Raw genomic sequence first — 72,089 nt, 5'->3', positions numbered from 1 at the left:
CCTATCTCTGCAGGATCATGTCCTGATCACTAATCAATGTGGCTCCATCAGGACTGAGTAGTTGAGATGCACCATGGGTCTTTGGCCCATAAATAGCCTTTAGGGCATCATAAAAGCATTTTGGATTGTTGCTATCAGTGTCAAACTGAATTTCATCTGCCTTCATATTGAGCCAAGAATCCTGCATCTCTCTAAGTAAGCTTGCTGTAGTAAACAGGCCAGGGTTGGGTAAGCAGACAATATTTAGGGTACTTTTTCTAGTCCCTTACTCACACCAGGAGGTAAGCTGTGCAGTCCTTAAAAAGCCTGCTCACAGGGCAGCTAGGTGGTGCAGTGGATAGAGCACTGGCCCTGGAGTCAGGAGGACCTGAGTTCAAATATTACCTCAGACACATAGCTGTGTGACTCTGGGCAAGTCACAACCCCAATTGCCTCACCAAAAAGAAAAAAAAAAGCCTGCTCAGACACCTAGGAGACTGCCAACTCCCATTGCTGCTTCCAATGAGAAGACCTTATGGCCTGGGCCACCTGTGTGCAGAGTTGACAGCTCCACTGTTTCTGCACCTGCTGTTTTGTCACCTGCCTGTCACCACAGGACTTTGAAATAGGTAAAAATGTTAAAATGGTATGGATGATGTCTTTTGATTCACGCATAAATCAGATTTAAATGAGGCAGAGTTGCATGAAGTCATCAGCCTCACTCTCTCTTCCAAAATCATCACAGTCCGGCAGCAGGACAGAGTCAAGATGACTGGTGCTGGCTCAAGATGCGGTGGATGACCTTGGCGTCTTCAGTGTCTAGGTTCCCAGCACTCCACAGCACCTGCTTCAACCGCTTTCATGGCCATTAGAACAAACTGCTCTCATCTGCCCATTCCTCCAGGGGGAGTCTTCATATGCTTGGAGTAGACACCCCCTAACTCATTGAAGGGTTCGAGACCTCCCGGTTACCCTCAAGCTAGTTTAGCCTGTCTGCTGAAATGGTTTACTGGGGCGACTGCTGTGCATACTATAGCTTGTTGGAGCCACAGGTGAGACTTGGTAGATCACATAGACACCCACGGTGGAAGGAAGCCCTCATACCAAAGGTCCTAGTCTTCCCTAAACATACCCTACACACACTTTGGCAGCAATATGGAAGATGGACTGAAATGGATAGACTTGAAGCAGAGAAATTAGTCACAAGGGTGGTTGGTATAATCAAGGCCAGAAGGAGATGAAGGCCTGGACTCATGTAGTAGTTGTGTGAAAAGCCTTCACAATTGTGTCACCTCCAGCATAGACCTCAGTGTATACTTGGGCTACTCCAGCTGCTTTTCTCATTGTTTCTTCAAAACCATTTCTTCCTTTTTAAATAATCTAGGACTATGATTCCACTGTCTGATGAAGACAAGCGTACATTATAAAAACAATTGTAGCTCTTTTCCACATTTCATCTGTTTGTAGTCTTCCTTCTGTTTTTAAAATTCTATTTTTAGGTGTCCTTAGGATATTTTGGGGGTAGTTGAATCTTGACAAGATTTATTTCATTTCCCCTCCATTGCTTTTCACTGATTTATGAAGTGCTTATAATCTTCTATCATCCTCCATAAAATTTTACAAATGACTCTATAACCTATACCAATGTCTTCTTTGGATGCCATTTTTTTCTGCTTAGCCAATAAATCATTTCCTGACTAAAGCAATTTAAAAACACAAGAAAAAACCTCTTTGGTCTCCTCTTTATGGCAATTGATTTATTTTTTTTTCCTGGGGGCATGCTGGTTTAATGAAATATAGGCATATACCACACAATATTGCTCAAGCATCAGCATTTTGCAGCATTATTGTCATTAACATATTATAATCAAGGCTTTTGAATTTTTTAATATATATTTTACTTTCCCCCCTATGGCAATTGATTTATGTGCTCATAGTTTACTAGTGGTTGAGGAAAGTGATAGTCTTCTCCTTGACCCAAAAAAAAAGAAAAACTTCCTAGATGAGGTGAGATTTTGCTGTGAGTTTTGAATAACAGGAAGAAGATAACAGTAGAAAGTAGGATGTTAGTGTGTACATATTCGATTATCAAGAATGGGGAAAATAAAACCCACTTATTCAGATAGTCATATCCATTCCAGGCCTCCAGATGAAGAGTACGTAGAGAAACAAAATAAAATTTCAGTAATTGTGTTTATTTTTCAACTTTAGAAAATATGACTCATGGCTGACATGGATGAAATCATATTATGACATGTATAATATCAAAGAATCAGATAACTGTAGAGGTTTTCTAATCCAGACTCCTTGTTGCAAGGATGCCCTTACAGATCCTCAATTAGCTTCTATTTAAACACTTCCAGTGAATGGGGAACATTTTAAGAGAAGAGTTCTGCAGGAATGTAAATCCTATTTCTAGAGATAATAGGCTTATTAGGGGGACACCTATTTACTTTGAGCACTTGATCACTCATTTACATATGTGGCTAATTATAAGTCAGAAGGAATTTTTAAAGAATTAATAGATATGAGCAAAGACTGAAAGAAGTGGGGCATGATTTCTAAATTCAAGCTAGGAAATCACCTTTCTGCTCATGTCTTGCAACACATTAGTATTCTGTTATATTCATATACCACAACTTATTCCCCAATTGTTGGCCATCTGTAGTTTCCAGCTTTTTTGCCACCACGAAAAGAACTGCAGTAAATATTATGGATAGACATATAAACTGATGCCAAGTGAAGTGGGCAGAACCAGGAGAACAATTTATATGATACAATTAAAATTATACAAATAATTTTTTATAATTGGAGAATGAAATGAGCATAACTAAGAGAACAAATCATGAAATGATAACATTGTAGAAATAACTTTGAAAGCTGTAAATGTATCATCAATACAATGACCATTCATGATTCCAGAGGACTCATGATGAAACATGATATCTTTCTATCTCTGAAAAGTATGTTATATTTCATTATCAGTAAATTTTGGATACAGAATGAGACACATGTGTGTATCTATGTTTATATATAGATATTAAAGGACTTCTTTTGACTTAGCATATTTGTTGCAAGAATTTTTTCTTTTCTTTTTTTCCCCAATGGGAAGTAAAAGGGGGAACATAGATTTCTGTCCATTTTTTTAAAAATGAAAGGAGGGAGTGCAACAGATATGTTACATGCACTTTCAGAGGAATTCATTATTATTAGTTTTACTTAACTGTTTTTCTCTGTTACAGAAGCCCTCTCATGAGGCTGGAGTAATTTGTAAATGTTTGCAATATAAAAATGAAACATATCAATGAAACTGAAAGGAAACAACACCAAAAAAAACCCACCCAATCCCAAACTCCGCCCAGCCCCTGCCCCCGGCCACCAGCACTTAGGTTTGCCTGTAACAGGGAGGATGGCCCTCAGACCTGGATTTGGGGGAGGAGAACGATGTAGTTGAAAGGCTGGTCCAGGAGGGTAGTTTTATCCAAAACTTTGAAACGGCCATTGCGGAGTTTACTGTAGTCCAGACATGAAATAACCAAAGCCTGAATCAGGGATTCAACTCAGAGAATGGAAAGGAAAGGCTGGTGTAATTTCAAATGTGGGGAGAAAACCATAGATGACTGAGATTCCATTCCTGGGAGATCAGACGTATTGTGGTGTTTGAGGTGAAGTGAGAACATTAGACAGACATTTTTAGGAAATTTAGATCTCTATAAAGACAAAGCTCAGTGCTGGGAAGGCAAGGACTGTATGTGGCAGTTTTTCCCTAATGTTTCTAAACAGCCTAGCATGCTATCATGGACCCTACGGAAACATGGCTAATATTAATTATAATTACAACTATAAGAATGGATGAAATCTCACAATATGAATACAGAAAGAAAAGAAGGTTTGGAATAGCTACTATGGTGAATGGGATAGCTAATCAATTATTTTTTTAAAAAGGGACTGTTATGCTACAGAGAGGGCCCATTTGAGATAACATAACATAACATAAATTTATAGCGGACTTCGTCGCATAGTTGGAAGACATCTTCCAACTCCAACCTGCCATACTTGAGTAGGATCTAAAAAGGCAGATGGGGAGTAACCAAAGAAGTCAGAGGAGGGGCCTGGAAATTCATGAGTGCCGATAATATAAAGGAGCAGAGGATATGAGAGTAGAAGATGGTACAAAACTGAACTGGTTCATTCCAGTCAAGAGCTGGAAGGGAGGTGACAAACGGTTGAAAGACTGAATACCTCGGAAAGTACTGATGGATGGGGGGATAAGAGATCTGGGTGAAGATGAAGAATAGTGTTGGGAGGTATAAAGCAAAGAGAAAGATGGAATGAGAGATGATCATCAATCATCAATCCATGTAGAAGGCAAGGTTTGAGCTCAGTCTTGAAAGCAATTAGAGATTCAAAGAGACAGAGGTGAAGAGGTATGGGGAATCAACAATCAAAAGCATGGAAATAAGAAATAGAATGGCGTGTTTAAGCAACAGTAAGAAGTCCAATTTGACCAAACAGTGGAGTGCATCAAGGAGAAATGTGTAGAACAGTTGATGCGAATTGTGAAAGGAAGCAATAGTGAGCCACTGGAAGGGAGTGACATGATCATACGCTCATATGTTTAGAGATAAGGGAACTTCGAGGTGATCTGGTTCAACCTTCTTATATTACAGTTAAGGAAACTGAAGTTCAATGAGGTATAATAGTCACTTGCCCAAAGTAACAGAGGCAGAAATGGTAGTACCTGCATTTGAATCTAGACACGCTCACTTCAAATCTGGTCCACATATGTAAATATATCCTTTGGTTCATCCACCAAGGATGAATTACAAATAGTTCATCTTTTGCATTCTAATTTATCCAGTAGGATGTATGCCCTTTGAGGTCAGGGACTATTTTTTATTTGTCCTTGTATCCCCAGTACCTCACAAAGTATCTTGTATATAATGGATACTTAACAAATGCTTGTTGGATTATACCACTTATTCTACCATTTCATGATTTTGAAGTATCCCTAGCATTCTTGGAATGTCAAATATCACAGGTTAGAACTACTTTACATTGGGAATTGTGTTTGAAATCTAAAAATTAATAAAAATTAAAGTGTTTGTTAGCACCTTAAAATTTTGTAATTAAAGTTGTGAAGCATCTTTATTAATTCTTGAAATGGTTGAAGGATGGGAAGAAGCACCCTGGGATTAAGTATTCATTACACAAATTTCACCCGAAGTATGGTTAAAGCAAAATAATCTAAGGGGCTCAATTTTATAAATTTCATGTATAAACCTCTTCTTTGTACGTGGAAAACGATACAACCATTTCATTCCACTGTCACGTATGAATAACAAAAAAAAAAGAAAGAAAAGTAAAATCCTGGAAAAAAGAATAAGAAAGAATTATTTTTCTCACAGTAAAAAATCCAACTATGCCTAAGATAAATGATAGTTAACCGAACATATTATAAACTCATAACATAAGACAGCACAGTGGTTTACTCAGTAAGAGTTTCATTCTATCCTAATGAAGATAGCAACAATAACTGCCATAGATAAAGATTGTGAAAAACGGGTTTGTACTATGCCCACATCTACTCATTTCTACCAGCCTATGTTTCTATGAGCAGAGAAAATGAACTATATTTTTCATAAATTTTTACCTTCAAGAGGATCTGCAAATACTTTCCTTTTTCTAATTCCTTCAATCTGAGTAAATAAATTGTAGCCATTATTAAAGGCTTTAATAATCCAGAATAATCTGAAATAGCCCCAAATAATAAGGTGCTTATTAAAATCTATAAAACTACTAAATCCAGTCAACAAAGATGCTTCTGATGTAATAATCCCAGTGGTAGAGAACCATGGAATGTGTCAAGAAGGCAAGTGTCTGCTATGTCAAGGTACTATATAAATACTAAGGATACAAAAAAAGATCAAAAACAAAACAAAAAATAATTCCTGTTCTCATGGAGTTTATAATTTAATTAGGGGTACAACATGTAAACTACTATGTATAAACAAGGCATAAGTATGACAAACTGAAAATAATAAGCAGAGGGAAGGCACTAGCACTACAGGGGATTGGGAAAGGCTTCTTGTAAAAGGTAGGATTTTAGCTATATCTAGAAGGAAGCCAGGAAGTGGAGATGAAGGAGGAGACAATTGCAGGCATGGGAGATGGCCAGTGAAAATGACCAGAGTTGGGAGATGAAATATCTTGTGGGAGGAACAACAAGGAGGCCATGGTCATTGGGGCACGTGGAAGGCAGCAATTTAAAAGACTGGAAAGGTAGTAAGAAGCTAGGTTTTTAAGGGCTTTAAAAATCAAATAGAGTGGCAGCTAGGTGGTGCAGTGGATAGAGCTGTGGCCTTGAAGTCAGAAGGACATGAGTTCAAATCCAGTCTCAGACACATGAAACTTACTAGCCGTGTGACCCTGGGCAAGTCACTTAACCCCGATTGTCTCACCAAAAACAAACAAACAAATAAATAAAATCAAACAGAGGATTTCACTGGAGGTAATAGGGAGCCATTGGAGTCTATTGAATGAGAGTGTGACGTGGTCAGACCTGTACTTTGAGAAGGTCACTTTGGCAGTTACCGTATCTCACCACATAATCATTGCCACTGCATAATTGTTTTCGTCAGTCCAAAAACTGGCTTATAACCTTTCTTCACATAAGCGTCTAATGGTATAATTCTGTTCATCATGCAGCTTCAAAGGTAAACAGAGCAGCAATGTATTCACCAGTGGCATATGGATACACATTTCTCTCTCCCATGTTGCCAGCCGAGAGCCTAGAATTCTCAGCTCATGCACATTGTCATTTCTGAAAGCTGACTTGTGTGGTTTGTTTAGAGTGCTGCAGTACTAACTGTATTATCACTCAACCCAATAAAGAACCCTAGGCACAAGGGGAGTGGGCAGACAGGGGAAGCTACCATGAGTAAGGTGATATGGTAAGACTTGCATCTTCCCAATCTTAATGTATATTCACAAGTATTCTGTGCATCCTAATCCTGCAACAAAGATAGTTTAGTAATAAATGATTTTTAAGTAATACCAGCACAATTTTTTTAAAAAAGCTCCATGTAATGGTCACACCCCACTTTTTTGCAAAAAAATTTGGCATAAAATCTGTGATAAATATGCGGTGAAATATGGTAGAGTGAAATGAGGAGAGACTTGAGGCAGGGTGACCAACCAGAAGGCTGTCGTAATAGTATAGGGGGCAGCTAGGTGGCATAGCGAATAAAGGTACCAGCCCTAGAGTCAGGAAGACCTGAGTTCAAAGCTGACCTCAGACACTAGCTGTGTGACCCTGGCAAGTCACTTAACCCCACTTCCCTCCCACCCCTACCCCGCCACAGCCAAAGTAATAGTCCAGGCCTGAAGTGATGAAGGCAGTGTCACCAATAACATATTTTTCTGTACACTTATTCTTCATGGAAGATCTCTAAGGCCTATGAACTTGATTAAAAAATATTTGCATAATTGGTTTCCTTTTTAATAGTCATATTTCATGCACTTAGACATGTCACCAGACTACCAAAGTTATTCATGACACAGAAAAAGGTTCAGAACCCCCACTGCTCAAGACTGAGGAGAAAGAAAAAGAAATAAAAGCAAATATGCTTCTGATGTAATAATCCCAGTGGGAGCAGAACCATCAAATGTGTCAAGAAGGCAAGAAAGGTTGGGCATTAACACATAAGAAAGGAGGGAAGAAATCTGGCCAAGAAGTAAGATCAGGGAAGTGTACTATGGTGCAGGAAAGAGGTACAGAGAGTTATGCTGGAACCAGTTAATCAAGAATGAAGTGGTTTTTGAGCCCTGGAGGGCTTGTAAATGTGTTTACTATCTGGAAACCCCAGGCTCCAGGAGGTTCTATGCGTTGGGCCAGGCTATTCAGCTAAGAACCACCAAGATTTGAATCCAATTGTTTTAAGATCAAATCTAGTGTTCTTTCTGCTTCCTCTACCAGACTGGCTGTTGGCCATATTAATAATAACTGACATTTATATAACACTTTAATTAGCTAATATTTACACAATCCTAATTAGCTCATAATAGCTAACATTTCTATAATACTTCAGTTGGCTAATAATTATAGCTTACATTTTTATAACACTTTAAAGTTTGCAAAACACTTTACATATACTATCTCATCTGATCTTCACAACAACCTTGGCAGGTAGGTACTTAAATCCCCATTTTATAGATGGGAAAATGGAGGCTGACAAAAAAAGCGTTAAGTAACTTGTCCAGGGCCACTCAGCTAGTAAAGTGCCTGTGGCAGAATTTGTACTCAGGTCTTCAGGGCTCCAAGCCCATCACTGTATAGTACCACCTCACAATCTGTCCACAGCACTACTATAAACCTGTGTTACAGATTATAAAATGTTTATACCCAGGAAAAAAATATATAACCCAATGAAATATGAGCATATAAATATAAATACAAAATGTGACGCATAGACGGCATGAATGATAAAGGCTTACTGCCATCTGGTGGTTCTGACAAAATTATTTAAAGATGAAAATTTTGTTTATAGGATCTCAGACACCATCTAGTCCAGAGGTGTTAAACTCAAATAGAAGTGGAAGTCACTAAATATATAAGAACCCTATGGGGGCACATATTGACTTAGAAAACCACACCTTAACATTACCTGTTTTGTTATATTTTTATTTACTTTGTTAAACATTTCTCAATTACATTTTAATCTGATTCAGGCTGCAATTAGGAGTGTTGTGGGCCTCATGGGGCCTGAAATAGTACAGTCTCCTCATTTTGCAGATGAGGAGGCTGAGGCCCAGGTAGGCTAAAATGATTTGCTGAAGGCTAAGGTAATAAGCGTCAGGGTAGAATTTGAACCCAGGTCATCTGACTCTAGGGTCAGTGCTCTTTCCACTGTACTACACTGTTCTTTTATTCAGCTATCTTCAACACTGCCAAGAAGATGCCAGGAAAGTACTCTCTGAGACTATAAATTTCAGAGAAAGTGTCTATATGCATTTCTTCACCAGGAGTTCCTCCTAACGATTAAATCGTAGCTCTGATAAAAAAAAAATCTTGACCACCAGTTTTTTGAAAGGAAAGATGGAAGGAATGACAATAAAGAGATCACAAGATTTGCATTGAGGTGAGAATTTTGCTTTTGTGGTTTCTGCCACTGTCATCTTGGGCAAACGACTGAATCTTTTGGGGTCTCAGATTATTCATTTGTAAGGGTAGAGCTGGATTAGGAAACCTGAGGTTCTGCTCAGTTTGAGACCTAGGATCCTCCTAGGGAAAAATGAGATTAATGATTATGCATTTGATCATGCATTCCTTTCAGTAAGACCTTTTCATTAAGATTTCTATAAGAAATGGGGGTGGGGGTGGGAAGACAGAGTTCATTAACTTTTTGTCAACAGCAGATGGGGCCATTGTCATGCATTTAATTGTAAATGCGGTCCTTCCAAGATAGTTTGGAGTTGTTCGTGTATATTTACCTGAAGAAGAAAAGGACATTCCCTCTCCGAATCAATTTAACTAGGCAGCACTAAACTCCGGGAATTAGCTAATAGCAATTATTGAGAGCATGTTAATATGATTTTATCCTCATGTTGTCACAAAACTAACTCGAGCCCATCCCTTCCCTATAATAACAAAAATAGCAATAACTAGTATTTTTATAGCACTTTAAGGTTTGCAAAGCACTTCACATTTATCTCATTTGATTCTCACAATAGGATCCCATTTTACAGATTAGGAAAATGAGATTAAGTGATTTGCCCAGGATCATATAGCTAGTAAACATCTGAGGAAGGTTTTAAAGTAAGGTTTTCTTGAATTCAACCTATGACACCACCTTAACTGTTTTTAGGAACTTAATTCTTTTGCTGAAGACATTCAGGAAAAGATGAAAAAGGTAAGGGGAATGGGTAGAGGAAGGAAGAAGTAAAATAGCACTTTTAATGAAGTCCAGGATTTTTAATAGAGTAAGGCCTAGCTGCCACTGAAGGAGGGTCCTTTACCTCTTTGACTTTTGGGGGGTAGGATTTGCATGCTAGTGGTTTTACTAGGGCAAAGAATATACACATTTTAGTGACTTCTGGGGTATAGAGCTAAAGTACTTTTCAGTATGGTTGGAACAATTCACAATTCCACCAACAGTGCATCAGTGTGCCCACAGTCCCTCCAACAACTTTCACTTTTGTGGCTTCATTTCCCAGAACCAGACAAGGACTAGCACAGATGGATGATCAAGTCATAGAATCATAGATTTGTTAGCTGGAAATCCTGTAGAGGTCATCTGATCCAACATCCTCACTTTACAGATGAGGCAACTGAGGCCAACAGGGTCAAGGAACTTGGTCAAGGTCACACAGGGCATAGGCGGCAGAGCTGGGACTCAAACTTAGTATTCAAACTCTCACCCCAAATTCACAACTTTTTCCCACGCATCATGCTTCTTCAGTCAGAATTACATGACTCCTGGTCTCTTTTTGGTGAGTGTTTCTTCAGGGGTCTGGTTTTAATAAACCACACAGTTAAATTAAAGGCTGGTGTGGTTTTGTTTCTGAGTAAAAAAAGATATGAAGCCAAAGAAACAACAGCCAGTAGGCTACTAAAATCTATTGTAATTTTTAACATAATGCTTTCTATTTGAGCGAGAATAAACACTCTACAGAACTGTATATTCTAATTTTACATTCCGATTTTATATTTTCCTTTCCCAATTATAGAAATGTATATATTTTTTTAGCGAGAGCAAACTCAATTCTACTCAGTTTTCATAACAAAAACTGACAAGAAACATTTCTATCAATAGAGTTTTATTATTTAATTCTCAGCTGCTTCAGATCATGTTCTATCATTTCTGGACTGTCATGGACTCAGAATCAAAGTGTGGAGGATTTCTAATGGTCATTTATTTATCTTGGCTGATCTACTGCCATTCATTTCAAATACTGGAAACTTTTGAAATGAATTCAGATCTAGGTACTCAGTGGCTCACCGTGCAAACAGACCCAACAAGGAACAACCTTTGAAATAGTAAAACATTTAATTGTGATGGAAACACTGATGATGATGATGATGATGATGATGATGATGATGATGATGATGATGATGATGATGAAAGTACCAAGCTTACTCCCACAAAATGATGCTCACGTCATCATACTCTCAGCAATTATTAATCTAGAAAAATATTCAGTAAGACAAAAGATAAAATTTTTTTATATAGTACAGAAAGTTTAAAACCAAAATTAGAGCTTATAGCTAGGGAAGCAGACAATTTAAAACTCAACCCGAACAAGAAGTACTAAAAGTACATGTATACACTAACAAAGGTACCCAAACATTTCTTCAGGTCATTGAATATACCTTCACTTCTAGTATCTACTGGAGAGTCTCAGAAGACTTCAGTAAAATGAGAGGTATTGCCAGGATAGAAAACCTGGTTTATCGCCACAAAGATGAAAAATTGTTACAGGTCTTTCATCAAAACAAGAGTCCTCTAGTACAGAAGGGTCTCTACTTTGCAAGGATCCATATGGACTTTCTGCAGGCCTATTGTACCCCAAGTTCACCTCAGATTTCCATTTCTCCAATTTGGCAAAGAGTTGATACTAGCACAAGTTCCAGAGAGTGGCTCAGACCAAACAGTACACATCTGGAAATAGAAGAGGATCTCATTGAGAAAGACCGTCATTCAAGGGGGAAAAAATCCCCCCAAACTACAGGTATTTAATATACATAATAAATATGAAAAATAGATCTCACTGCTATATACTATGCTATGCTATAGCTGCAAATCAATTGGGTACTTGCAAATACTGATGTAGATATGGAATTAAACTTCATAATATTTAGGCAGATATTTTGATATAGAGCACTATGTATGGATCAGAAGACCTAGGTGGAAATGCTAGTTCTGTCATTGACTGTGACCTTGGAAAAGTCATCTAACTTCTCTGGGCCTTGACCTCATTTGTTAAATGAGAAGTTGGAAGGGAACTGGATGGCCTCACTAGGTTCTTTCTAGCTATATATGTAGGAACCTACATGTTTTATAATGATTACATATAGAACGTATTGTATAGGGTGAAATCCATTAGGTTGATAGGGTTATCTTATTTTGATTTTGGGATTATACACTGGATGATGACACCTAATAAATATAATTTCTGAATTAGGAGGCCAAATGGATGAAGTGCTTATTGATGTGATAAGCTTGTTGATCAATCAATAACCCATCAATAAGGGGAACTATCAGCAGACTACTTTCAGAGAAACTCATAAGAGATCTATCAAAGTCAAAATAAAGGGTCTGTGAGGCACATTTAACTAACAAATCTTTCCTAGTAGATCTGTAGGAGAAGCAGAAAGGATTGGATAAGTGGTCTCACAAAGGTAGCATCAGTACTTTTCTGATGACTTCATTATTGTCCTACGCTAATGGACCCATGCTAGTGGACCACAAGCCTGATTATTATAGATAGTATGAAAATATATTGGATGAGCTGATGATTTAGGAGACAAACTTTATCCAGGACCAAAGTAGGATTAAGAGAAATTAGGCCCAGAAAACCTATGAAATGTCAAAGCAAAACTTAGCAGAATACAAGTTAAAATAAAAATCACCACACACGTCCTCTGAAAGTACAGTTCATTTTTTAGTTTTTGAAGAAAAGTACTCATTTGTTGTATAATGATCATTTGTGGATGTAATTTGTGTATTTAGGGAAGAAGCAAAGGTTTGTAAGTCCAGGCAGACTGACAATAGAAGAGCTAGAGCAAAAACAAAAACAAAAAGACCACTCCTCAGATACCCCTACCATGGGAATCCATACTAATGGGAATAAGGGATAGAGATAAAGGGTGGACTTTTTTTTTTTGCAATTGGGGTTAAGTGACTTGGCCAGGGTCATACTACTAGTAAGGATCAAGAGGCCGAATTTGAACTCAGGTCCTCCTGACTTCAGGGCCTGTGCTCTATACACTTCACTGTCCCTAAGGGTAGACTTTGGAAAGCAGTACAACAACCTTCATAGCCACCAGTATGTCAGGCATATACTGACTAACCATCCTAAGCTTTAACAGTTCCACAAATTTCCATAAATATTTTTCTCTTGTTCGCAAAGCTCTTTTGTTCACAGAACTTTTTCTCATAACCACTGAGAGAGTTTCCCAAGGGAAAGAACATTCCAATTACCCTGAACATAAAAATTACTCTTTCCCACATATATCTTCAGCCTAATTTTTGACATTATCCAATACATAGCCATGGTACCATGTCACCTTGTCCACAAATAAAGCTATAATTAGTGGTACAGCCCAATTAATGCTGTGGATTCTTGTGGTGGTCATTATCCTAGCCTCCAGCTTCCTACTATTTTAATCACCATACCAATAACCTCCATTGTACTGGCAACAGAAAACACTAGTTTAACTCCCTACTCCAGGCCCTTTATTTAGTTGCCTTGCAATAGGCCAAAGGAAGACTTCACCTCGAGGTGGTAATTCCCTTTAGCACCTTGAAACAGTGCTAACAAAGTCAGACGATTGTTTCTGTTCATTCCACAAGAATCAGAACCAATGAGATAGTCCCACCTTATCAGTCCTCTTCCACCTAGGGCCAAGGATGATGGCTGCAGTCATCAGAGCACTGTACTCACTAACTATAGGAAATCTGATTTTCACCTGTTTATGTCTATCCTTGCAATAAATCTTCCACAACTATCTCATGTAATTATTTCCTGCACTATGTGATTTCAGCCCAAACACTGATTGGATCACCCAAAGGCTAATATACGGAGGTGTGAGAAAACTTGGTGTAGCAGCTTTAGATAAATACTCCTTAGGCTAATGGGGAAAAGAAAGACTATGACAAAGGGAAATGTCAGGTAATTAACAGAAATACCATAAATTAATGAAAATTTAGAATGCTTAGCATTTTTAAAACTACCTAGAAAAATATGAATGATCAAAAAAAAGCACTAAGTGCTTTGCATATGCTAAGTGCAAGGGACATGGCAGCTAGGTGATGCAATGGATAAAGGGTCAGGCCTAGAGTCAGGAAAACTTTCTGAGAAAATCTTCTGAGTTCAAATCTGGCCTCAGACACTGACTAGCTGCATGACCCTGGGCAAGTCACTTAATCCCTGTTTACCTCAGTTCCCTCATCTGCAAAATGAGCTGGAAAAGGAAATGGCAAACCACTCCAGTATCCTTGCTGAAAAAACCCCAAATGGGGTCACAAAGAGTCAGACATGACTGAAACAAATGAACAACAATAAAAACAAGGGACATAAATGCAGGCCAGGGAGAAGTGTTTTAGTTTAGATTCTAGGGATTTGCTCTGTGAAGTTTGGATTTGAAGGGCCGCACTTGAGGACCTAGAGGGCCACAAGCTCCCCACCCCTGGTTTAGAAAATAACAGGGATAGTGATCGAAGAGTAGATTGATATACCCTAAGTAGCAATTACAGTATTATTTGATGTTTCAGAGCTGGAAAGATGTGGGTTGGGAATGGAGGAAAGAAACATGTGGAAGCAAGAAAGATAACTAGAAGATGGTTATGGTTGGATAGTGGACTATGTGAAGCACTAACCAATTAGGCCTGTACAAAGGGTAATGTCCTTTAGGATACGCTTTCTGGTATGGCAGGGCACATGTTGGTTGAAAAGATGACTGGGTTGCAAAGCTATAATCAGTTCTGTAAATATTAATTTAAAAACAAATTTATTTGCATTGTTCAGTGTATTGATTTATAAAGGCAATAATAAACATAATTGGGCAAAACAAATAGTGGAAAGCCATTTATTAAATAATTCTAAGGACATTTAGTCTCATCACTGTCACTGCTTGAACTATTACTATCATCATAAATAGAAGTGTTTCTAATGGAAGATGCCATCATGTCTACAATCTCTTTTTTAGGATTTTCTTCCAAGTCTGTTTGTATGGCTCCAACTTCTGCTAGTTTCCATTCAAGTTCTGTAATAAGAAATGGAACAATATTACTAAATCAACAAGTGTGTATTGACCTAGAAGAAAATTCAGGAAGATGAAAAGGTAAAAATATTTACATGGTACAGAAAGTTCAAAATTAAAGTTGGAGCTTATAGTTAAAGAAGGCACAATTTTAAATTCAACTGGAAAAAAGCATGAAAAGCAAATGGATTTACTATAAAATGAAGGTACCCAAACTTTCTGGATTTATTTTTTTTAGACAGTCCTGATTTCAAGGGGTGGGGGGAATATTATACTTTTATTAAGGCTTTACATGAAGCATATTCTTTTCCAGACAATGTGTCTTGGTTATGGGAGTGACAGCCACTATAAATAAACTATATTCTGACCTTTGTCAGAACAGACCAGGCAGAAGTTTCTGTCTCATGCATAGAATCTTGAGTTGTTGAGGCTGACACAGTGTTCAGTCTTGAGGGCCTTGCTCTAATTAGAACGTGGGCTGTTTCCCCACCTAGTCTCCCTTGGGAACATAAGAATCTGGTTTATGTCTCTCAAAAAGCCAAAAAAAAGCATTATTTATTTAAGGTAGTGTTGAACACAGAAAAGATTCTTATAAGCGCCCTTAGCCAAACAATAGAGAATCTCTTTCAAGGAGGTCCATTCCTCTCCACACAGTCTTAGGAAACTCATAGGCCCATTCAGTAAAGTGCCTGCTTCATAGGACACAGTGGATCCCAAGGCTGATGCAGTATTCTTGGGGTGGACTTCTTCTTCCATATAGGTAGGGGAGAGGAAGATGGTTTCCTCACTTCATCTTCCTTATTCTCTCAGCCTAATTCCAGAAGTTTACATGGCTCCCTCACACTAGTTTGCATCCAACCTCACTTCCAGGTGTCAACGTTGAGTGTTAAGAGACATTTCCAAACCATTTTTAGAATGAGCATTTCCAAAAAAGTCAAATCTACAGAGTAACTTAAAATACAGGAATTCCAAATGGTTAACAAAAAGTGAGTCCTTAATACTCTCTTGCAGGAAAAAGGAAAGCCTTGTGATATGTCAGAAGATGCAAAACTTTCCATGCTAAAAAGCCTAAAAACAAGTATAAAAAAAGCAACACATAACCACAATGGTATAAATAAAAAAACAAAACCACTTTTCCATGGTAATTTCTGTGATGCTAGACCCCAACAGTCCAGTTTTTCCTTCATATTGAGCAGAATTGTAAGTAAGTTATAATACATGGAACATTTAAGCTGAAATAAGCAGAGGAATCCAATATTCAGTTGCCTGGGAATGGCTGGACTGAATAATTTCGTCAACATAATATCAGAGTACAAAATAATATATTTTAAAAGTATGACTGAATGACCTTGATTTTGACCTGCTAAGACTATATAATATTAGGCTGCTTCTCTCTCATAAAGTCAGGGAATGGTAAGGACCAGGCTAGGACTTATCAGAATGCAGAAAAGTACCATGGTGAAGGTATAGAATCTATTTCCTTCTAGAGTAAGAAGCTTAGATTTTTCCAGAAAAGTCTGGATGCTGCCGAAGGAGGTACAATTCTTTGATCTGGAGGCCGCAACTGACAGTCTGTAACACAAGGGCAGCCTCTCAACCAATTCTCTTGATTTTTCTCCCCCCAATCATATGGTAGAGACACTCTTTCTTTCTTTGTCTCTCTTCACCTTCTGCCTGGGATTGATATCAGAAAGTGATGAGAGATGATGCTGGAGAAGGGTGTACTCAAGATCAGATAAGTAAAGATCCCAAGCCCAGAGTTTATGCTTCTTCACCTAAATGAAGGCACTACTGGAGCCTATTTCTATCTATTGGGTTCTCTTTTGCAAGTTTAAAGGTGAGCAGCCATGAAGAATAAAACAAACTCAAACTGTTCATTTCCTAGAATACTTAGGTTCAAAATTGCTTCTGTGGTTTTTGGGAGATTTCCTGGGTTCAGGAAATCAGGAAATTATTCATTGCTTTATTGTTACTATTTATACACACTTATTAATTCTTTTTAAGAGTAAATGCTACATGCAATATTCAAACATATTTGTCTACTTCTGTGGAGAATTAATTCCATTATAGCAAGGCCATGTGACTAGGGCTCACTGAAATATCATAAGTTCAAAAAAAAGGAAAAAAGGTTTGGTCAAGTAGACTGGGCCGCAGAATAGATTTCTAGACAAATCCACAAATCCATGCACATTTTGAACTAGTGTTGGCTTAAAGAGGCTGATCTGAGCCCCACAGAAAGCTCTGCACCCATTAAACACTTCTACCCATTGGAATGGATGTGCAAAACCTCTAGGTTAGGCAAGAAGCACTTATTAAGTACTTACTATGTGCCAGGCACTGTGTTAAGTGCTAGGGATACAAATAAATGCAAAGAGAAAGCTCCTGCCCCTCAAGGAGCTTACATTCTATGAAGACATGCAAAAAGAATGTATGTGTGAGGGATATGTCTGTGGAGGGGCGGGCGGCGAGGGGGTGGGGGGAGGGATGGTGTCAGAATCTGGAAAGGCAGAAGAACCAGGAAGGAAATGAAGTTGAATTGGCCTAGGATCCCGTCCCCAAAATGAAGGCCTTGGGAGGAACTCTCCAATGGCTGAAGGGGGCCCAGCATGGCAGAGGAATGTACTGAGGTAGAAGGATGCTCTAGATGAAGAAGCCCCAGGTGCTGAGGGAAGTTCTAGGATTAGATCACAGGTAAGTCACTGTCTCTAAGTCCAGACAGTCAGAAGCAGAGCCAGGAAGGGAAAACTAAGGGAGCAGATTTGCTCCCATTTCAAAATATTTTTCTATTTCTTCCTTTCCCAAGATAATTCAAAGCTATTTCCAAGACAAACATGCCACTCTCTGGTTTGCTAAACAAAGTCAGTGGCTAGCATCCGTTTAGCAGTTGAGATACTATACAGCTACCAATCATGCATCATTACAATTGCCAAAGAATCAAAATTGCTGAAGAACAACAAGAAAGATACACAATACATCTTAAGTAGGTTGTACAATATTAACTGAGGATGATTTGAATTCTCATAGTAACATAGAGGATGGCATCAAAGACCTGTTTTACAGTCTGGGTACAATCTAATAGGCAGCCAGAAAAATACTGTAAGTGCCGTTTTCTACGTATCTTTATAAATTACCTTTAAAATAACCCAAGACAAAATTACCTTCTAACTTCAGATTTATTCCTCCACATTCAATAATTCCGATGAATTTTCCTTCTATCTGACCATTTTTATACACAAAAACTGTGGGTAAACAACTGTCATGGTAGTGCTGAATACAGCTATTCACAACAGCCTTAACAAATTTGGTTTCTGGAAACTTTCTTGCTAGAATACTCAGATGTTGATTAAGTAGTAAACACATTTGGATGCTGAAAGACAAGAGGAATACATATATGTTATTTTCAAAAAATAGTATTCTAAGACTGAAAAAAATGTCAGAAGAGCTTATGGCACAAATGTTTCATTATACTGTCTTTCATTTCTGTTCAAACCATTTGACACTTTTTTCTTTCAGATTAGCTTGTCTCCACTCTTAGACTCTAGGAGTAATTCAAAAGTGTTATCTCGGGGGTTGGACTCCTGATCAGGGTAAGCCAAGGTAGCCTAGAACTTCCCCGGAGATAAATGTGGCCTGAGATGATTCATAATTTAGAAGGTCCCTCAGGGGCTACATAGGGCACTGGTAGTTCTAATGTATTCCAGGGAGTCACAAGTGATTTTGATTCATATCACCTATCACTCCTGTAAAGAACTTTTAATCATCTTAAGAAAAGAGAAAATAGGAAAAGATGGGTGAAAAGGGAACAAATCTACTCCCTCAGCTGTCCTCTGGACTTTCCATTCTGGCCCCATGTCTAGAGTGGAATGATGGTGGAAAGCAAGACCAATTTTTTTTTTTTGCTTTTTGGTGAGGCAGTCGGGGTTAAGTGACTTGCCCAGGGTCACACAGCTAGGAAGCATCAAGTGTCTGAGGCTGGATTTGAACTCAGGTCCTCTTGATTCCAAGGCCAGAGTTCTATCCACTGCACCACCTAACTGCCCCCAAAGTTTATCTTGATAAGCCATCTTGGAGTTTAACATATTGATGTTACATATTACCCCTAAAGGGAATAATGTGCATGAAACTACCTTCAGTAGTGAAGACACTTTGGGGCTCAAACAAAAAAAGAAAGTTCTGTTGTAACTCTAAATGAAAAGTAGATACTGATCCATTTAATTTCATGAAAATCATTTCAGCACTTAGGGAAAAAATATAATACCTAAAGGTGACATTTTGGCTCATTTTACAAAGAAATAACTTGAGGCAGAGAAGTACAAATAATTACAGCATCTATATGCATGCATATTTGTCTTCTAATACTGTGTCATTACTTTTGATAATCATCTCTTATAAATTCTAATTGCTTTTTTCAAATAGCCTATTGAGTTACTAAAATACACAAAAACTTTCAATGACATTACACATTTGCTATATGAAGTACCATGGTAATTTGGAAAGATCCCTGGATTTGGAATCCAATTTTTAAAAATATTAGATATTCTAAGACAATTCTGAAGGACTTATGATTATAAGTGTTGTCCATCTCCAGAGAAGGAATTGGTGGAACCTAAATGTAGATCAAAGATACTTTTTCTTTATTTTTCTTGGGTTGTTTTTGTCTGTGTTTTCTTTCACAGTATGTCTTACATGGAAATGCATTTTGCATGACTTCACATGTATAACTTATGTCAAATTGCTTCACTTCTCAATTGGGGGGAGGTGGGGAGAGGGAATTTGGAACTCAAAATTTTAAAAAAGAATGGTAAAAATTGCTTTTACATGTAATTAGGAAAAATAAAATATTAAATTAAAAATATTAGGTATACAATGTCCTTTTCTAAAGTAGAGTTTTATAATATGAATAAATTGCTATTTTATTTTTTAAAATTTAGATTATATTTGAATCATGGTCCAGCCTCTCATTACTACATGACCTAGGCATGCCACTTAATCTTTACAAGCCTCAGTTTCCTCAATTTTTATTTATTTCTTTTTCTTTTCTTTTCTTTTTTTTTTGGCTAGGCAATTGGGTTAAGTGACTTGCCCAGGGTCACACAGCTAGTAAGTGTTAAGTGTTTGGTCTGAGGCCAGATTTGAACTCACATCCTCCTAAATCCAGGGCCGGTGCTCTATCCACTGTGCCACCTAGCTGCCCCACAGTTTCTTGATTTTGAAAATGGTGATAAGACCTACATTATCCATGTAAGAGAGCTGATCTTTCACAAAAAAATGGGCCAGATACTAAGGTCTTCAGTTAACTTTAAAAATGCATCCATGACAGATGATCCATTCATGTGGTACAAATTAATCCCTTGAGTGAATGAGAAAGGAACTGTAAGAAACAGACTCCAAGGAGAACCCAACTTCCTGAGAGGATGAACAAAGAAAGGGAAGCTATAAAAAAAATAAAGGCAAGGACCACAAAAGGCCAGGGCTTTGGAATCAAAGCTGCTTGGGTCCATCTGGTCCCATGTTTGCTGAGACAGAAGCTACATTATAGACCCTCTGGACTACAGACCCCAAGGCAGTAATCCTGTATCTCTTTTGTTGCCAGACAGGGTACCTATTGGGAGGAGGCATCTACCAAAAAGAAAACAAGATTCATGGAATACTGAAGTATCTGGCCAGATGGGCCGTCTCTGGCTGAAGACTGAAATTTGACAAGAAGATGAAGAGAATTACAGAGTGAAGAAGGAACTCTTATACCAGCAACAAGGCAGTAGGTCAGGGACAATTAGGAGTGATCAAATCTCTTTAATAACTACATCATCCTCTTAACGCTACTACACCTACATTACAGAGTTGCTTTGAGAAAAAATGAAAGGTCAAGTGCTTTGTAACTCTAAAGAACTACATAAATGTAATATTATATCAACTTCTAGAAAAAGTGTCAAGAAAAAGATCCAAACTCCTATATTCCTCTGGAAAATACAAGAGGGGAGCCAGGGTAACAAATATTTGCTAAATGATATACAGTTGTAGCTCCTTAAAACAACAAATGTTCCCTTAAACATGCATATAAATCCAATTTCTAGAAATATTAGATATACAATGTACTTTTCTAAAGTGAAGAAGAGTTTTGTAACATGAATAAATTATCACTTTAGTTTCAAAATTTTAGATTATATTTTGAGCTCTAGCAAAATAGGACAAATCTGAATATACAAAGGAATTACAAAGGAATATATTTTCTTGCATTCAAAATAAACAAATGTTTTTATTCCCTATAGAAGACTAGGAATTTTTTTTTTAATTTCTGAGCCACTCAACAGAATTTCAAAGAACCATGAGGCAGTTAGGTGGTTGTTGTTTGTCCTTTGCTCTCAAAAAGGACCAATGACATCACAAGGGTGATGTCTTGACTTGCTTGTGAATTAGATTTTAGTGCCTATATGGCAACTATGTGGTGCAAAGGATAGATAGTTACTTGCACCTGGAGTCAGGAACACCTAAATTCAAATCCAGTCTCAGATACTAGCTATGTTACCCTGGCCAAATTATTTAATCTCTTTCTGCTTCAGTTTTACTTCCCATGGTTTGTTGTGAGGATGCAATCAGAAAATACTTGCAAGGCTCTTTGCAAATCTTGAAGCACTATACAAATGCTATCTATTATTGAAGCATATTCTCAACGTCTCAGGTTCAGAGAAACTTTGCTAAAAAACTGATACAACCTTTTATAGAATTTTCAGAACTTCCCTGTCCTATAAAAGTGAAAATTAAAAAAAATAATTTAGGTTATTTACCTGATCAGCCAATAACTAATACCATCTATTTTGCTATTCCGATCTAATCTTAGAAAAATAGAAATACAGTAGAACTACTTCAAATAGCTTGTCATGCATTCATCCCAACTGGGCAAATATCTCAGTTCTTCCCATGCCTATTAGTATGAAAATAGGCCTAACAGTGCTTACAATTGTTAGGAGCTAAATAGTTAACTTTTTTCCTCTTAACTGCATGAATAGAAAAAAACATTTCTCTATCATAGGTTCCCAAAGTGGGTGATACTGCCCCCTACGGGGCGCTGGAAGGATCCATGGCAGGGAGGTAATTGCCACCAGTGCAATTGGGGGTGTTGGATAAAAAGAAAGGGGTGGTGGAAGCATAAGGAAAGAAGGGAAGAATATTTCGAAAAACTGTTCATACATGTTTCATCTGTTGTGTAAGAGTTAGTCATAGTGATTACATTATTTTCCAAATAAATACACAAAATGCAAGTTTGACCCATCAGTGGTCAAGTCTGCCAACAGGTCTTAACAAGCAAGTATTGGCAGGCAAACATGTGGCACACTGTTGGAAGCATGCATTGGCAAGAGTGTGTGCGTGTAATGATTTGTTTACAATACTATCTACTATACAGTTACGTGATGCAATATTGCATCATCAAATTTTAGTGTAGGAAAAACCCCACAAATTTACAATAAATTATTAAATTTCTAATGCGTCATTTAAAAATATATATATTTTATATTTTTTGAAATCATGCAAAATTTTAAAAAACTATTAAAGGGTTAAAGAAAGTAGATTTCCAGAGGGGCATGAGTAATTTTTTTTTAAGAGGGTGGTATGCCAAATAAGTTTGGGAACCTCTGCTCTAGATACTACAAGTGGATAAACATGGTCAGAATTTGTGATAAGTTAAACATCTTTGCTTTAGAATGGTCATCCCCTCCTTATTTGGTATAGAATTTTATATTTATCAATTTATAAGAAAAATCCAATTTTAGAAAAAAGTTTTCACCTTAAGAGGTTACCACCACATACTGTAAATTAATTATTTAAAAGCTTCAACTATTTGCTTCAAAATATGCATTCTTTCTAGAAATCAAATCAATCAAGAAACCTGCAAACTTAACAAAAAAATACTTTTCCTGACCATAAACATGCATTTTAAAATCCTCTGCACAAAAGTAACATTATTTTTAAGCAAAGAGATGTGGTTATCAAAACCAGGACTGGAAACTAATTTATTTTTTTACTCCAAAAAGCAAAAACCAAAGGAAAACAAAATAAAACTTTGATGATTATTAAAAATTATTATAGGTATTCTCTTGAATACTGCTCATGGTATGTTTACTTGAATCTTAAAAACATAAAAACACATTTAAAAACACCACAGATTAACATTTTGGAGAAATAGAATAGGGATTACCTTGATCTATATAAGTGGATTATAACCCAGACATCTTTTTCTGCATTTGTAACTTCTTTCACATATTGGTCGCCAGAAATTTCTCTTAGTTCTCCAAATTTCTTTGTTTTCTGAAGAGCTTTCCATTCCTGCAAACGCTTTTGTCTAATTAAAGAAATGAAATTTTCAAAAGACAGTTGTTATAATGCTATTGGTATAATTTTACAGACCCTTAATATTTAAATAAGTATTTGTAAAAATGACTTTATATAGTTACCAATTTAATAAAAAATTGGAAAATAACACTGTATTCCAACTTTCTATTATGAATTTCTCTTTTGGCATTTTTGTCTTGCTCTTTCCCATTATAAAATACAGTAAAGACAAGACTGTCTACAAGTTCTATATTTCTGAAGCAAGAAAAGAAAAAGGAAGGTGTTTAAACAGTAAATGTTCACACCAGTGTTTTTTGTTACAATCAACAAGCATTTATTAGGGACTTACTATGTGCTAGGCATTGTGATAAGACACTAGGAATATAAAGACAAAAGTGAAACGGCTTTCCCTCAAGATGTTTACACTGGGAGAGACAACAAGTACATATGTAAGTATGTAAAAGAAATATATAAATACTTATAAAGTTATTGGTTGAGGGGATGGTGGAAGAAAGGAGCTAGCATCTGGGTAAATCGGAACCGCCTTACGTAAATGGCAGCACTTGAGTTGAGCTTTGAAGGAAACCAGGTATTCTAAGGACTGGAGAGGAGGAGAGAGTGTGCTACAGGTGTGACACCCTGTTATAACAATTTAGCTTGTTTTAAGATTAGGAAGGCACATAACAGCTCCTAAGACTCACATGGTTCCCTCCTTTTTAGGAAGTTTATCGTAGACAAAAATTTATGAATTCTATCTCAACTGCTCTGAAACTCCAGTTAGGAAAAGTCTTAACAATGAGGCAGAAAATGGGCATTTGCTTAACTTTATTACTATTTTTAAATTAAATGAAAATTTTTTTCAATTAACAAAAATTTATTTTCTCTCTCTTCCATTTCCCTTGCTCCCTACTGAAAAAAAAAGAAAAACAAAATGTTTGTGGTGAACATTCATAGCCAAGCAAAACAAATTCCTATATCGGCCACGTCCAAAAAATATGTCTGATTCTGTATCTTGAGTCTATTGACCTTTCTGTCATGAGGCAAATAGTATATTACTGGTCCTCTGTAATAATTCTGCCTAACTTTACATTTATATTAATAGGCAATCCTTAGGCCTCTTTATGACTGAGGCAAACTTGAGTTTACACATAATATCTGAGTAACAAAACAGCAGATTATATTACAGTGTCTATGGATAGAAAGGTACCAGGAGAGAAAGCAGGGGAAAGATCTTGTCTTCTCTCAAGGCTTTACTCAGCCTAAGTCTTTTGCTCTGAGATACTTGGAGAGCTGATGACCTGCCTTATGTATTTTTCTTCTCTGCCACAGCTTAGTCCTACCTTTGCTACTCTAGGGTGTGTCATAATGCCCCACTTGCTTCAGCCATTTGAATAAAGACAGTTCTAACTGGTGTGATAAGCTACAGATGTCCCCTCGGCTATGACCAAATTTTCTTGGAAGATCTGTATATAATTCTTCTGCAATGTCACTATGTTTCAAATATCTTTTCCATATTAGTCTAGAAGGCCTATGAGATTGTTTGATTGTGCATCTTATCACTTACTTTTCACCCCGAACCCACAACCCTTAAGAGCTTTTCAATTTCTGTTGAGGGTTTCACCATCTTCCCAATCATCCAGATTGGCAACCTTAGCATTATCCTCAACTCCTCACTCTTGCTCATCCCACAAATCCAATCAGTTGCCACATTTTGTTGTCTAAACTGCCATATCACTTGCACTTATTTGTCCCTTTTCTCTCCAGTTAATAGATACCACCTTTGTTCAGGTACTCATTGCTGGGCCATTGTAATGGCCTCCTAACTAGTCTTCCTGTTCAAGGCGCTCTCTCTCTCTCCACCAATCCATTCTCTGTTTAAACATGTCATTCCCTACTCAATCAACTCAAACATTCCCTACTTACTTTAGCATCAAATATAAACTTCTGTTTGCCATTTAAAGCCTTTCACAATCTGGCACCAAGTAACCTCTCCAGCCCAACTATACTGCCCTTCATATACTATAGCTCTAGCCAAACTGGATTCTTATTGTTCTTCATCCTTGCTAATTCAGTACTGGCTCCTTGCTTTTGTAGTGGTCTTCCCTGTTCTTGGGATGCATGGCTTCTTCAACTCTGTTTCTTAGAATTCTTAGTTTCCTTTAAGGAAATGTTGTGCTCAAGCCCAACCTTCTTCATGAGGTTTTTCTTGATCCTCCCAAATTTCTAGTGACTATTTTGTATTTTGTATATACACACATACACTTACATGTGTATATATAAATATTTTATTATAAATAACATATAAATATAATATGTAATTAATCATATAAATATATTTTATAAATACAAATATTATATTTTATTTGTTTTTATAAATATTTTATATATGTGTATATATATATATTGAGGATAGGGACTGTTTCACTTTTGTCTCGTGTCCTCAGCACCTCAGTGTTGCAATGCTATAGTTTTCATGTACCAGTTCCTTTCAAATCCAAATAATATAAGTGACATTAATAGAGACTTTACTGTACCTATATGTTTCCATAGCCCTCATATCTTCATCATCAAAATCATCTTCAGCTTCCTTCAATTGGGCAAGAGTCATTTTTTCATATGATTTAGCTAAAACATAATAATTCAATAACCATTAAATGTATTTCATACATGGAAAGTACTGTTAGAGACTGAGAAAGATACAAAAATAATTGAAATGAAGCTTACTTTCTAGCAGGCATATGCCACAGATTCAGAACAAATTTACAACAAAAGCACCGTATATACTATAATAAAAGCATAGGAGTTAAAAGGTTAATTTGTGAGGCTGGAGGAAATGAAAATAATTTCCAACCAGGGGTGGAGATGGATCACAGAAGGATACCTGGAGGAGGTGACATGTCAGTTAGGACTTAAAAGAATGGATAAGGGAAGAAGAAAGAAAAGAAAGGGAAGAGAATGAAATTCATGGTACAGGGAAAGGTGTGGATGAATGCAAAGAGGGCCAGATGAAACTACAAAATGATAAGAAGCCTAATTTGGTTAGTTGCATGGAAGGCAGAAATGTCACCTACAATTAGAGGGGGCTCCTGGGTTATGAAAGTGTTTGAATGCAAGGCTAAGGGGTTTGGAGCCAATGAGAAATTTTAAGTAGAGAAATAACAAGATCAGATCTACATATAATGAATGTTTGATTGTTCATACCTCATTCCATTAACATTTTTTTTTCATGAAATTCCTATTTACATCATTTGAAATACCCGAAATTCCACAAAAAATAGCTTGGGAAACAGTGTTTTACGGGATTATCAAATGAAGAATTAATTTGATGATGAAGAAAGAATACACTGTACTAGGATTCTGAAGACTCCAATTCTTGTTCTGTCCCTAACTTGCTGTGTAACCCTGAATAAATAACTGCATCTCTCTATGGGTCTATTTCCTCACAGATAAAAATAAGGGGATTGAACTAGATAATCTCTAGATTCCTGTGATCTATTACTCCTATGGTATCGTTACTCTAAAGATTATTACCTGCTGCTTCTTTCTGTAAACGTAAAACCATTTCTTCGGTCTCATCCTTTTTTTCTTCTTTTGGAGGAAGAATTCCAAAATCTCTTAATATATCATTCCACTCAGTATCTTCATTAGGATCCTATTTTGCAAAAGAATGGAAACAAACAAATCTGTTGTCTTAGGCCAGGTGCATCATGGCCCCAATTGCAAGTTCAGAAGCTGAATAGACAATCAATAAAGGAAATAATAATAATACAAAAAAACCCTCTTTCATTAAATACAAAAATCCAATAAGACTATACAAATAGGCAGTTCTTTGGGTCCCTCCACGTGGGGACATAACAAGATGAAAAACAAAAGGTTGTCTAGAAATATACAGTTTATCAAATCCAAAGAGCTATTCTTCCTATTTGGCATTGCTTTACATAAGATTATTTAGCCTACCCCACTTTCCTTGCTCCTATCATCTTCTCCCAGGACTTCAGATTTATACAATGGTGGTACAGCATTTTTAGAAAGAATAGAACCTAGTTTTGTGAAGGAAGACAGCTGTGGACTCATTTAGGTTTCATTCTCCATCTCTCTTGGTCACTTGCAACTTCTAGTGTCTACAGATTTCACTAGATGATTTGCCATGGTGCCTTGAAAAAAACCCCAATATCAGGAAACAAATGTAGGACACAAACCATAAACCGAACTCTCATAACTTTATATGGCAATCTTCAATTAAAGAGCTAAGGGGAAAGTCTGCTAATCAAAACCAGCATTTCCTAGTCATACACCATGATTCAAGTCTCAGAATCTTCCAAACAGGCATGGGGGGTGGGGTCAGAGAGGTCCCAGGGGAGTAACAAAGAGTAGTTTGGGCGTTATGGGTATATTTTAATTCAGAGTATTTCAGGGTGAAGAAAGTCACCCAATCTTGGAGGAGAGAAAAGGAGCTTTTGTTTTGAATAGGAAAAGGTATCTTCTCGAGGTTATGAGGAAAGCATACAGACAACATTACTAGAAATTGGTTTTAAGGGCTGGGGTGTTCTTCTTGGCACCCTCATATTTTTTGGACTAAATAATCAATAAAATAAAAAGAGTTTTAAGAGCAAGAGTAATGAGTTTTAAGAATAATAAAAAACAAAACCTTATTATCTACCACTTATAAACAATACATTTAAAAAACAAAGATATCCACAGAATAAAACTGAAAGATGGAAAAATGACAGTTCAACAATCATGCTATCTGACAAACATTTTAAAAATAAAAAGGGATTAGCGAAGAAACTACATTATTGTGAAAGAAACAAAAGGCAAACAAACCAATATAAGCACTAAATTTATATACTTCAAATGCTTTCCATGACCCTGGAAGAGACAGTGAAGCTGCCGACTTTGCACAATTCTGCCTCACTTAAATCCAATTCATGCACAAGTCAAGACATCACCCTATATTGTCAGTGATCCTGAACAACAATATTTACTGAGCTACAAAAATACAGACAGTAACAATAGTGACAGGAGACTTCAATGTCTCTCTCAGTTTATCTCAGGAACATAAACAAAAGGGAAAAATATGCAACTGAACAAATTGTTGGAGAAACTAGAGCTAAAAGACTTATGATGTCTTCTAAGTGGGACTGCAAATGAATATACGTATTTTTCAGCACAAGGTGGAATTTAAAAAAAAAACTGACCATGTTTTAGGGTGCAAAGATATTGCAAAGAAATGTAAAAAGGTAGAAATAGTAAATACAACTCAAAATTGAAATGGACATCACAGTTCATTTGATCCAACACATCCCTAATAATCCCTTCTACACCATCACCTACAGATAAACTTTGCTTAAAAACTTCCAGGGAAAATATTCCCACTACCTCCTGGAAAAGTCAACTCCATTTTAATAGCTTTTATTGTTAAGAAAAACTGCCTAATAACTGCTTTTGTGGTTTCACACAACCACAGAAAGTTAGAGTTAGAAGGCATTGGTCTATCCCTGAACAAAATCTCCTCTACAATATAGCTGGCAAAAAAGGTCACCAAGAGGCTTTGCTTGAATACCTTTAGTGCAGAGGAACCCCATAACTGTCCAAGGCAGTATTTTTTATATTGATAAATTTTTTTTTGACACAATAATCACTTCCCAATAAACAACTCTTCTTTACAGAATCATAGTATAACACTTAGGACACACAGCTAATGTAACTTCCTCCTTATAGTTTATTATATACTAAGAGAAAAGAAAAGTGTCTTTTCCCAGTTATCTAGAGCCATTCATGGATATTCTATTACATATTATGAGCACTGTATAAATTATTCTTTTGATTCTTCTTATTTCATTGTGGTTCAGTTCATGCAAGTCTTTCCATGTTTCTCTGAATTCTTTATATTTGTTGCTCCTTGTGTAACAGTAATATTCCATTGTTTATATTTCACAATTTGTTCAGCTGTTCCCCAACCGATGAGCATATAATTTGTCTCTAATGTTCTGTAACTACAAATAGAGCAGATAATGAATATTTTTGGTGTATGTGGGACATTTCTGCCTTCTTGGGGGTATAAATCCAGTATGTGGGATCATTGAATGAAAGTGATTAGTACTTTTCTCCTATCGTTTCAAAATGTTTTCTAAAAACTATGGATGACCTCATAGCTCTACCTACAGTGTACTGGGTATCTATAATTTAGTACTTTTCTCGCATACTTTCAAATCACCTTCAGTGTCTGCCTTCCCATAGCTCCTTTAACACTATTTCTGTCTTTTGCCATCTTCACCAATTTGAAAAGTATGGGGTGATTAATATTATTTTCATTATCCTTTTGAATCTTTATGTTTTTTTTTTACCACTTCTTATATGTAGCAAATTTCTAGAAATATACTACAGTCTACTTATGTCTACCATGGAGTTATAATTCCATTGCTATTTCAATCACTTGACAACCTTGAGTCTTTGGAGACTGTATTCTAAGATTTGGAAACAAAAAAAAAAAAAGGCATCCTTGGAACAACACTTACATTAAAAAGATGACTTTTTTGTGCTGGGAAGAAACTGTAATTAATGGTAAGCACTATGCAATTTTCTAGAGTCTTCTTTCTTTCTCTTTCTCCTCTCTGTCCTCTTTGTCCTCTCTCCCCTTCTGTGCCCAACTACATTATTTATCTTCAGTGCCTATCCCAGATACATATACTGGCCATCCAAATGAATATTGTTCCGAACAATAAACATTTTTGTCTATTGAGATTTTTCCATTATGGATTCTCAGGTCAATTAATTTTTAGATAAAGCATTTATTAAGCACTTACTGTGTGGCGGGCACTGTACTAAGTTCTGGGGAAGAAAGCAAGGAAGAAAGAAAAGGAGAGAAGGAAGGAAGGAGCCAAGATGATTTTTTCCCTAAGGAGCTTACATTTTTATGGGGGAAGATAAAACATAAAAAGGAGCTGGAAACGAATGGGGGAAGGACCTACATACCGGAAAGGCAGCTAGAAGTACAGCAGAGCAGGGAGTGAACTAAACATGGCTGAAGCTTTTCAACACACGGCCATCCCCACCAGGAACCCACCAATCACTTGTGGTCAGTTATAAGAATGGAGTAATGATGGATCTCATTGTGAAGCTGTAAAATGATGGTATGCAATAGGAAATGGTTTACAGAAACCTGCCTCTTCTTTCCTCACTATTTCAACAAGCATACCATTGATATGCATATAGACAAATCTCACAAAGATTTTAAAAAGATGACAGAGTAGGCAATTAGGTCAATACTTATTGATGTCCTCTCAGTTGCCTTTTGCGGGGTTAACCATTTTTGATATTATCCCTTACCTGTGCTACCTTGTAAGATGGTCCCTCAATTCTTTCAAAACTGTGCCAGAGGTGACACAAAGTTCCTCTCAAGTATTTTTTCTTAGTCTAGTCCCTCTTCTCAACTACTTTAGGTGTCATTTAAGTTTTCTTGGAAAGTCCAAATGGAGTCAAAGGTGGTGGTTTCACTCTGATTAATGATGGGGATGAATTATTGAAAAGTTGACAGTTCTGTGTTACTCTCATTTATTTGTGGTCTTCCTGCTAGTTTTGTCTATGGATGCTCTTAGGGTGATCTAGTTCATTTGGTTCTTACACCATGCTTACTATAGATGTATTTTCATGTCCACTGCTTTTCACATTTTGGGGGCAAAACCATTAATAATATCCTGCCATTTTCTCTGTAGTGTTTCACAAATAAATATGTATTGTAAATGAATTCTTCCATGGCTGCCATGTCACTGGATCATGACTTTGCTTTCTCAGACCCCTTTGAAATCTGCTCTCTCAAAATCTAAGGCACACAGTAAAGCTGTGATTCTTAACATTCTTTAATGGCGTGGGTCCCTTAGGCAGTTTAGCGAAGCCCATAAAATCCTTTCACAGAATAATATTTTAAATGTTTAAAATAAGTAATATTAAGTACAAAGGAAGCCAATTATATTGAAATATAGGTATAATAATATTTTTAAAAACAAATCCATGGACTCCAGGTTAAGAACCTCTGAATTAGAGTATTCTTGAGTTAACTCACCTCCTTTATCATGAATAAGATGAAGTAGCTACTTTTCCCCAAAGGTTCTTCTCTTTGTACACCTTCTTGGCTAGCTCCCATTGCTTCAATGATCTAAATGCTGATGATGCCAAGATCTACACTATTAATTCTCAGTTGCTCTCCTATCTTCCAAGGTCACATGGTAACTGCCTGTTGGACATTTCCAAATGGATATCCCACATATCTGTTAACCTCAACACGTTCAAAACATTGCTCATCTTTCTTTTTAAAAGTTTTTCTTATTTTAGATGTATCAAACAGGAGCATTTTAACAAAGAAAATAAAATTATATATAAAACCACGAAACTCTTTTAAGTACAGATTTATTTAAAACATTTAATAAATTTGCTGTTAGTTTCAAAGCTGAACTTCCTTATTTTCCTTCTTTTATTCTCTTTTGTACATTTAAAAACGCTTCATTAATCCTTTTTCTTTCACTTTTTTTTTGAGGGGGCATTACTATCACTAGCCTATCACACCTTCTGTGAAAGCTTTTGTGCATATAGGTTCTTTCACTCTTTTTCCAATCTCTTTAGATATAGACATAGTGACTTTTCTGGGTCAAAGGGTATGAATAGTTTAGTGACTCTGGGCGTATAGTTCCAAAATACTTTCCAGAATGACTGAACCAATTCATAGATCCACCAACAGCACATTACTCTGCCTTTCCTCTCACATTCTAACATTTTTTCATTTTTTTCATCATTGCCAATCTGACAAGCTCATGAGGTAGAACCCTGAAATTATTTTAATCTGCATTTTTCTATTACTGCTTTGTAGCATTTGTTGATATGTTTACTGATTGCTTGGATTTCCTCCTTTGGGAATTTCCTCTTCACATTCTTTAATCATTTGCTGTTGGGAAATGGTTCTCATTCTTATTTATTTCAATCCATTTCCTACGTATCTTGGACATCAAATTTTTATTAGATAATCTTGCTACAAATAACTCCTCCACCGACCCAGTTAATGGCTTCCCTTCTAATTTTTGCTTCATTGATTCTGTTTGTGCAGAAGCTTTTCCTCTTTATGAAATCAGAACTATCCATTTTATCGCCTGTGATTCTTTCAGTCTCTTGTTTGGTCAAGAAGTTTTATCCTCTCAACACTTGTAACATGTATCCCACCCTTTCTGCTCCTCTAATTTGATTATGATGATTTTTATTTCTCATAGCTAAGTCATGTGTCTAGCTTATCATGCTATATTTCTAGTTCCAGAAAGACATTTTTTGGTAGTTTGACTGTGGTACTGAATAAGTCAATTAACTTATTTAGTACTGTCATTTTTATTTTTATTTTTCTGGGCTCAACCATGAGCCTAAATTAATCTCTCTCCAATTATTTAGGTCTGACTGTATTTCTGTGAAGACTGTTTTGTAGTTGTAGTCATATAATTTCTGTATGTCTTGGTAGGTGAACTCTTAAATATTTTACATGTTCTGTAGTTACCGTGAATAAAGTTTCTCTATCTCTCTCCTCCTATGTTTTGTTGGCAATATACAGAGAAAAGAAAATTTGTGTGGATTTATTTTAAATACTGTTATTTTGCTGAAATTATTGTTTTAACTAATTTTTAGTTTGCTCTCTAGGGTTCCTTAGGTAGACCATCACATCATTTGCAAAAAGTAATAACTTTGTTTCCTCTTTGCCTATGCTTATTTCCTCTGTAGCTCTACCCCTGCTCCTGGAAGGTTTGGTGGTCCTCTAAAGGATAAATAGCTGGTCATACTGTGTGCAGCAAATGCAGAGAGAAATATGACTCCTAAGAAACCTTTGAGTCCATGACACTGCTTATGGAATGCATGAAAAAAAAAGACTTTGAAGCAACTACAGAAAAGAAGAGTTTGAGAGAAAGACTGGAATAGCTAATGTGAGTCCCTAAAGGTTAAAAACATGAAGAAAGTTGCCCCCTGACATGTCAGGAAAGTATCCCCTCAAACACATGTCCTATAAGTTCCCAGTACTTGTACTTCCAGATAACGCTAAGAGTAGATTTTTCTGGTGGGATCATTCTCTTCCTTTGTTAAGCTGAGATTTTTATCTTGCTTCTGAGTTGAAGAGACCAGTTACTTTAGATAATATTCAATGACTTACTGTATACTGTTTAACTTTCTTGATTTTAGTCTTATTGCTTGCTTGGATAAATGTATTTTCTAGCTATCTATGACTGTGTTACATGAAAAGAGCATTTGGTTAAGGGGACCCAAATTGGATGAGAATAAACTGTTACCTCTCATGGTTTGGGGAGGGATATTTTAGAATAACCAGGGAGTGTAGCTGTTATTCTTAACCCAGATAATATGCCCAGACTGCAAATACCAAAATCTGCATTACAGAGATACAATTCTAGCCTGATACCTTCTTGGAGAAAGGTAATTGGGGGAGTGAGCGCTCACCCATGGCAGTATGCCTACTCTCCACAAATGTAAAAATTAGAATGGATGGGGTTTTCCAGGTTGTACAGTTTATCTATATAAATATATCCTTGTAACATGGGCTGACTTGTGCCTCCAGTTTACATTATTACATAGACAACAATAAATCATTACACCTCAATTTCTTTTTCTTGCCTTATTGCTATAGCTAATGTTTCTAGAACTATATAGAAGAATGGTAATAAGAAGTATCCTAGTCTTTGCTTTACATCTGATAGGAATAACAATGATATTAGTTAGCATTTCTAGAGGGCTTTAAGGTTGCAAAATACTTTATGAATGTTATCTTATTTTATCTGCATAACATCCCTAGGAGGTAGGTCTCTTGTTACCCTCTTTTACAGATGAGGGAACTGAGGGAGACAAAGGTTAAATGATTTGCCCAGGGTAAAACAGGTAGTGTTTAAGGCAGATTTCAGCTCCTATCTTCCTGATTCCTGGTCTACGTCTCTAACCACTATGCCAGCTATCTGATCTTATTGGAAAGGCCTCTACTGTTTCTCCATTATCCTTAAGATGATACAAATTATCACATTAAGGAGTAGTCCATTTCCCCTCAATAATTTGCAATATTTTAAAATAAACTTTTATTTTTATATTTTCTAAATTGCTCCCTGTATTTTCCCCTTCCCCTCCTAGAAAGTCACTCTTCATAACAAAGAACTTTTTTTAATGAAGAAGGGGGAAAATCAGCAAACCAATCAACACATTATAAAAATCTGACATTAGAAGAAATGTTCCACACTCATGGACTCCTCTCCTTCCAAGGAAGGAAAGGAAGTGTCTTCTCATCTCTGAGGCTGTTGTTTGGTGTTTTTTTAAATAAATTTCAATAAATTTAATAAATAATAAATTTAATAAATATTTTAATAAAATTTTAAAATAAATTTTAAAAATTTAAAAATAAATTTTAATAAATAATAAATTTTAATAAATTTTAATAAATTTTTTTTTCAGCCAGAGACAAGGTTTATTAGAGATCTGCTGTATTGGCCAGACTCTTAAGGAATCTGAACATTTGTGGGCTATTGGCTAGATTCTCAAGTAATCTGAGCATTTGTATTGCTAATTCAAGTGGGCTAGATTTTAAGAATCTGAGCACCTTAATAGAGACAAGAAAAACAGTGGGATGGATCTAGAAGCGGCCAAGTAGTTTGGGGTGACTGGAGGGGGGATCTAAGGAAGATCTGGATTGGAGTGGCCAGTAAACTGGGGTGAAGAGAACGCCTGGGACCTGGACCATGTGGCCATGGGAGAATGCAATCTAGATAGGATTAAGGGTGGGAAGTGGCCAGGGGCCATCTGGAGGTAGATTGGGATTACAGATTGGGTGAAAACCAGAGATTTGGCTATGTGGGAAAGTCCAGGGTTTTTCCTTTTTGGAGTCCAGATCCCATCCTCATCATTCCCCCCTCAAACAAATGGGACCCAAATTCTTTTGGGGTAAAGGGCAAAGGTCCTCTCTTCTGAAACTGCTTCCTGCTGGCAAGGGGCATACAGCTGTCCTTGCCTCATAATTTTCCAGGTGATACTGAAGCCAAATGGTGTTGCAAAAGAACACCAACCTTTTCAAGTTCTTTAGAGAAACTAAAATTTTCCCAATTTTGTAAAAGACATCCCAAAGGCGAATCTTTGGGAATTGAAAAGGATTGACCCTTTGTGGGCATGGGGGCTGGAAGTCTCTCCCTCCTTAAAGGAGGATTTGGGAACAAGCCTCAGGAAACAAACGAAAAAACCAAAAGCCCACAAAAGTACCTGAAGTTTTCCCAATTTCCCAGCGCTGAGAGAATTGAGAGGATCGGGCCTATGCTTCTGGATAGAGAGTCTGAAGTCATGCCCAGGTCAATGGTCTTGAACAGAACCACTGGACCAAGAGCCTAAGAGGGTCGGGCTGAGTTTAAGACAACCTCAGAGCTGTCTGACCTAATGGGATCTGAGAGGTCAGGCCCTAAAAGCACTTCCAAGCCAAGCCTTCCTAGTTGCTGCAGGGCAAGAAAGGGATTGGGGGACAGGGGAGGCTAACATACTTTCCAGTCTTGGCTGGAGAAGAGCTTGGGATTAGGCAGTTCTTCCCTGTTAGCAGGGAACCATATATTGAGGTTTAGGGGTGCTGGGACCCCAAAATCACAACATGTGGGCCCTATCCAAACGAATTTGACCCAAGCCTTTTTTTGGCCAGAGATAAGGTTTATTAAAGATCTGCCATATTGGTCAGACTCTTAAGGAATCTGAACATTTGTGAGCTATGGGCTAGGTTCTTAAGGAATCTGAGCATTTGTATAGCTAGTGAAAATGGGCTAGATTTTAAGAATCTGAGCCAACATTCACTTTCAGTTACTTGTAGTTGCTGTTCTTTCAATTTTCAAATTTGCTGGGAATGAAATAAAACCTCAGGACTGTTCTGATTTGCATTAGTGCTAATGGAGTATTCTTTCATGTAGTCATGGATATTTTGCAATTCCTCTCTTTGAAAACTATTTGTTCACATCCTTTGACCATTTATCTATTAGGGAATGTTTTTAATATATTTAAATTTTGGGTGTTTATTTGGTCAAAAGCTTTTTGGGCATCTTTTGATAGAATCATGTGATTGTTTTTCTTAGGGGAAGGGAAGGGAATAAGTATTTATACAGCACCTACTACATGTCAGGCACTGTGCTAAGCACTTTACTGTGTGAATACATTACTTTAAATTTGATTACATAATCAGCATCCCAAATACCCCACAATTTGTAAACAGCCAAAATAATAATCATTCCATATATACAAATAGCTCTTTGCATGCTGCCATTTATATAGAAGGCTGTTCTCCCTTTTTTTTAGTCTTTTGATTTTGTTTTAATGTTTCTGGTTGTCTCATGGAATCATTAACTTCTGTTTGGTCCATTCTGATTTTCAAGGAGTCTGTTATTTTGGTCAAATTTTGTACCTTTTGTGCAAAGCTGTTAATGCTCTTTCCTAGTCTTTCCTCTATAGCTTTCATTTCATAATTCTTTGCTTTAGGACTTTAGACTTCAGAGTCTACATGTTCAGAAGGACAGTGCTGCTTACTTACCCCCTGTTCTGATCCAAGAGACTGAAGCCAGAACCCTTCTTTAGGTCCAAGGGACAGTATTGAGGTCCTGTTCTAAGCCCAGGGCTGAGTCTGTGATTCTCTCTCCAAGATAAGAACAACAGCACTGTGGCCACATTTTGAGGCCAGGATCTGGGCTTGGGATCCTGGCCCACCTTTGTTCTACATTTCCTGCTCTGGACACTTGACTGTGGGCCAAATCTGTTAGAAAGATGACCCACTTTTCTTTCTCTTTCAATTTCCCAATCACTGCTTAGTCTGGCACTCTTTGTTAGAGTAGATGTGTGAGGAACTGGGCTATACTCCTTCCTCTACCATCTTTGTTAGTCTTCTAGTTTATGTTGGAATTAATTATTCTTTGAATGTTTGATTAAATATATTTTAAAAATCTATCTGGTCCTAAGCCTCCTCTCTGCCTCTACCTTGGGAGTTTATTTCTGGTTTGTTCAATTTATTTTTCTGAGACTGGCTCATTTACTTATTTATTTACTAGATTAATTAATTTATTTTTAGTTTTCAATATTCACTTCCATAAGCTTTTGAGTTTTAAATTCTCTCTGCCTCCCTGTCCCGCCCCCACCAAAGACGGCATGCATATAGGCTCTGCATATATGTTCTTATTAAATATATTTTCACATTAGTCGTGTTGTAAAGAAGAATTATAACAAATTAGAGGAAGCATGTCAAAGAACAAAACAAAACAACAAAAAAGGAAGCAAATAGTATGCTTCAATCTGCATTCAGACTACGTAGTTCTTTCTCTAGATGTGGATAGTATTTTCCATCATGAGTCTTTTGGAGTTGTCTTAGATCCTTGCTTTGCTGAGAAGAGCTAAGTCTATCAAAGTTAGTCATCACACAATGTGACTGTTACTGTGTCCTCCTGGTTCTGCTCATTTCACTTAGCTTCAGTTCATATAAGCCTTTCCAGGTTTTTCTGAAGTCCACCTGCTCATCATTTCTTGTAGCATAACAGTATTCCATTATATTCATATATTTCATATACCCATTACTAAACAAAACTTGTTTAGCCATTCTCCAATTGATTGGTGTATCCTTAATTTCTAATTCTTGGCCACCACAAAAAGTTGCTATAAATATTTTTGTACATGTGGGTCTTTTTCCCATTTTTATGATCTCTCTGGGATATAGCCCTAGAAGTGCTATCGCTAAGTCAAAAGGATACTGGCTCATTTAGTTTCCCTGTTTCTTATTATATTAATTTGGTATTTTATATTTTTAAATATTCATTTATTTCATTTAGATTACCATTTTTTTGGTATACAGTCATGCAAAATAACTTTTAATATTTTCCTTTATTTCCTCTTCATTTATAGAAAATTTTTATAACAATTTATATTAGTAATTTGGTTTCCCTTTCTTTCTAAACCAGATTATCATTTTTTAAAAAGTTTTAAATTTTATATATCAATTCAACGGCACTTTTTTTGCTTTCAATTTTGTTAATCTCTTCTTTGATTTTCAGATTTTTTTATTTTTGAATTTTGGGGGTTTACAAATTTATTTCTTTCCTAGGTTTTTTTTAAAGCTACATGCCCAGTTCATTGATTTGTTCTCTCTTTTATTGATGGAAGTGTTCAAGGATATACATTTTCCCTAAAGGGCTGCTTTAACTGAATACAAAGTTTTGTTATGTTGTCCTATTATTGGCATTTTTAAAAAATGAAATTATCTATTGTTTTATGATTCGTTCTACTCCCACAATTCTTTAGGATTAAATGATTTATTCTCCTTTCTTTGAGTTCCCTTTATCGATTATAATTTTATCATCTTATGGTTAATAAAAGATGTATTCAATATTTCTACTTTTCTTCATTTAGGTTTTGTACCCTACCCCCTAGTCAATTTTTGTAAAGTTGCTAAAAACAGTTGAAAAATATGCATACTCTCTTCTATTCTCATTCAGTAGTCACCAGAGAGCTATCACATTTATTTTTTTCTAGAGTTCCATTCAGGCCTTAAACTTCTTTTGTATCTTTGTTAGATTTGTCTATGTCTGAAAGGGGATATAGTGAGGTCCCCAAGCTTTGCTGCTTTGTTGTCTACTCTTTATAATTCAATTAGTTTTTTCTTTACATACTTAGATGCTATGTCATTTGGTATAAGTGTATATATTAATGTATGCTTTCCCTGCCTTCCTGCAAGACAGCTCAAATTTTACTTTCTGATAGTTCAATAATTATTAAGTTCTCTTTCTTAGATCTATTTTCCAGGTCAGTTGTTTTTCCAATGAGATATTTCACATTCTCTTCTATTTCTCCATTCCTTTGGATTAAGTTTTACAATGCCTTGATTTCTCAAATAGTCACTAGCTTCCAATTGCTCCATTCTAATTTTTAAGGAAGTATTTTCTTCAGTAAGCTTTTGGACTTCCTTTTCCATTTGGCTAATTTTGCTTTTTAGGGCATTCTTCTCCTCATTGGCTTGTTGGACCTCTTTTGCCATTTGGGTTAGGCTATTTTTTAAGGTGCTATTTTATTCAGTATTTTTGGGGGTCTCCTTTAGCATCACTCTCAGTTTTTCTCTACTTCTCTTACTTGCTTCTCAAAACCCTTTTTGAGCTCTTCCAAGGCCTGGGACCAATTCATATTTTTCTTGGAGGCTTTGGATGTAGGAGCTTTGGCTTCATTGTCTTCTTCTGGTTGTATGTTTTTATCTTCTTTGTCAAACAAAGATAATATAGTCTGACTCTTTTTGCGCTGCTTGCTCATGATCTCAGCCAATTACTTGAGTTATAAACTCTTTGTTAAGGTAGGAGTCTGTTTCTAGTGTGGAGAATGTACTGTCCCAAGCTTCAGAGGTTTTGTGCAGCTGTTTTCAGAGATACTTCTAGGGACCTGTAAATTTTCAGTTCTTCCAAGGTACTATGATCAAGGGTGAAGTGTTTACTCCTTTCTTGTCCTGTGCTCTGTTCTATGAGTGACCACAAGCACTCTTTTCTGTCTTGGAACCATGAGGAAGATTCCCTCTTCACAGCCATTACAAGTTCCACCATGCCAGTGCTCCTCCTCGCCCCAGGACTGCCACCCAGAACTGTGACTCAGATCTAAGCATGGGCAAAGCAAGAGAATCCTGCACCAGCAGAGAGATCCCTGCAATCCCTCTCTGATCAGCCACTTGATTCCCCGCCTCAGTCTGTGGGCCAGAAGTTCAGGAGGAAGCCACAGCCCTGTGGTGCCCCTCTGGGATTGGGTCTGGGATCACTCTTCTCTCTCACCACAGAAACAGACTTTTCCCAATGACCTTTTAAGTTGTCTTTGGCGTTCATGGGTTGAGAAGTCTGGAAACTGCCACAGCTGCCTGTGATTCAGTCCTCTGAGGCCTGCTCCAGGTTCGCTGCAGCCTGCGCGCCCATGCTGAACTGCACTCTTCTACCAGCCACGCACAATATACCTTTCCGATTAACTATCCAGGTTGTCTTGGGCTGGAAATTTGTTTCACTTTGTCTTTTTGTGGGTTCTACTGCTTTAGAATTTGTTTATAGCCATTTTTTACAGGTATTTGGAGGGGTTTGGGGGAGAGCTCAAGCAGATCACTGCTTTCACTCTGCCCTGTTGGCTCCGCTGGTCCAAATTTTACTTTTTAGAAAAGGCCTGGTCATCTCCCCATTTCACCAGCCTTAAGTGCCTTCTGTTCTGAGACTGCCTCATATTACACTGTATATATCTCATACATATCTAGTTTTTTCTGTGTTGTCTCTCCATTTGAATGTGAGCTCCCTGCAGAGACTGCTTTGCCTTTCTTTGTATCCTCACAGCTAAGCACAGTACCTGACACTAAATGATTGATAAATGTTTTTTGTTTGATTGATTGAAATGTGAAAATTATAAGAAAGGGCAGGTAAGGTGAGAAAGATGAGTTCCACTTTGGACATAATGAACGTGAGCTATCAGAGAGGGGCATACAGGTAGCAATGTCCAGCAGGTAATTAGGAACTCTGGGGAAAGATCTGCATTGGATAACATATAGACCTGAGTGTCATTTGCACAGCTGAAGCTTTCATTGTAGATGAAATTGCAAAGGGTAGAGAACTTAGGACACAGTCTGGAGAGGGGGAAGAGGAAAATGATCTGAAGAATGGTCACACAGGTAAGAGGAGAACCAGGAGTGACCACTGTTACAGAAGTCAAAAGAAAAGGAACAAGAAGAAACAAGCGATCAATATTGTTAAAAACAGAAGAAAGGTCAAGGAAGTTGCTGACTGAGAAAAGATCATTGGATTTTATACTTTCAAGAGGTCACTTGAAATCGTGGAGTGAAAAGCTTCATGGAGTGACAAGTTTGAAAATGGAAAATCATTCCACTGGCTTTTGTATTGTATCAGATGTTCAATTTATTTGCTGTTGTCAAAATTTATGTTAATGATGTTTCTTTCACCAAAAAAACCTTTTCCCAAATATAGGTTGATCCAACATTTTTCACATTCCTCCTCCTCTCAGTTTATTCAAAATTCAACTTAGTAAACAGCTCATATTTTTTTTCTTTCTGAACATTTCCAAAGCATGCTGACTCCACTGTAGCCATCTTCCTCATTCCCCTCCAACCAAATCTCCTGTGCCCTGGGACCCTAGGCTCTGATAGGTAAATGTTCACCATATCTTGCCTTTTATGTTACTTCCCATCAATTTCCAGATCAGGTTGTCTCCTCCTCAACCACCTCTCAAAACTCCCTCCCACAAGAACCATCTGGACTCTGCCCCTGGGTCCCTTGGCTCTGATACGTGACCTTTACTTGCCTCGAACCAAGCCTGCAAGTCATTTCCCAGGCATTTCTAAACCATGATCCACCTCCATGCTTTCTAGCTCCCCTCTAAATATTGTTTTTCCCAATAGAATGTAAGCCCTTTAAAGGCAGAAACAAGCATGCTTGCTTTCATTGAACAAGAAAAACTAACACCAGGCTATTGGGATTTCTTTTATAGAAGAATATATCTGAGAGACTGGCCAGGCAAGCAAGAAGCAAACATCCAGAATGCTGGGAGCACTGTTAACTTTAAAGGCTGAAAGAACTGAGGTAAAAAAGGAGAGTTACGTACTGTCGAACCAGTATGATGATAAGATGTGGACTTTTCCTTTGGGGGAGAGCTGTCAAAGTGGCAATTCAAGATTTAAGTTGAGAGTTGCTTCCTCATGAGCACCATACTTCTGACTGTTGACACTTCTTCTAGTTCAGTGTCTAAGACAGCTCAAACTTTTTGGTCTTATATTTCTTTTTATTCTTAAGAATTATGAAGGTCCCTTCAAAGTGCTTTTGTTTACATGAGTTATGTCTACCAATATTGACTAAATTAGACATTTAAAATCTTAGTATTATCATAAAAAATAATTCTGACCTTGTGGACCCCTTGAAAGTATTGTCTACAGACTTCCCACAAAAGTACTGTTTTCCATCAAAGCAAAGTAAGAATAAAAGAGAAACATGAAGACAAGATTTTACAGTGACCTTTCCTGGATTCCCCAAAGTTATTCGTAGCTGGATTAAAAATGAATTAAACATACACACACACCCCCTAGCAGCCACTGAAGCTGAACCCAAGGCAGGGAGAGACTGGAGGTCAAAAATAATGAAAAAAAATCCCTTCATCCCATACTTCAGGAACAGTCAGTAGCTTAAGAACCATGGTTCATCATAAAGATTACATCAGTCTCTCCCTTGAGAGGTAGCAGGGGTTTATGAATAAAGAACCAGCCTTAGAGTGAGGAAGACCTGGGTCAAGTCTTACCTTTGGCAAATATTACTCTGTGATCATGGACAACTCACTCAATCTCTCTCAGTGCCCTGAGGAGAATTGACTAGGATGATAAATTACAGATGAATTTTTGATCTGCATTGGTGGGGAGGAGTTTACACACAATGATGAAATCCCAGGGAAAAATGCCCTCTAACTGGAAAAGAATTGGTACAATTCCCAAAGCCCTTGACATTCGTGAAGTAGTTTATTCAATATAGGAATTGGCCCTGTTAAGTCCCATAGCTCATCTTTTTCCTATTTCTTTCTCCTAAGTCTGACACGTTTTCCTTTTCCTGTGACTTTCCTCGCAGGGCTTTCATGAAAGTGCTTTATCTTGAGTGCTGGACCAGGAGTCAGGCAGACTTGAGTCCAACCCCATCTCAGACACTTACTAGGTATATGACCATCAGAAAGTGAACAACTTGATGCCTCTGAGCCTCAGGCAAATATAGATATGAAAATATACACTATATTCTTTTATATATTATATATAATGTATGTATGTGTATGTATATATGTGTGTATGTGTGTATTTGTGTGTATAGTATGTATATATAGACACACACATCCATCCATCACCTTTGTGCTGTCTGTGTTTGAAGAATGAAAGCAAAAATGAAAAGAAGTAGCCAGTCCTTACTCTGGCCATCACCCTTGGAATGTGGGCACTGCCAGCTCTACCCAGATCCTTCTTTTCTTCTCCTACCATATGGTACCTTACTCCCTTGTCACCATACTGGCTCCTTCTTTAAAGAAGACTGTGTTCTGATCATGCATGTACAGAAAGCAATGGGGAGGGCATCATGACCTGACAACCCAGGCAGAAATGTTCTTTGACTGAAGGCAGCAAAGTCCAGGACCAGCTTTGAGGCATTTATAAAAATTAATAGATCAAAATTATTAAAATTCTCTCTCTTTACTCAGGCACAAGCCAGGATAGAAACTAGACACTCTGGACCAGATCATCACTCTGTCCTTTTCTAAAATCAATATTACATGCTTTTCGCTGTCTTCTTAGTGTTTGCCTTCCCGTTTTCATAGATAATGGAATGTGTCACTGGGAAATTAGGATTGATCCTTTATCTCAAACTAGGCAGATCTGTTGTTAATTCAAACAGAAAATAAACAACTTCAAAGAAAAGAAAACTCTGGATTGGACATCTATCCCCTCAAATAGAAGAGCGCAGGGAAGGGACTTCACCATTCACATGAATTCTTGCTTAGCAGCCAGTCCATCACTGTTCAGATACATACCATGCTCTGGTCACGGCTCTCCCACCTAAGTGGACAAAGGCACCAGCCTCCATCATCAAACCCAGTCAGGCTCAATAGCAGCCATTGCCAACAGTCCCTTTTCACTCTACCTTCTTAAATCTCATCTCCTCCCTCTCTTGAATCACATGCAAAAACATCCCAATCCTATGTTCGTGCATATATCCCTCAAGAGACTGTACATCACAGCATCAATAAAAACATCCACATTTAAAACCACAAGGATGATTAGCCTGGCATTCCAGGTAATCTTCATAGGTTCATACATACATAGCAATATTATTAGATATAGAGATATTAGCTATTTATCTCAACACGTATAATAGGCACACTACAGTTTAAAGCTGTGGTGTCAAACTCAAATAGAAATGGGGGCCACCGAACCACACATAAGGATTGCTGCCAGCTGCAATACTTAGCCTTAAAATGTAATATTATTTATATTTTATTGTATTTTTAATTTATTTTGTTAACTATTTCCCAATTACATTTTAATCTGGTTTGAGCTGCACTGAGGAGTGTTGTGGGCCAGATTTGTGACATTTGTGGTATGACAGACTAATCCAATAACTACATGTTTCAATTACATGCAGTTCGTAAAAATGCATTGTAACAGTAAGACAGGCATAACCACTGAGCCCAAGCAAATATGCATAACAGCAAACAAAAAGTAAAACAATTACAATAGCCCTACAAAATAAATTTGCAGAAACAGCAACATAAACAGATAACAAAACCAAGCACATGCACAAAGTCTAGCATGCACACACATGTAACAGATAATATAGGCATGATACTAACATAAAAGCAAATGTATATGATAATGAATACTACAAAAGTATACTCAAAACATGCAGTAATTAATGTTTACGAACATTATTATATGCAAGGCACACATTATATGGGTAAACAAGTATTATTGTCCAAGTATACGTGTAATTGTTTTTAATTACTTTTCTCTGGAATATTATAAGCTCATCAGTTGAATATGCTTAGCTTTCCTAGTACCTGATCATCTGTTATCAGCACTCATTCTCTCTTGAAGTTATTTTATATTACCTTATATTTATTCGTGTACATGTTGTATCACCTTCCAAAAGAATGTAAGCTCCCTGAGGGTAAAGACTGTTTCAACTGTCTACCTCTAGGGACTAATACAGTGACTTGCACTTAGTAGGTACTTAAAGTCTGTTGAATTGATTTGACCATAATAATTTAGACATGGTCTTCCTAAAGCAGAGTACAGTGGGAATGATCTCTCTTATTCTATTGACTCTCTATTAATGTAACCTAAGATCGCATTAATTTTGTGGCCATAATGTCAGTGTTGCCTTATATTGGACTTGAAGTCTACTATAGTCCCACCATGAGTTGCTGTCTCTACACATATTTATCTGAGCTTATAATTGTCAACTTTTTTTTAGCTCAAATATAATAATTTACCTTTATTCCAATGAAATGTCATCTTACCAGATTTAGTTCACCATTTTAGGTCTATTGAGATATTTCTGAATTCTTTCTGTCTTTCAACATGTCACTTTTCTGTCCCACTTTTGTAGCATCTACAAATATGCTATGTCTCAAATTCCTCAGAGTTGCAAGGACTAAAACAATATATAGTTAATTTTCTAGTTAACAATTTGGGGTTGAATTATCACTTAAATATACCTCTAGAGTCTAGCAAATTTACAAAGATAACAAGAGATGGGAACAGTCATTGAAGGAACTGTGAAAAGAGAGACTCACTAATGCATTGTTGGTGGAGCATGAATTGGTAGATCCATTCTGGAAAGGAATTTTGAACTATGCAAATAAAGTGACTAAAATGTCCCTACCCTTTCACCTAGATATTCCACTCCTAGTTACAAAGAAGCTCGTTGATTTAAAAAAGAAAGGCTTTGTAAGCACCAAAATATGTATGGAAACACTTTTTTTTCATGGCAGTAAAGAACTAGGAACAAAATTGGTGTCCACTGATTAGAGAATATCTAAACAAACTGTGGTAATGAATAGAATGGAATATAGCAGTGTTGGAAAAAAGGATGAGCTTGAAGAAGACAGAGAAGCATTGACAGACTTTTATAATACAAAGTAAAGTAAGCAGAACCAAGAAAACAGCATACACAATGATTATAATAATGTAAATGGAAAGAACCACTACAAAACAATCCAACATTACAAGAATACATTACAACATTACAAAGAATAAATACGACAAGATACCTCCTCCCCCACCCCTTGGGGAGGGGAGATAACAGATGTTTCACATTACATATAATGACAGGTTTTTTTTTTTGATGTACTGATTAGTTTTGCTGAGTTTTTTTTCCTCTTCCCCCTTGAACAAAAATTTTTTTAAAAAACCACAACCCATAACTCTCTTAGAGGACAGCTAACAGGGAGAAATTTAGGCAATGTAAAAATGAAAAATATCAATTAAAAATTGTAAACAATAAATATGCCTCTAAAGTGGTATTCTTCAACTAAAGATATCTTTGTAGGAGCCTCCAAATTAGACCTACTTTTACAAGTGACAAAAACAAACTTTATTACATTCATAACAATACAAAATTCATATATTTGGGGGTCCTAAGATGACTAGTTTTGAATTCAATGATATAGCATAGAACCTTTGGCACACTTACTAATATTAGTTTCTATATGCTTTCAATTCTTCTCCAACAACCCATGCAGGGTTATTAAATAAGCACAATCAGCTGTGAGGTGAGTCGTGGGAGAGGAGTACTTTGGAATGAAACACTACTAAGATCAAAACTAAAGTGTAAGCAATCCCTAAATAGAAGGCTTTGGAAAATTCATAAAATTCAGCAAAAGCAAATAAGACACTCTTAACTGGCTGCTCTTGCTTTGTTTTTTATTCTGCATTCTGTAGTAATGAGACGACTAAATCTTAATAAATCTAAAATAATAAAATGGTGTCTTTTGCAGCAAAGTGTCAAATAGCTATCTTACTTCACATATTTTGCCCTCTTGCCTAACTCTACCCAAGCCTCTTTAACATCCCATTCCAAACAATGGCTCACACTTCTTCCATATTATTAGTCTATCCTACTTAGCACTTAATAGCAAATAAAAGGCACAATCCATTCCTGGCAGATAAAATCCTGTGTAGTAAGCAAGAGGACTGGATGGAGAGTCAAATTACTAGAATCCTAGTCCCGCTTTTTACTATCTAATGGCTTGAGCAAGTTACTTAACTCACGTGGGCCTCAGTTTTCTCGCCTGTAAAATGAAGTTGCGCTAGATAGGTAAGTTCAATGTCCCTTTCAACTCTACATCTTATTTTCCTTGAAATAGTATTTAATCTTTCTGCCAGTGGGAAAGAGATGAGCGAACAGAAGGGTGGCACCTAACAGTCCCTTAATGTTTACCAAGTGCTTTCCTCACAAATTAACAAGCTGTAGCATATTTCAATCCCAAACTTCTACTCGACCCATTCTAGTCCCTTTTAAATTCCAGAACACAGAACCAGCACAATTTTAAAATTACTGTATATAATTTACTTGCCTAACAATTTTTAAAGTAAAGAAGCCTGGTCTAGATATCTATGCAAATAAAATCATGGGATTGAGTTACATAGGACTTTAGGGATTATTTAGTTAAAGATACTTATTCTTTGCCGATTAGATGTTAGAAAATGGAAATTTTGCTCTAATGAAATAGATCATTAGAAGTATATAGTATTCTAGAAAGTCTCGGTCAGGCTAATTCAAAGCAAAGAAACTTCTCCAGGAACAAGATTTTCTTCGGGGTTTGAATCTAAGGAATAAAGTCTCCACCTAGGCTCCTACATCCTCTTTGTATCCATGTGACCCCAGCATATTACTAGCCAGTTTCACCCACCCTCACCCCGAGAAGTTTATGAACCTTAAAATTTTACCTCGGGGTGAGTTATTAACGAACGACATAAGGCAAAGGCTCCATTTAACCAGAAGGGTTGGGATGCAATTGGTGGTAATTTACGCTGGGTCTCTTTGCAGAATGAGTACAGTAATCCTCGAAATGCACAAGGATCAAAAGATCATTGCTTTAAAGCTAGAAGGGGCTTAGACACCGTTTAAGTGAAACGTCATTTTACAGATGACGAAACTGAGGCCCAAATAAGTTAAGTGACTTGTCCAGGGCCACACAGCAAGTTTAGGGCCAAGCCGAGTGCTCTCATACTAAATCCCAGCCTCCTTTCTATAACTGGGATTCCTTCTTTTGGAGACAAACTCCGGAAGAGGGGCCGATTTGTGTGCTCGTTGTGTACCCCTCTTCGCCCTCCACCTCTCCTCGCCAAGGCCAAGAAACTCCCTCTACAATCCCCGCTTCCTTTCCCGCTCCCAGCAACTCACCTGCATGGTGTACGGGTCCCCTCCTCACGCGTTCCGGGCTACGTGGAAGGAAGTAGACAGAGAAGCCTTGCCCCGCACTGAGGACTAAAGGGCTAGGGCAGCTCGGGGCAGCTGGGATGCCCCGAGCCCCTCCTCTCCTCCGCCGCCGCACTGCGAGTCCACGGCCCCGGCGCGCTTTGTGCTTTCCAACAGTTTGGCGTGCCCGCGCACGCTCCCTGAAGGTTTGAACAGGTGCGGGGCCAGGCTTGTTTCGAACTCTTCTTCGGGACACTTGCCCAGAGCCCATCCCAGCCTAGCCGCGCGGGCCAGTGAACTGCTTAATCCTCTGATGCTCCACCGATAAGGTCTCGTTGCCAGGTAACCGAGAAGCTTCACGGAGAGGGTGCCAGCGCGAGAACGCAGAGACCTAGACTTCGCTATGGATGTGTTCTGGGGTGCGCTCCTTAGTTCCAGGCGCAAGATTACGGAAAGAAAGAGACCCTCGCCATCATTTCTGCTCCCCTCTTTTGTCCAAAGATCCATCTCAGCGTTCCAAGCCCCAGCTTTCGATATAACAAAATATAAAAAGCAAAAGGAACGAGTGTCTTTTATCGGCTGCTCGTCGGAGGGAGAAGTGCTCTATCTCTGCGAATCCGGACCCAGACTTTCGATCATGGACGGGGTTGTATCAGCGAGTTACGGAAATATGGTTTCATCAAGCTTGGTAACTCCTCTCACAGAGGTAGGTAGCAACCACTCTGTGATGTGGCGGACAAAAAGAACTGGAAAGTTGCCTGAAGTGGAGTATCTTCAGCTGGGTCACTGAAGCCAGACGGGGGAGTTAGAACTCCAGTCTTCCTGACCCTGACTTTATTCACTACGTTTCTGCAGCCAGTTACTGCTTAAATTAATACTCCACACCTCACAGCTTTAGCAAATGAAGAGCTGGGACAGTCACTCATCATAAACTTGAAAAAATGAAAATTCATGCCATAGCAACCCATCATGATACTGTATATAGCCTCATTCACCACCTGCTAAAAAGACCTAACGAACTCCAAAACTACGATGGATCGATCCACTGCGCATCCTTATCGTTATCGTGAGAAAGTTGAGCATTGCTAGTTTAGCACCGTTGTATGTTAGTAAATTCTCCCAAGATCTGTGATTTCATGGGTATTCAAGGTAGATCACAACCTTTCTGACAATTGGTTTTCCTTGCTGAGGACTCGATGATAAGCCTTCTTAAACTTCGTTAAACTGTTCTGAGGACTTCAGATGTCTATCTAATCTATGTATCCATATCTATCTAATTGAGTCAGTCTCTGGCCCTAACTCTAAGCCTCGCCTGCACAGGAGCTGCAGCCTGATTTTGCACTAAGCTGACACAGCCTTCTAAAGTGTAGGGCGCTTCCACGCATTAGGGGAAGACTTTAGTGAAGAGAAATGGTAGTAATGACTTCCGAAGGAAATCTGAAAAACCACGGATTGCTTACTTAATCGGGCTCATTGATAAATTATTAGTTAATCTCAAGAAATCACAATATTTTAATTTTGTATTCTCAGAAAACCTACCCCGCCCCCATGTACTTTGATTTTTTTTAAGCATGACAAGAGTTTAGCATTAGCACAGAAAGTCCTTTGGTATTATGGAAGCTGTATTGTCAGCAATGGCACAGAAAGTCCTTTGGTATGGTGGGAAGCTGTATTGCCTGCTACATTATATTCCCACTCCTTTGTTGTTGTTGTTTCTTAATATTCCATTGATTTTTATCCCTGAAAGCATAAAAGCACACGTGTACCTTCATTAGGATGAGATAAAATATTAACATCATTTCTCTATGGATTGTCTTTCATTTCAAGAACAACAAAATATTGATAAAGAAAACAATGTTTCAGACATGCAAGAGGCACAGTTTTATTAAACACAATTGCAAGTGCTAGACCACTAGCAAACATTTTAAGATGAAATTAAAGAAACATTTACATTCTTAACTAAATCTAATTGGGATGCATTTACATTCCAGGGAATTCTCAATTGTACAATTAATAGGGAATATTCTTTGAGCAAAAAAAACATTCTCTGCACCACCACTCCTTCAACATGAAAGTAGTTCAAAGGCCTGCAAGATAAAGAAATTACCATGAGAAGTTTCATACTAAAGATATATACACACTGAAACATTTCATCATAGCAAAGAGAAAACCGCTGAGATTTCTTCTTTTCCCCTAGATAATGCTTTTTTTAAAATGTAACAACAGCTGTGCTTATGTTTACATTCATCCAAATATCAAAGTGGTGGCTAATGGATAGAGGCTCGGTGGACAGAGCATGGGGCCTGGAGTCAGGAAGCCCTGAGTTCAAATCCAGCCTCAGACATTTACTAGCTGTGTGACCCTGGGCAAGTCACTTAACCCAGTTTGCCTCAATTTCCTCATCTGGAAAATAAGCTGGAGAAGGAAATGGTAAAACCACTCTGGTATCTTTGCCAAGAAAACTCCAAATGGGTTCACAAAAAGTCAGACACTGCTGAACAACAACAAAATATCAAAATGCTTTACTATACCACTCACTTGTAATGTATAAGGTTCCTTGATGCCATTAAGAATTATGAAGAGTCTCTTTTAAATTAAGTATCCTTATGCAAATTCTTATTTTTGTACTACATTTATATTTTTAAATCTTATAGGTACTCTTAAAAAGTAAACTTAAATTCCATCTATGGAGTAAATCCAGAAGCCACTGCAACTAAGAAAGATCTAACCACCATCTAGATAATTAAGTCATGTCTTAAACTGAATTGCACAACTTGGTGATTATTTGACAAGATGTGTTTTATTTTTTGTCTTAATATCTCCAGAATGAGCACAGTGCCTGGCACATAGTAGATGCTTAATAAATGCTTCTTGAAATGAATTTTTAAATCCTTATATAACTTCTAGCCTCCACTAATGTCCTAATGAATGGCATTGTCATGGTGTGGAGGTGGCCCCATTTCTTGAAAGCTTTATCAGTGAAACATACTCTGATAGGTCCTAAGAACCTGGAAGGACTTCAGTATGCATTTGGATGGACATTCTATAGAACTCATCCAACAGCGACATATGGGAGAGACATTGCTGATGGACAAAAAGCTGGGCTTGGGGTTGAAAAGGAAGAGAAGAGCAGGTTGGGTTGATTTGGGAAACTACAGATCTCTTCCTATGAAATCAAAGGCCCAGTTTTTCAATATTAACATTTTGTCAACGTTGCTATGTGGTGGCAAAATGTGGAATGCTGCTGCTCCTGAAGAACTAAAGATGAGCTTCTTAATATCACACAGAGGGCGATAGAAGTGCATGGTGGGTATGAGCAAACTGCAATGTATAACCATGAAAGAACTCCAAAGAATAGAAGAAAAGGATGTCATCAAAGAATTGTATGACAGGATGAGAAAATGGACAGGTCACACGGCACATGTGAGTGATGACAGATGTACTATCAGAATTCTTGCAATGGGGGGAGAAATCAAGGAAGACCCCCAGCATGTTGAGTGGACCCCCTGTGACCAACTTTTGGGAGAATATGGACAAAAATTGCATAGCATCTGCAGGCATGAAAGTGTTACAACCAACACCATTGGAGAGAATTCAAAACCAATGAGATCATAGGTCCATTTGAGTGTTGATTGCTTGTAGACAGTTCCTCTGTTCCTCACTATATTCCCATTACCATTAGTGTAGCCCAAGGCATACAGGAGCAGATCAAAGTTACCTGATGCTGTGGGACTCATAAGAATGGCTGAAGTTCTACTATTTCCCTTCCAACCCCACTTTCCTCTCCATGAAAACAAGACTCATTTCATAAAGTTTCCATACCACACACACACACACACACACACACACAGTTGAACATATGGTCAAACATATGTTAATACAATGAAAATAACTTCAATAGACTTTATTTTGAGAACATTTGAAACTGGGTTAAAATATGAAACAAGTACCTTTTAGTGGAAAATTGTTGACCTTCTTCCATTGCGTGGCTAAAAAATAACAAAGGCAAATTAGAAATTAACTCAGCTTAACTAACAGATGGTTTCTGTTTTATTCAAAAGGTAATAGCTCTCATTTTGAATTTATTTTGTCATTATAGCTTTACAGAATACATCTACATTTTAGTTTGATGCTAACCTAAATAGACCTGATGGGATCAGGCTTAGTCAGTACATTAAAAATATATAGGGTGTCCCAAAAGTCTTAGTGTAGTTTAAAGCTTATTAAAGCTTACAGCTGCACTAAGATTTTTGGGACACCCTGTATTAAAGAAGCAAGAGCTTTGGGAATAGTTTCTTAGGTAAAAGCAACAGGACCAGCAGCAACAAATGCAAAAAGCCCTGCATTACTGAGAAAACTTTCGAACATATGATAATAAAATACTTAATCAAGCTCTTCTTGACTTACTCTCAATTATATTTGTTGACCTAGACTCGACATGGGTATAATCACTTTGGGAAGTTACCTTAACTTTCAATCTACTTGATACACTGGGACAATTACTTAGTTAATTAGTTAAATGATACTTTAGTGACCCCAGAGAGTCACTATAGCTTCTATAAGTGCGGTATATGGTTGGTCCCAGAGATTCCTTATACGTGAAATACGCCTGGCTCTTGTGAATAAATGTGGAAATTAACTTAAATTCAAAAATATACCTCATATTATACTATGATATTATGTCTTATTCTTCATTTTTTCATGTTATAGTATCTCGAGGAGGGCATCCAGCACTTTGGGTGTGGGAAGACATAGACCAGTATTGCTCGAGATAAATAGGCATATATGACTTGTGATCTGTATTACTGGAAGGGATATCAACACTTATGAGTACCTATTAGAATGTTGATTTTTACCGCCTTTATTGTCTGTAACTTATTTTTTTTTGGATATGTAAAAAAGGCAAATAACATTCTTTTTTATTAAAAAAAAAGATACTTTTTTCTTTTAAAGAAGAATGTTACCACATAAGCAATAATGCATGAAATAGTTAACAAATACCCCTAAACAAAGATAAAAGTCATGATTCCTCAGTTGTCAGAATTTCAACCTGAGAGTACCTGTCATCAATCAGCCTGGCTAAGTCTGAAGAGACTTAGCCCCATGCTGGATGTAAGGTAATGACTTTTTAGTCACATCAACTCTGCAAGACAATCTAAATTCTGGAGGGGCAGAGATTCTGTTGCAAGGGTGTGCCCTTGCTGAGGAAATCATTAACTATTGATGTGTTATATTTATAGTATCATTCATTACTTACTTTTCATAAGCAACTTGGGAAAGTAAGTGTACATTATTAGCTTCATTTATAAATGTGGAGCCAGAGAAAAGTCAAAAGGTTCATTTGGTAAAATACCAACTTAGTGGCAGGATTAAATCTCAAGCCATTTAGTTCTCCAGGCAGCTTCCTGAGACTAGTAAATTAACTTTGCATTGTTACAGGGAGTTTCCTTACTGGAAGTTGTCTATGTGAAGGAAAGTACAAGCCCAGTTCTCCCTGCCTCCACCCCAGGTGAATTCCATATAAAAACTTTAGTCCTATCGCCAATTATCTGGACTCTCTGTCTATATTACTGCTCCATATATTACTCTGAGTACATTGAAAGTCAGAGTTGTCATGGAAACAGTCAACCTGATTGTCCAGGATCTCATATTTCTAATCCCATTTCTCCAACTCTACCAAGTTAGAAAGCTTTTAGGGAAATCCAGAAAAAATTCCATCAAGCTGTTCTATTTTACCTGTGGTTGTTATCTAGTAGGGTAAAGAGGGTAATGAAATAGTCTTAAAATACAGCCTTAGTCAAAATTGAAATTAATACCAATGATTTCATGTGTGTGTCATATACATGTATTATATAGGGATAGGGACTGGCTCTGTGACTTCATTGGTATAGAGTGCTTCTTGGTGAGAAAACTCCCTCCCTCTTCAGGTTGACATAGACTCTGCAATTTATGGTATTAGAGAACTTCCTAGACCATTGAGACGTTAAGTAAGTTGCCTGCGATTACACAACCAGTGTATGTCCAAATCAGGACTTCCCAAGGGAAGAATCAAGACTACCAAAGTCTTCTTGGCTGTAAGGCCAGTTCTCTATCCACTACACTATGCTGCATCTAATATATACAGATATGTGCATACATATATATATATATATATATATATATATATATGTGTGTGTGTGTGTGTGTGTGTGTGTGTGTATAATACATACATACACATATATAAATACAGTTTAAAATAGTTCTCTATTCTCATTGACAGCATTTGAATGTTGTCTAACAACTGACTTTAAAAAAAAAACAAACCATGGTATGATCATACCCTGAATAAAAAGTAACCCCGACTTTGCATTCTTCCAGGTCCTTGGAATTCTTCCTAGAAAAAAAAGAATGATGAATCAAATAAAAGAACTTAATAAAAACAAATCTAAAATTTAATAAGAGGATGGAGATGAGGGCTATTTTTATTTATTGTATTGCATTTGAAGAGTTTCAGAATATAACTTCACCAGAATGTTAAACTTAAAATTATTTTCCTCCTTATGCAACACAATAGAATTCAGCTTTAGAAAGTTTTTCTAGTATACCCATTCAACTCCTAAGTGACCTGACAGACCCTGCATAGAAACTTAACCACAGAATGGTTTTTGAGTGGAAAATAAGCACAACATTTTAAAGTATGTCTTTAAAAGTATTGATTACATGTATTCTTATTATCATGGGAACAAAGAAGAGTGTGTTGTGGAAAGATAACCAAATTTGGCATTAGAAGGTCATGCTGCCTGGGTATCACTGGCTAACTCATTTAATCTCATTTGTAAAAATGAGAGCTTGTGGCAAGATGATCTCTGAGCTGCCTTCCAGAACTCAGCCACATGATTCTAGGAATGTAGAAGAGGATTTTGGAAAATCTTAAAAAAACCCAACAAACAAACAGAAGAAGAACTTGGTATTTTCATAGGAATATACATCAAGGCTAACTGACATGGACATGCCAAAAAAAATTATATTTTGTTTAATAATGTTTCAGCTTACAATCAGAGGTTTTTGCAATTTATTACATTTGGAAAAATGGTAGTGCCATAAGAATGCCAAACAGAAACAAAGCAATAAGCCAGATAATGCTTATATTTGTAAACAATTATTTGCATAAGGGGTGTCTCATTTAATGCCTTAAAGAGAGGATGGATAAATTTCACACCTTTCATGTAATTGTTTCAAGATGGCATGAATATAAGTCTAACCTTCCCTAGAATTGTCTCACTTCTATTATTAACAGTGCTATTGTTAACAATGGAAATGGTAACATTTCAATTAATTCATGTTAACATTGTTAATTAACATTATTATAACCAGTATTGTAATAATGATCAAAATGTTTTGTTTAGCATCACATTTTTTTGGTCTAGAATCATAATTTTAAATCACATGATGTAATTCTAAGTAATGTTTCTGACTTCTAGCAAAATCCTGAAAACTGTTTTTACAGAAAATACATGTTAAACTTTTATTGCTTGTATTCATTAGTCATTATCTAGAAATCTCATGGGTAAAGGAATAATTAATAGATAATAATACATATAAATTATTTATTTGCATATCACAGAATTTAAAGATGGAAGAGACCTCAGTGACCACCTGGTCAACTTATACGTACAAGAATCCCTACTAGAAGCCAAAAAATATAAAAAAGACTCAACTAAAATCTGGGAGCAGCTAGGTGGCACAGTGGATAGAGCACCAGCCCTGGAATCAGGAGGACCTGAGTTCAAATCTAGCCTCAGACACTTGACACTACCTGTGTGACCCTGGGCAAGTCACTTAACTCCATTGCCTAGGCACCTCTCCCCCCCAAAAAAAACTCAACTAAGAATCCCTACTAGAATATACTTGACAATTGGTCAAGTCTTCTAATGAGGAGGAACCCACCACTTCTTGAGGCAGTCTATTTATTTAACTTTTGCAGAGCCCCAGTTGCTAGGAAGCTTTGCTAGAGATTAAGCTTAAATCAGCCTTTTTCCTAACTTTCACTCTTTGCACATGGTTCTCCTGTTTAGGGCCAAATAGAATAAATCCAATTCCATAGACATACTCTATGAATGCCTCTGTTTAACTATTCTTCCACATGACAGCCCTTTCAATACCTGGAGAGAACTATCACTTCCTTGCAGAGTCTTCTGTTTCCTGGGTTAAATGCTCACACTGATCTTCATATGACAGGGACTCAAAGACCCCTTTACCATCCTGGTTGTCTTCTTCTGGACATTCTTTGGTCAATCGATATCCTTTTTAAATAGTGGCCCCCAGAACAATACATTATTCCAGTCCTTCCAGATCTGACCAGGGCAGAGCACAAACTACTACCTCCTATTAATAAGGAGGCATATTAGCACATACTGAAGAGAAGTAATAAGACAGCATGCTTGTAAACAGAAATGTTTATAATTTACCATCATAATATCATGGATTCTCAGAGGTCATGCAAATGACCTCAACTATCATCTGGTTCAACCCTTTACTTTAAGTATAAATTTTCTTCTATAATATCCTTGATAAAGGGTAATCTAGTCTACACTTGGAGATCTTCATTGTCAGAGAACATATACTACCTCTTGGGGAAACCCATTTTATTTTGGGCAGTTTAATTTCTAGGAAGCCATTCATTACAATAACTTTCAAATCTGCATTACTCTATGGCTTTAATTCACTGATTCCCCGTTCTCTAACCAAGCAGAATAAGTGTATTCCCTCTTTTATATGAAAACTCTTCAAATATTTGGGTATAGAAATCTTCTATCTCATCTCCAGAAATTTCTTTAAATATTAGCCTAGATATTAATCCCCAGGACCTTCCATTGGTCCTTGAATGGTATAATTTCTCCTCCCTCTTACTACCATGGCATATTCCATCTAGCACCCACACATGAATGCCCTACTCCAGAAATGGACCTGGTATGACAGAGTAGAGAGCTCCCTCCATCTTTCGAATTAATCTATTCTTAGACTAGAGATACACACCAAGTATCCAGAATAAGGGAGGTGATCTTTCCATGTACTTAAACCAGGAGAGGACAGATATTTCTTTTGTTGCTCTGACTTCTACCTCCCTGTAGATTCCACCCACTGTTCCTATATCTTGATTCCATCCTAAGACACAAAAGCTATCCTTGCATTTCAAAGTACAGAGAAATGGAAGACCCTCAAGTAGGAGTGTCATCTTTAGTTTCCTTTTCTCTGGGAAAGAAACTTTTGGAAAAGTTAAAATGCAAAGGAAGTTGGTTAGTAGAAGTTACAGAGATTTTAACTGTAGAAAGTAGGAAATAAAAAGTAAAGCTTCTGGGTAATCCAAATCTAAGGATGGCAATAAGACAGTATAGAATACCTTAATGGATTTACACATATTGCTTTTTCTCTCCTATAACTCAAGTATTTCGTTATCTAAATATATGTCTAATTGATAGGTGACCCAAGCTCAGCAAAGGTTGTGGTGACATATCAAATAGTGTCTTTCCCCTCTGCAGAGGTATGCTGCAACCAGCATGAACCTGTTGGAGAGCCAATTGTTAAATTTTCAGTGTAAGCGTTTACACCTCTGAAATGAGCAAAAACTGCAAAGCAGAGCTTGAGACTTTTTTGTTGCTTGCTAGACTTAAGAAAGTTATGGAGATAATGTTGGTAATGCAAATTAAACTTAAAAGTATGTTGTGCACCTGTTTTTCAAATTAGTTGCTAAAATTTTACCAGCACACATCTGCTTTTAGAGTTTGCTATTCCTCTTGCAAACTGTAGATAAGGTAAGAGTAACTTAGTTGACTAGAGATTTTGGAATTGGGTTCGAGGCTAACATTGAAAATTTAGATAAACTCCCTAAAAGGGTAGATAACAGAATACTTTGTTTTGTTTGTAGAAAGAATGTGATTGAGATAATGTTTTCCAGCTGAATCACTGTTAGCTTTTCTACATTATAAGAAACTTTCTACAACTTAGATGATAAGTGATAAACAAAAAATGGAATATTGTTCAAGATGTCAAGTTTAATTAAGTATTCTTCGAGTTGCAGAGTATTTCTGGAATAAAAATATATTAATGTGCTATCTTCAATTCCAAAGTTTCAAGGTACTACATAGATTACTTGTGTCTAAAGTTTCCAAAGGCTATTTGATTCCTGAGAATTCATTCTATTGGCAGTTTTTTTATTTTTAGGAGAAATATGGTTGCCATAAAAGTAAATTACAAGAGACTTTTCCCATTAAACTGTGGATATTTTAAATGCTAATTTGAAACATTAGCTTGTGCTTTAAAAAGTTGTGATAAAAGTATGAAGCGCTGTGGCATAGTTTTAATGACTCTGGGTAAGATATTTAGACTTGAAAGTAACATTTTCATCTAAGTTCAATAAAATAATTTAATTGTAGTTATTTTAAAATTATGGGTTTAGAAAATGAAGCCAGAAAGCATTTATTTTGAATAGGCAAAAATATTCCATAATTGGAAACAAAAGTTAACCTAAATAAATATACATTCTCTATTTTATAGTATTTAGAAATGTTCAACTCAGTTATATCTATCTTATACACATATACTGAGCTTTATATATTTTTGATTAATTATTTGTGTGAAAATAAGATATCTACATTTACCTTCTTAATTAGGTTCCTAAACTTTATCCTCTCCTACTTTTTTCATAAATAGGATATTGGTAGCTATTCAGCATAAACACAGAGAAGAGATAAATAGTGCTGGAATGGTGGTGGCACAGTGGACAGAATGCTGGGCTGGAAGTCAGAAAGACTCACCTTCTTGAATTCAAATCTGGCTTCATACACTTACTAGTTGTGTGACCTTGGGGCAAGTCACTTGACTCTGTTTGGCTTAGTTTCCTCACCTGTACAACAAGCTGGAGAAGGAAATAGCAAACCACTCCTGTATCTTTGCCAAGAAAACCCCAAATGGGGTCATGAAGAGTCAGATTCAACTAAAACGACTCAACAACAAAATCTTCTAATCCCCCTACGGAAACTCCCCCCCCCACCAACCAGTTTATAGCCTCTATTTATAAAGTGGCAAGAGTCTTTACTATTGGGAGATGCCTTGTATGAAATAGCTATTATATCCTCATGGTGCTGGATGAGAGACCTTCTTGCTAGAAAATGCCAGTTGACTTCCTCTTGGATGAGGGAATCATTATGGCAACTTTAGTATCATAGTGCTGGGCCACACTTTCTAAAAATGGAGTGGACATGGGATACAATGCTAGGAAGGAAACATTTTAGGGTCCTTGAATTTATAAGGATGCTCAGGGGTCTCACTGGAAGAATCAAATTAACTTGGCATTCATGATGCAATGTAGGAGCTAGAAATCTGTATTATGGAGTTAATTCTCCCACTAAGTTACCTTTGGGTAACTTAACTTCTCTTCCTTTCTTTTTCCTCACCTATAAAATGAGGGCGTGGGATTCAATTTTCTCTAAAGTCCATTCTAATTCTAAGGGTCTATGCATTTCTCTGGCATAGGTATCGTACCTAAAAGACTATTTTCTAAGACTCCCAAACTGCACATCCACAGACAGAGCTATACCACAGAATGAAGATGCAAACATGCAGTTAATATTACATACGTCCACTTTGAACCTCTTCATTCTTCTCTCATGGAGTTGAGGAACGAGCTGCAGCAAAGGATGGACGACAGACGACTAAGAGGACATGAATACATGAGACACGTGAGCAACCATGATTTCCTGGCCCTGCCCTTTACCCAACAAAATGGCTCCTGGGGAGTCATACGTGGAGAAAAGTAGCTAAAGATTGAACTAGAGTGGTCTCTTTGGAGTACTTTGCAATGTGACAACTTTAATAAACCCACATGGGAAATTGAGCCATAGATTTTTACTGGATGCAAAGTTAGAGTTGTATCCCCTGAATTTTATTCAGGGTGGTTATAAAGTTATCATTTTTGTCAATTTACTTCATTAGTTCTGGAAAAGCATCATCTTGTAATGGAAAGTGTCTCAACTAGCAATCAGGACACCTGGCTCCTATTCAATTCAGTACAACAAACATACTAATTATCTGCCATGTGCAAGGCAATGAGCTAGGTATTGGGAGAACAGAAACCTAAATGATGTAGTACCTGCCTTCAAGTACCTTATATTCTGCTGGTCCCAGATCTGACACTAAATTAGCAAGTCATTTCCTTCTCAGTTTCTTCATCTGAGAGGTGAATTAGGTGAACTCTCCCTAGCTCAGATATTAACAACATGAAGAAACATGTCCTTAACATCAGCAACAGCAAATGCAATGGTCATCTAATGGTATTATGACATTATGCTGTTGCAGCCCCAAAACGCTGGCCATTTGCTTGCAAACTTATACTCAGAGGGATGGTTTGGAATCTGGTAAAAAGCCAGTCAGTGAGATATGATGATTCCTTATACACTGAAAAATGGTTCCCTGGAAACACATAATACTGACACATCTAGCATCGGGCATTGCATTTAAATTGAAGCAAACTGAACAAGACCACAGTGGACACAAAAAGGACAATGATAGGTTAGAGGTGAAAAGTGGGCTGCACTTTTTCAGAATGCCAAAATGGAGGGAAATGAAAGCACATCTGAAACAAGTATACATGTTGCTTGTTTAAAAGGCAGTGGCTAAAACTTAGTTTATTCACTAAGGTCAAGTTCATTCACTAAAAGAAACTATTGCAATTCTTATATAAAATAACTGGACATGCCATAATCTACCATACTCATTCAGAAAAATTCTACAATAACAGCATCTCAGTTGACATCTCTGAGTATCTAATGTACTAAATATTTAAAAGAGTGAAGCATTTGGCTTAAAATTCTTTATGCTATCACCATCTAATTAAAAAAAGAGAGATATAGAAGTTTAGAATACACTAGGCTCTAGACTTAGTCATTAAACTGCATGTTTAGTTGAACACTGAAAAAGTCCATTAACTCAGAGCTCTTATTAGTACATTTTTTTCAAAAAAGGCTAGCGTATTTTATTTTAATGTAGAGGGTTTTAAGTATTTACAAAAAGGGGGAAATTAGTTATTTTTAAAATGAACTTGAACTTCACAGGAAAAACTGAATTCCAGATACAGTTCTCTTAGTTATCTGAGAGAGATTTCTTCCCTAAGGACCTAAATAGTTACTGAGCATTTATTTAGGGACAAGGGAAAAATCTGTACCTAGAAGATTTCTTTCCATTTTGGACAAATATCAATTTTAAATTATTCTAAACACAATAAATATGTCACTCATAAAAGTGGCTAGTCCTTTTAGATAAAATTATTTCTATTTAAAATTTTTTTTTCTGCTATAACAATGTAACAAGAGGTAGTGTGACTTAATGACTGACCTTGAATCAGGAAGACCTGGGTTCAAGTCTTGCCTCTGTATACACTGGCTATCTTACAACCCTGGGCAAGTTGCTTGCTGTTTCAGGGACTCAGCTCTTTAGGATTATAAATTGAAGAGCAGTTGCAAATCCACATTCACAGAGGGATTTCACTATACTAATGAAATCACAGATCCAGATTAAATATTATTATTAATGATATCATGTTATTACTAATGGCATTAAAGGTATCATTATTATTATTATCAGTGGTATTAATAATAATATAATAGAAGTAATCTGGTGTATCAGATAGCAGACTGACCTTGGAGTCAGGAAGACCTGCTTTCCATTTCTACCTCCAACACATTTCATTTATGGGCAATTTAGTTAAGTTACATACAACTCTCTAATTATAGCAACAGTGCCAATTTGTCTCAGCAAAGAAAGTTTGCACACCAGAAGTTACCTACACAAATCAACTTGCAGCTCTAGACTAAAAAGTCCTGTATTTTTACAGCATGTATTATGTGTAATTTACAATGCTCAATGCATTTACATATGCATTTACTCATTTTTAGATAAATTTCTAAAACTCAAATCAACTTTACCTTGAATTTAAAACTATTAGATAAACCACTAATAACAAGAGTATTTTTTTTTTGGTAATGAACATAAGTCCAGATTAGTTACACTCATAAGAAGTGGCTCTGCTACTTACCATAACATCTGAGTTGCCCGAATTATGTGTCTTAGAATAATGAAATAAGAACTGTTTAAAAAAAAAAATATGGGATTTTACTATAGAACATTAATGATTAAATAGACATTTATTTACATAAATATATATTTATTTTACATTATATAAACATATTTATTCAGGGAGACATACACACATATATACAGACATGTCATGTCCCAAAAGTCTTAGTGCAATTTTATACTATTGAATTGGAACACTCTGTATATGTGTATATGACAAGATATGAAAAGCACCTTACCCTTTTGGTATTGTCCTTTTCATCTGATTCCTGTGAGGAAAAGATACATTATATATATTTTTTCATAACATCTCACATATATGTGGTTGAAATATTCTAGGAAATAATATACAAAAGTTTATTAAATAATCTTTGTGACTAAACATTTACAACTAAACACATTTTCCTACTTGGTGATTTTTCTTGCTAATATTTAGTGTTTCTCTTTTTAATTGTCTGTAATAACGCCACATTTCTTTTCTAATGTTGTTGTTGTTGTTTCAGTCATGTCTGACTCTCTGGGACCCCATTCAGGGTTTTCTTGGCAAAGATACTGTAATGGTTTGGCATTTCCTTCTCCAGATTATTTTACAGGTGAGGAAACTAAGACAAATAGGGTTAAGTGACTTGCCCAGGGTCACACAGCTAGTGAGTGTTTGAGGCTAGATTTCAACTCAGGTTCTCTTGACTCTAGGGCCAGCACTCTATCCACTTTACCGCCTAGCTGCCCAGCTTCTTTTCTAACAGTCGAAGGCAAAATTAATATGTTTATAAAAATGAACTCCATTGTTCCACTTACCTTATACTAACTGGCATCTCTGAATCCAGTCAGGGAAATGAATAGGGATAATGTAACCCAATTAATGAAGGGAGGGATAGCTGATTAGGACTTTTTCATTATTACTATTAGAATACACCTTTTGTTAGTGGAGCTGTGGAAATAACTAGATAAGAGAAACAGCCTAAAGCTAATTTGTCAACCCCAGAAGATATAGATATTTATCTTTTATTTCATTTTCAACTTTTTTCCCTATTTCTCCTGATAGTAAGTTTTCACATGACAGTCAGCAAATTAAAATATAGAACAGCTATAAGAAAACAGGAGTATTTTCTCCTAGTTTGAATTCTATGAGGTAATTAGTAGCTTTTAAAATAGAATATTTTAAAACTTAAATTACCTGTGGTTTTGGTAAAATCCCCATAATCATATAGCAAAGGTCTTCCAGTTCACTGGATACCTAGAAGAAATTTTTAGGAAATCCAGACATTAGGGGCTAAATTTCTCATTTAACAGCAAAGTACATATTTATTTATTCCCAGGAGCACACAGAGATCCAATTAGCAAAGGCAGTGTCCTTCTCATGGCCCATCTAGATTTTTCTAAAATGCTTTTGGTTTATCTGATGGTAACAACTTGGCTATTGGAGCGATTATCTCTAATCCAATCAAAACACATATGGGGATAGGCTTGTGTAGCATCTAGAACAAACTATCCACCTCTGATCTGAACATGTTATAGTTAATTCTCAACCAGTTTCTTTTGCCTCTAAACATCCTCCAATGAGACAGGAAAAAGAAAGGAAGAACTAATCAGAGAATAGATGATAACTTCAGTGAAAATTGTATTTGGCGTTGGAGGAATATGGAATAATGTCATCATCATTGTCCAAATGTATTTTTCCAAATCTGAATGCAGCCTTTAATCAACTTTGTTTTTCAGTGTGTTTGGGTTCTTTTCCTTTTCTTAGAGGTCTTATTTTAGGAGTATGGCTTGTATTTTAAACCATCTTGTATTCAGACAAATATAGTTACATTTTTAAGCAATTATATTTGCATGTGAATTAGCATGTTGAAGATAGGGTAGGAAGGGGGAATGTTTTTAGTTATTTTCTCTCATGTGACTTGTCTCCAAGTTTCCCAGTGGCTACTCTTTTGCTTCCACCCCTGGAAGCCTTGCTGGGTCATGGGAGAATATGAAAATAGATGCAATGCTGAGGACAAACATCGTATTGTTGTTTTCACTAAAGGTTTTCCCCATTACTAAATGGATAGTAAGTATTTTAACCATTGGCATTAACAGGTATACAAAAGAGATGATGATATATCTGCTGCCTGCTGTTAGAAGCACCAAACCTACCGGCATTATAAACAAACACACAAGAAAACAAACATTAAACATTCACTAGCTGAATTTACCTGAGGCTGAGGGTCAACAGACAGGAAACTGGAACAAGCGTTATCTAGCTGTGAAAATATAAGTTAGAATCTGAGCTATCAGACTAGCAGAAAATACAGCAATAGTTTAAAAAATTCATCTAGAGGATTTAAAATGGTAAAGTCACTTAATTACTAATCACTGTATCTTTCATGAAGTTCCATGGCAGCTCAGGCTGTGGATGATAGGAAAGTCCTTCTGAAACCTCCTAGGACCAGAATGGGACCGTTAATCACAGTTATATGATACCCCAATATTAGGTGAAAGGTATTAGCAGATAGCCACTCATTTTTAAAGCTTTAGAGAAGTCTTCAAAAACAGTGAAGACTTGTGATAATATATATTACACAGATACAAAGATATCATGGGCCAAATATATATGTGTATGTATATATATATATATATATATATATATATATATATATATATATATATATATATATATACATACATACATATGTATAATGTGTGTGATTCAGTAAGTCAGTCAGTAAACATTAAGTGCTTACTATGTGCCAGGTACTGTGCTGAGCACTAGGAATGCAAAGAAAAGAAATGTTCCTATTTTCCAGGAGCTTACAATTTAATAGTAGAGACAATGTGCGCACAATTATATAAAATTAAGCTGTATACAGGAAAAATTGGAAATAATTAATAGAAGGAAGGCACTAGAATTAAGGCTTCCTATAGAAGGTGGGATTTGGGAAGCCAGAAGGTGAAAATGAGGAAGGAGAGCATCCCAAGCATGGAAGATAACCAATAAAAATCCCTTGAATCAAGAGATGAAATATCTTGTTTGAGGAATTGCAAGGAAGCCAATCTAGAAAATGAGTGCTAACCTTTCTTATATCAGGGTTATAAGAAGGGTTAGATGAAGGTATATTGAATTATAATTTGTGGACAGTTGTTTTGAATCACTTCCCTTTTACTTTTTAAACTTTATTGGTTGGAAAAAAACATTCAAACTATATAAGATGAGATGTTTAAAGGTAATTTATATACTAGAAATAAACCAAGTAGAAGAAACAAGTTGACATAATATAAAATTAATTAGACATATGTAACCTTATTATTATTTGTGTCCATGCTGCAGTACATATGCAATCCTTAATGATTATATATTATACTTTAATTTGTTACTGTTTGTTAAGTTGATATGAGGAAAATTGAAAGGAAAATTATTACTTCAAAAGGAAGTATTTGCAATAATTTTCCATTATACTTTGTATTTCTTCTAGTATTGTCTTTCAAAAAATTTTTCCAGATATCACCCACAGAACTATAGATGATTTCAAAATAATACATATTTTTATGGTTGTATATTTATATCTACTATCCTATTAATCATATGTATTATTCTATTTATAGATGTATTTCTAGTTTGTATCTTCATTCACCTTTATTATATATGTCATTCTAAGTTTTTTGAATTTCTATACTTTTAAAAATTATTTAGAAGCCAAATATGTTCTATTTATAGTCTCTTTTCCAGAACATTGGAAAGAATTATTCCACATTATCAATTATACCAAAATTATATTTAAAAATAATAGTGATACTAGATAATAGAGATCAAAGAAAATGAAAAAGGACCCATATCATAAAAATATTTATAGCAGCTATTTTCATAGTAGCAATAAAACAGAAAATTAAGGGGGTACCGCCAATTGGGGAATGGATAAACAAATTGTGACACATCAACATAATGGAATATTGTATTGTAAGAAATGTCAAAATGTTTAAGAGAAGAGGCAGTTAGGTGGTGCAATGGATAGAGCACAGGCCCGGGAATCAGGAGGACCTGAGTTCAAATCTGGCCTCAGACACGTAACACTTGCTAGCTGTGTGACCTCGGGCAAGTCACTTAACCCCAATTTCCTTACAAGAAGGAGAAGAAGAAGAAGAAGAAGAAGAAGAAGAAGAAGAAGAAGAAGAAGAAGAAGAAGAAGAAGAAGAAAACTAATGCAATGGACACTTTGATTCTAGCACACCAAAGATTAGCATTCTGCATATCTCCTGAGAGAGGTGATGGACTTAAAATGCAGAATGAGGCATATGTTTCTGTAAATGGCCAAAAAGAGAATTTGCTTTTCTTTGCTATGCATATTTGTTACTAGGATTTTATTTCTCTCTCTTTCTCTCTTTTTTTTGGTAGTTGTTGAACTTATTGTTGTTCGATGGGGGAAGAAGTGAGAAAAAAATTGCTTGAAATTGAAAATAGGAAAATAGTAAAATCAAATAAAAAATACTAATAGTGGATCACAAAGAAACAGAAACAAATGAAAACAGTACCACACTGTTTGATAAAAGTGAAAATATAAGTTACATGAGTATAAACTTCCCTTTTTTGGAACAAAACTGGTTAGGAAAACTGGAAAGCAGTTTGGAAGAACTGAGGTTTAGATTAAAATCTTACACCATATATCATAAGTTCAAAATGGAGATTCAACCTGAATATTATAAAAATTTAGAAAAGGTATTCCTGACTATGGTTAAGGGAAAGTTCTTAACTATACAAGGAATAGAGGAGATAATAAAAGCAAACTAGACAATTTCAATTTCATATCATTTAAAGCCTTTGCATGAATAAAATCAATGAAGACAGAAGTGAAACCACAGAATGGGAAAAAATGAATGCGTCAAACTGATAGGAGAAAGATGTCCAAGTTATAAAGGGAATTGACACAAACATATACCAAATTCAATTACTCTAAAGTCAAATGGGATGAAAGATATCATCTAGTAAGTTAATTTTCAAAAGAAGAATTGCAAACTATAAATAACCATTTGGAAATAATGCTATGGAACACTAATAGTAAAATAAATACAAACTAAAATAATTAATAGACTTTACCTCAAACCCACAAGTCAACAAAGGCCACAGAAAATGGAAAAGTTTAGTATTGACAATGCTATGGGAAGACAGGCACAGTAATACACTGTTGGTACAGCTATGAATTGGCTAAATATTTTGGATTTCAATTTGGAATTATATGAGAAGTGACTAAACTCTCCGTATCCTCTGATCTAGTGATCCCACTACTGGGTAGATGTCCCCAAGGGAGTTAAAGACAAAGATCTCATATATACCACAATATTAATGGTAGCAAATAACTGGAAATAAAGTGAGTATACATCAGTTGGGGAATGGCTGAAAAAAAAAACAATGTTCTAAGAAATAATGTAATATTATTTTATAGTAAGAAATGGCTAATGGGAGGAATTCAGAGAAACATGGGAAGCTTTATATGACCTGATCCAGAATGAAATAAGCAGAACTCTCTCTCTCTCTCTCTCTCTCTCTCTCTCTCTCTCTCTCTCTCTCTCTCTCTCTCTCTCTCTCCTCACACACACACACACACACACCCACACATATATAATATGTATGTCTATATAATGTATATTATATTCTTGTTGTTGTTGATTCATTTTTCAGTTGCATCCAACTCTTTGTGACTCCAATTTGAGTTTTCTTGGCAAAGATACTAGAGTGGTTTACCATTTCTTTCTCCAGCTCACTTTACAGACAAGGAAACTGAGGCAAACAGGGTTAAGAAACTTGCCCAAGGTGATATAGCTTGTAAGTATCTGAGGCTGGATGTGAACTTAGGAAGAGGAGTCTTTCTGACTCCAGGCCTGGTACTCTATCCACTGTGCCACATACACACACACAAATATATATATGTGTGTGTGTGTATATATATATATATATATGTACATATATATACATACATACATATATACATATATAATTACAATATAAATTAAAAGAGTATTAACTGATTGAAATGTCATTAAAGGAAAATAAAATTTGAATAATTGAAAAAGCTAATGATGATTCTGGACAATAAATAACTAAACATTCATTCTTTGTCACAGCACAGGGGCTTGTCAAGGCAGAATGTTGATTATATTGTCAGATTAGTCACTGTGGCATATGTTTTACTTAATTAACTTTGCTATAAGAGGAGTTTTAATGAAAGTGTGAGCATAGGTTCCAAAAATGATTGTCATGTAAATATAAAAGATGTAAACTTGTTAAAACAGAAAATCACAGATTTCCAATGCTCAGTTACAATACTACATTTTTTTTTAATTTTAAAGCATGGGAAAAAGATTACATTCAAATTTATCTTTAAAAATCTGAGCTAGAGCTTTAAAAGAAGAAAGGATATGACAAATTTTTTACCTTGTTCCACAGCTGTAACTCTTTGTCTGTCTGTATTGCCAAAGGTGATACGGGAACACCTGAAAATAAAAGCAACCTAGTTTTAGAGTCAATTCTTTCCAGTTTGGCTGCCTTCACTTTATTCTTCTAAGCTCAAACAATTCCTCTATATTTTTTGTTTTTAGATTCTAATACCTATTTTCTAATTGAAAATAAGGAAAGACGTTGCTAGAATATCATAGGATTATAAGGAATGAAGGTTTTAGCTAATGTTTAAATAATACAAAGCCAAAAGGAATTCTAAAGATATCAACCAGTCCATGGGTTCTTAACATTTTTTGTGTCAAACCCTTTAGCAGTTTGGTAAAGCCTCTGGACACCTCAAAATATTAGAATCAATGCTAAATTTCATTTAGGGATATGAAGGGAAAATGAAGATGTAATTTTTTTCCCATCCAAGTTCATGAACACTGAAATCTATCCCACATATCTATTCAATCCCCCTTCCCATTTTAATAATGAGGAAACTGATACCTCGAGAGGTTGGTACTCATGTAAGATCTAACTGCCACAAAATGAGAGGGTCAAGACCAGTCTCCTAACTCTCAATTTAGAGCCCATTTCACTGTATATCCTATTTCTTTACTGTGACTACATTAAAATTAAAAAAAAAACAAATACCTTTGAATATCTGCAGAAAATAACTCCTCATCTATGTTCAGAATGTTTTTTTAAAACATCCATCACAAATCATGTAACATAAAAATCAAGGTGGAAAGGGTTTTGATATTCATAAACTATGTTGAGTAGAAGTTTATAATTTCCTTCCAACATTTTACTATAGATTTTAAAGAAATCAAACCTGTGATTTCATTGGAATAGGGAAACCCATCTAGCAATAGATCTAAACAATATGATTTTTCAACTTATACTTTTAGAGGTTTTCATGGGGCAATAAGAAGCTAAGTGATTTGCTCATACTCATGTAACCCATATAGGATGTGGAGGCTGGCTCTCTGGTTTCTATATTTCACTCTCTCTCTATGGCTAGAAGCTACTGATACATGCCATGTACTTTAAAAAAAAAATGAGTGCTCCAAGTACTTTTATAATTGTCCTTACAAATTTCAGGATCCAAGAGCTTCTAGGCTATTGGTTATCAGGGATTTTCAGAAAGTAGTATACCTCTGCTCTTATGGCTAATGATTAACCAATGATAATAACCAGTATTTATATGATGTTTTAATACTATAAAGAGCTTTATGTACATAAAACCTCATTTGATACCGCAATAATCCTGGTAAGATAGTCAAGAAAGTATTATCCTCATTTTGTAGATGAAGAAATTGAGGCTTAGATGGGGCAAGTGATTTGTCCAGGGTCCTGCATCTATTCAAATGCAATATGCTTGACATGAAGCAAGACTGTAAGACCAGTTCAGTGAGCTATGAAACTTCCTGTTTCCTCCCAGCTCTCAGTCATCAGTTTGTCTAATCAGAGAACCCAGGGAAGGATCTTAGTTCTCCATTGACCATGGGAAAGTTATTTAACATCCCTGGACCTCACTTTCTCCATATGAAATATGAGGGGCCTATGGACCTCTAAGGTTTCTTTCAGCTCTGATCCATGAACCTGGGATCCAAATACAAGCCACTTTTCACAACTTTCCTATTCATCAAGAATCTAGAGCTTGAACTAAAAGGGCTATCAGTGGTCCTACTTTCTAATTTACTCATTTTACAGTTTATGAAACTGGGACTCAGGGAGGTTAGACAACTTGTCCAAAGTAACAGGTAGTAACACAGGTAACAGAGGTAGAATTTGAATCCAGGACTTCTGATGGCAGAACCTTTATTCTTTCTACTATAGAGGGCTGTCTCCTAGCCACTTAATTAGTTGTGTGACCTTGGACAAGTAACTTTCTTCTTATGAGTCTCAGTAAAATACAGGGTGTGCCTAAAGTCTTAATGTAAAAGACTGCACTAAGACTTTGGAGATGTCCTGAAGAGATAGCAAACCTACTTTTCAGGGCTGTTCAGAGAAGAATAAAAGTTTTCTAAACTGTAAAGTGCTATATATGAGTTGAGTTGGTGAGAAGGGGGGGGAGAAAAAGGGAGAGGGAGGGAAGGAGAGAGAAAATGTGTGTGTGTGTGTGTGTGTGTGTGTGTGTGAGAGAGAGAGAGAGAGAGAGAGAGAGAGAGAGAGAGAGAGAGAGAGAGAGAGAGAGAGAGAGATGGGGAGAGAAGGGTGGGGGGAGGGAGGGAGAGAGCAAGCGAACTAGCTAGCGAGGGCTTTTATTGAATGTTTTCTGCCTAGAATGACTTTAGAAGCAGCACAGGTTGAAAATCAGGAGAAAGCTTGAAGGTTTCCCACTCCAAGTTTGTACTCCCAGCATTTTACTCTTCTTGAATTTACATGAGAATAAAAATTATACAATTTCTCTATTCCGCCACCTGCGACTCCTTCCCTCCCTACCCTTTCACACACACACACAAAAAAAAGGCTAAGAATTGTTACTCTTTCACTTGCCAAGACCGAGAGCCTAGCGCAAAATCTAAACCACACTTCCTGATGATTGTGAGCACAGGTGTTTGTGGAGCCAGGTATCACGCATTGCTGTCAGTCATCTTATTTCACACTAACATAGTCTCAGCAAATACTTCTCAAACATGGAAAGGACTCAATGCCTTAAGCATTTGTAGAAGGCCTCCTGTTGATGCTGAATTGAACGAAAGGACCACTCCTCTGGAAATTGAAGCTGTCAAGTATCGCTAGACCTTAGAGATGGTTAAAAAAAATAAAAGTAGGAGAATCCTAGCGGATGAGAAAGCATGTTCTCCATCTGCATGAATGGAAGAAATAGCCAGGCAGACCATTAAAGGTCATATAAGTAAGGACAAATGCCGGCTTAAATTAAAATTTTCTCTCATCTTTGGGCTAAAATGATCTCCGATATTCCTTGCAGCTGAATGTAGTTTAACTGGAACAAGAGAAAGGCAACTGGGAAGCAATGGACTGTGGAGAGAGAAAAACTGGAGGAGAGAAGAAAAGGAAGGGTGATTTCATGAGTAAATAAGAGGCTATTTGTGAGGGGAGAGGATGGGTGCTCTGACTTCCTGGCTCTTAAACAGATACAGGATTGGACTGACTGGACAGGGCGCCTGAAGAAGAGCTAGGCAGGTTCCTTACCTTGGCAGATGCACGCCCAGGAAGCGAGGAGCAGCAGCAGGAGGGGAGCAGCTGGACGTCCACATCCTAACAGCTGTTTCTCAGCCCCAGAGTAGCCAGTCAGCGGAGTCAGCTGACGGCAGCTGTGATC

The 72,089-nt window shown here is 36.6% G+C and overlaps 1 protein-coding gene, 1 long non-coding RNA gene and 1 other non-coding gene across 3 annotated transcripts; all 3 read right to left on the bottom strand.

The window, feature by feature from the left end:
• Window positions 1-14,731: 14,731 nt before the first annotated feature.
• On the bottom strand, window positions 14,732-48,547 carry PDCL2 (phosducin like 2). Its single transcript, XM_020975341.2, has 6 exons — window positions 48,265-48,547; window positions 26,822-26,942; window positions 25,825-25,915; window positions 23,157-23,300; window positions 18,121-18,329; window positions 14,732-14,965 (listed from the first exon to the last, which is right to left on the bottom strand). Exons 1-6 carry the CDS (start codon window positions 48,268-48,270, stop codon window positions 14,802-14,804), a joined length of 735 nt encoding a protein of 244 aa, XP_020831000.1. The 5' UTR covers window positions 48,271-48,547; the 3' UTR covers window positions 14,732-14,801.
• Window positions 48,548-50,223: 1,676 nt separating this feature from the next.
• Window positions 50,224-62,662, bottom strand: LOC110200176 (uncharacterized). Its single transcript, XR_013484182.1, has 6 exons — window positions 62,628-62,662; window positions 62,348-62,398; window positions 59,895-59,969; window positions 54,599-54,652; window positions 52,230-52,268; window positions 50,224-50,366 (listed from the first exon to the last, which is right to left on the bottom strand). It is a non-coding gene; the product is annotated as an uncharacterized LOC110200176 (transcript).
• Window positions 62,663-63,564: 902 nt separating this feature from the next.
• Window positions 63,565-68,852, bottom strand: LOC144455319 (uncharacterized). Its single transcript, XR_013484041.1, has 3 exons — window positions 68,792-68,852; window positions 64,584-64,631; window positions 63,565-63,625 (listed from the first exon to the last, which is right to left on the bottom strand). It is a non-coding gene; the product is annotated as an uncharacterized LOC144455319 (long non-coding RNA).
• Between the last annotated feature and the right edge of the window lie 3,237 nt (window positions 68,853-72,089).

This window comes from Phascolarctos cinereus, unplaced genomic scaffold, assembly GCF_003287225.1.
Source record: "Phascolarctos cinereus isolate Bilbo 61053 unplaced genomic scaffold, phaCin_HiC Scaffold_9;HRSCAF=440, whole genome shotgun sequence".
In the NCBI taxonomy this organism is placed as follows: Eukaryota; Metazoa; Chordata; class Mammalia; order Diprotodontia; family Phascolarctidae; genus Phascolarctos; species Phascolarctos cinereus.
Note: the sequence above shows the minus strand (reverse complement) of the source record. Positions and strands in the feature narration are given on the sequence as shown.

What these genes read in the sequence shown, in the direction of transcription:
- PDCL2 (XM_020975341.2), bottom strand. An exon ending in ATCCACTTATATAGATCAAG is followed by an intron (nt 18,330 to 23,156) that starts GTAATCCCTATT and finishes CTTGTCTTTCAG; the next exon opens with CATCCAAATGTGTTTACTAC. An exon ending in AATAAATCTGAAGTTAGAAG is followed by an intron (nt 14,966 to 18,120) that starts GTAATTTTGTCT and finishes TTCTTATTACAG; the next exon opens with AACTTGAATGGAAACTAGCA.